Source organism: Castor canadensis, chromosome 14 (assembly GCF_047511655.1).
Source record: "Castor canadensis chromosome 14, mCasCan1.hap1v2, whole genome shotgun sequence".
In the NCBI taxonomy this organism is placed as follows: Eukaryota; Metazoa; Chordata; class Mammalia; order Rodentia; family Castoridae; genus Castor; species Castor canadensis.
Window position 1 is genome coordinate 83351697 of NC_133399.1, and position 72089 is coordinate 83423785.

The window sequence follows — 72089 nt, forward strand, 5'->3', positions numbered from 1 at the left end:
ATCAAATTATATAAAACAAAAATAGATAAAACTTTAGGAAGAAAAAGTTCTAAAATAAATTGATGACATCAGATCTCACTTTCAAGAACTGATAAATAACCAGAAAGAAGATAAATAAGAAAAGGAAAAGCTTAAACAACATAATAAAATGGCAAATTCTAAAGAACATAGAAGCCACTAAGCAACAACATTCATATCTCTGCATTCCTAATGGGTAATGGGAAAATCTCAAACACAGATCATGCTAGAAAATAAAGTAGGTCTCAATTGACTTCAAAAGGTAATTATAAGATTAAGTATCTTCTCTGATTCAAATGTTATGAAGTTAAAAGTCATTAACAGAATAAAATGAAAAATCACCAATTTGTTGGAATTATTGAACATACTAAAACAACCAAAGATTCAAAGACAAAATAAGAAAAGCTTAAAAATACTTAGAAATGAAATAAAATAATAAATAAAATATACCAAAATTATTAAAGGCAACATAATTAGTGCTGGGGGGGGTGGAGAATGTGTTATATAAATGCTTACATTAGAAAAAAGTAGTATCTCAAATAAACAATTTAACTTTACAATGTAAAAGATGATAAAGAAAAAAGAAAAAGATAATGCCAAAGAAAGCAAAAGGAAGGAAATCATAGATTAAAGAAGAGAAAATGAAATAGAGAATAGAAAAACAATAAAGAAAATCAATGAAATGAAAGTTGGTTCTTTGAATAGGTGTAAAACACTGACAAATTTTTAGCTCAAATGAACTAGGAAAAAAGAGAAAAGACTCAAATTACTAAAATAAAAAAATGACTATTCTACAGAAATTTTAAAGAAGGATTATAAAAGAGTTCTGTAAATGGTAGTCCACCAGAAATTGGTAACCTAGATGTATGGACAAATTCCTAGGAACACAAACCCTTCTTAGACTTAAAAATGAAGCAATAGAAAGTCTGAATTGGTCTATTACTAGCAAGTATATTGAATCAGTAACAAAAATCTTACTATAGAGAAACAGTATTTTCTCCTATTAGGTAACTGTATTTTCACTTTGTTATTTTCTAGGCATTATGGTTTCAGTGGGTAATTCCATTAATTATTTAAAGAGTAAATACTCTCAGCCCTTCTTAAACATTTTTCTTTAAAAAATTGAAGAGAACATTTCATAACTCATTTTAAGAGGCCAGCTTTACCCTGATGCAGGGGGGTGAATTCAAGTATAACGTATTTGATATATTGTAAGAACTTTTATAAAAGACACACTGTATCCCCACCCAGCACAACAATGAAAAAAAAAAGAAGAAAAAAAGCCCTGCAGACCAATATACCTTATTAATACTGATGCAAATATCCTCAGCAAAATACTAGTAAACTGATTTTAGTAGCATATTAAAGTATTATGCATCATTACGAAGTGGGATGTGTCCTAGCAGTAAAATGATTTTCAATGTACAAAATCAATCACTGTAATACACCTCATTAGTAGAGTGATGGAAAAAAAATCCCCAAAAGATCATCTTAATTGATGCAAAAAAATTTTACAAAGTAACATGTTTTATGATAAATACTCAACAAGCTCAGAATAGGGAAGATACACAACTGGCCATAAGCATATGAAATGATGCTCAATATTATTAATCATTAGGCATATGCACAAAACAAAAAAACTACAAGGAGATAGCATCTTGTACACATTAGGACAGATAGCATAAAAATCAGAGAAAATAAAGTGTTGTTTTAAAATAAAGAATTTGGAACCCTTGTTCACATTTTTTGTGGTAGTATACAATGGTAGAGCCACTGTAGCAAACTGAATGACAGTTTTTCAAAAATTTAAAAATTAAGTCTATATTCCACATATGAGAGGAGAACATGTGACTTTTGGTCTTCTGTACCTGGCTAACTTTACTTAAGATGATGTTCTCCAGTTCCATTTATTTATCTGCAAATGACAACATTTCATTATTCTTTCAGCTGAATAAAATTCCATTGTATATAAATGCTACATTTTCTTGATCCATTCACTAGTAGTGGGGCATCTTAGCTATTTCCATAGTTATTGTGAATAATGCTGCAATTATCATGGGTACAGGTGCCTTTCTTGTAACTTGATTTAGGTTTCTTGGAGTATGTCCCTAGGAGTGGAATTGCGGAATAATATGACAATTCCATTTTTAGCTTTTTGAAGAGCCTCCATACTGTTTTCTGTAGTGGTTGTACTGACTTCCATTCCCACCAGCAGTGTATGGGGGTTCCTTTTTCCCCCCATCCTTACCAACATTTCTTGTTCCTGTTATTGATGGCAGCCATTCTAAAAAGAGTAAGGTGGAATCTTAACATGGTTTTTATTTGCATTTCCTTTATGGTCAGTGATGTTGAGAATTTCTTCATGTGCTTTTTAGCCATTTGGAAGTCTTCTTTGAAGCGGCTCTTTTCAGTTTATTTGCCTATTTCCTCATTGAATCATTGCCTTCTTAGAAGTTTAGTTTTTTGAGCTCCCTGTATATTCTAGATATCAATACCTTGTCAGACATATAGTTTGCAAACATTTACTCCTATTCTGTGGACAGCCTCTTTAATTTAGAGATCATTTCTTTTGTTGTACAGAAGCTTTCTAATTTCATTCATTCCCATTTTTCAATTCTTTCTCTTAGTTACAGATACCAGCAATACTATAAAAAACAGGTCACGCTAAGGGAAGTCACATATGAGAAGGAAAGGGTAAGAAAAGGAAGTTAAAAGGTGAATATGGTTGAAGTACTCTCTATACAAAAAGGAATTTGTAAACCAGTTGAAACCATGGTAAGAAAGGAACTAATTTAGAAAGAAGAAAAAAATAAAGATGAACTAAAATCAGGCTATAATACATATAAACATGAAAGTCCTAAAGGAAAATACCCATGTAACTATTGTAAACAACTCAAAATATCATTTTCTTCTCCTTTTCTTTAACGAAATTGTAGAACAGGAGGGTGAAACAGATCCTGCCTGGGGGTGTGGTTCGCACCAGTAGGAGCAGGGAGAAGGTGGAGAAATGGTGAAAGAGGGTGAAAATAGTACAAATACTGTGTACATATGTATGTAAATGGAAAAATGAAATCTATTGAAATTATTCCAGGAATTGGGAGAGGGTAGATGAAGGAGAATAGTGAAGGAGGTGAATTCAAGTATGATATATTTGATATATTGTAATAACTTTTGTAAATTCCACAATGTACCCCCACCCAGCACAATACAAACATAATTAAATATGACATGAAGTTGGAATTCCCCCATAAAATTAAAGAAATACTCTATATTTCAATAGCCCTAGTTCTGAGTATATACCCAAAAGAATGGAAAGGTTATCAAAGAGAGATTTGTACAACCATTTTCACAGCAACATTGTTGACAATTGCTGAAATATGAAAGCAATCCAAACATCCAATAATAGAGGTGTAAATATGCAAAATGTGTTAAGTGCATAATATGGAATGTTATTCATCCTTTAAGAGAAATGGAATTTTAATAGAAGTCACAATATGGATAAACCTCGAGGACATGGTGTGAAAAGTAATTAAATCTTAAAAAGGCATCCTGTAGGATTAGGTTGTATGAGTTAGTCAAAAATCACAGAAATAGAGTAAAATGGTGGTTGCCAGTGATTGAGAGTAGGAGATAATGAGGAAGTATTGCTTAATAGGATAAAAAATAATCAATTTCTTAAGATGCAAAGAGTTCTGGAAATGGTGGAAGTAATGGTTGCAGAATACTCTGAATATGTTCCATACCACTGAACTGTTCATTCAAAAATGATTGAGATAGCAGATTTTCATAATGTGTATTTTGCCACAAAATCAAGATTTTGAAAGTCATAAAATTATAAAAATATGCTGCACAATTTTCTAACACCTATAACCTAGGTTTCCCTAGGTTAACCATTTTAAGGACACTTTTATGAGTCTAAAAGATCATGCAGCACTTTGAATTTCAATTAGCATTGTAGATACTTTGCATGTTAGTAAACTGAAGAGCCAAATAAAGCATACTGGCTATGCCTTTCCTCTGTCATCTACATGGTGTGCTCTTCAATAGCACCAGTGAATGCACTGCAGCAACCATCTCCTAGGTATTGAATAAACATTCTTCAATGAATAAATATGAACCAATAGTGTATATTGTGATGAACAAACATTCAAAAGAATGAAATTTAGAATCTCTAAAGCTCTCATTTACTGAATGCTCAATGGTGGGCCAACAACCGTTCAAAGGGCATCATTCATGCTCATGAAAGCACGTCAAAACACATATTTTACAAATGGGAAGTATGACACATACAACAGTATTTTCTCCTATTAGGTGACTGTATTTTCACCATAAATAAAGATGTCAAGCATTAATCATAGTAACAAATATCTTGCTGAAAGATGTTTTTACTCATTCTTTCTTTCAATAAGACATAATAACATTTAGTAGGTATATATGTTATCCTATTTTCTGAAACTGAGTATAGATGATAAATCCTTTGACTTATAAAGTGTCTTTCTTGTGGTAGAATCAAACTTTAAATAAAAAATAGGCATTTTAATGATAGGAGCTGTGAGGAATACATAAGCCAAGTGAAATGATAGAGTTGTCATCTTAGTCCATCTTCTGTTGATATAACTGCTACAAAGAATAAATGTTTATTTTGCTCAGAGCTCTGAAGGTTGGGATATCCAATGTCAGAGAGCAGATTCTGATGAGGGCCTTTTCCTTTGGTAAGTCGTGAGGTAATGCCTGGCATCCTGGAGTAAGATGGGTACATTCAAGAGACAGAGCAAAACCAGATTTCCTATCACAACCACTGTTCACTCATTAATGAATTAATCTGTGAATTCAACAATAGGGTAACCCATTTGTGAGGAAAGAATCCTCATGAACTCACCAACCTCCAAAAGAAGGAACTTGTCTCCACCTCTCAAGAGCTTGCAATGAGAATTGAGTTTAGGGAGGACATTAAAACCATAGCAAATGTGAAGGAGGATACTATATTTAGATAGAATGATTAGAGATATTTTTTCTGACTAGCTGACATTTAAGCAAAAATTTGTAAAAGTAAGGAATAAGTATGCAGATATTTTGTAGAAGAACATTCCAAGCACAGCAAAGAATAAATGAAAAGGAGTGTTTAAAAATACTATCGTTTATCTTACTGATAAACCAAACACTATCGGTTGGAATATTATTTTAATAATGTAAACATAATATTCTTGTTAAAATTTTAATGAGTATTTTAAAAGGACAGAAAATAATATCTTGTGATTAAAACAATTAATTTAAAAAGTAAGATACTTTCTTTTCCTTAGTGATGGCTTCTTCAATATTTGTATTACTGTCATATTCAAAATGAAGATTAATTGTACTGCTATTGAACGTGTGTGAAGTTTCACATGTATGTAGGTAAAATGTATGTAGAAATGATTATTATCAGCTAAGCTTTTTACATTTTTCAATAATTGGTTTTTTTCCTTTTTTTCTTTTTGGCAATGCCAGGGGATCAAATACAGAGGCTCATGGATGCTAGGAAAGTGCTCTACCACAGAATTACATACCTAGTCCCCAGGATTGCTGTTTTTAAAAATATATAAATTTTGACTTGGAGCCTGACATTTATTTCTAGAATCTATACAATAATTTATTATTTAATATCTTCCATAGTATTATAATATAGTTATACTATGTTTTACATAAACTTAAAAAGATATAATTATATTCATTCACTCAATTAAAATATTAAAAGTGCCTCATAATGAATGTGCATGGCATAACAATTTTTGTGTTAAAAGTTTTGACTTGCTACTCTGCACATATGTTCTGTATATAAGATTTTAATCTCAAGCCTTAGTCCTACTCTTTGACCATGATATTACAACTATCCATGATAATGCGTGGGTCACTTCCCAGACCGTTTTCTATACATTTAAAAGAATATAAAGTAGTTTACATATTTTTGTGTTACTTTTTAATTAAAATTATACAGTTCATAAAATTTTATTTCCATGACAGTATACTCATTTTCTTCATTCTTTTTAGTAATAATGAATAAATAATAAATTTCCAGACCAAAAAATCTCTTACCATGTAACATTGCATTACTTGGTTTAGAAAGGTCATTTCTAAACTTCATTTGTTTTCAGTTCAGCCCAAGTGATTCTGAAACGTTTAATCAAACCTTGCATTCACCCACCAAAAATAATCCCTGGCTTCTTCCTTTTACATAGTAAAACCCAATACCCTGAATATAACTTACAGGACTGTAGTACATACTCCCTTCCTTTTCCACCCTCTTCACCTCCACTCTTCATCACTGAAATATTCCCAAGGTCTATGGTGGACTTGAAACTCCATTACAGGAAGTCCTTTGGAGATCTCTACTTGTTATATTTCTGCATAGAAATTACTCAGTTTTTAATATTTTTTCTTCCAGATATTCGTTACTTTAGTTCCTTCTAATCTTTGCTCACTTATCTCTGTATCAGAGAGGTCTTCCCTGACCGTCCTATGTGGAATAGCATTGCAGCTGTTTCTTGCTATATTCTGAACCTATGTTATCCTTCTACATGGAACTTACCTTCCCCTGGCATATTCTTTATTTCCAGATAATTGATTTTATGCTTTCTTCTCTGCCATTCACTAGAATGTGAGCTTTTGCATATGTTGCATTTGTGTTTTTGTTCCTTATTCTCTATCTCTAGCAATGATTTTCTTGAATGAATGACATTATAATATTTTCACCTGTTTATTTGCCTTAGAACAATTTATTGTGGTGTTTAATAATTTCTCCATCTGCAGGAGTCTAGCATTGCTTTGTTTTTCAAGCATATGCTGAGGAAATGCTAAGTTTTCTCTATTTTCTTATTAATCAAAAGAAAGAAATGAATCATTTAACTTGAAATTTATAATTAATAGTATTTACTATGGTCTCGGTGTTTATACAGCTCTGAGTTGCTGCTAGATATGATGCATTGAGATCAGGTAATAAGAGATACTAGAACAAATCCTTGTGATTGATGAGACAGGGATAAGTTAACATAAATTATTGCTTCTTACTCTAAATGTTCCTGAATATTGCAGTCCCAGTGGAAGAAAAAAAATGAGTTAAGATGTAAATCCAGACACTTGAACTATAGAAGCTGAGAAAATATTTAACCATTCTTTCTATATTCAGTTAGAGATCTTAAAAGAGTATGGTTGATTTAAACTCAATTACTTTTGATCTTAATTCATGTAGTGACTTTCTATAACATACTCTAGATTTCTACTTTTGCTATTAAATGTTTAATAATTTATAAAATATGTTTATATAATTTTTGAATAACCTTATATATCAATAATTCTTACAAATAATTTAATAAAATTTAGTGAGATGTAGTGTATTTATATATTATGTTTATGTTCAAACTCTTAAAAGTATTTTTTTCAGTTTAGGACTAATGTCTCACACTTATAATCTTAATTACTTTGGAGACTAAGATCAGGAGGTTTGTGGTTCAAGGTCAGCAAACAGTTCACAAGACTTCATATGCAAAATGACCTCAGCAAAACAGACTAGAGGTGTGGCTCAAGCAACAGAGCACTAGCCTTCAAGTACAAAGCCCTGAGTTTAAGCCCCAGTCCTAAAAAAAATCTGGGAACTGCCATTAGTCAGTCATTGTTGGACAATGAAATATTTTTTAATTTATCTTCTATATATTTTTTCACATTTTAACATCTGTGAAATTAGTTTGCCTTATACTAGATAGCATGTCACAATATGCTATCCAGATTTTTCTTTATTTGTGATATATGCAAATCATACATGGAGCTCAAGGAGATTCAACAATTTGCTATACAAGTATATATTGAAGGCTGTTCATTTTTCTAATGCAAATAAAGGAAAAGGTATGAGGAAATAAAAACTAGTGGTAAAATAATTTGTAAAAGCAAAACTAAAAAGCAGTAATTAGCATTACCTGAGAAGTTCTAATTTTAATATCTTTAAAGAGATCGTTTATTTTTAAAATAATACTTAGGTGCTCCCTTAAAAATAGGAGATGTTACCAGGAAGTAAATCTCATACTGATGCTTGGGATTATGAACAAATTATTATAATAATGTAGATATTTGATAACCAGAAAAAACAAAAGCAATCATGTAAATATTTGCATTTGCTATATTGAAATGGCATCAAGTGCCACAATGAACTTAATCACATGTCACTGCTTTCTCAGCATGCATAATCAAAAATACTGAAGATTATCCAGATTCTGTCCTTGAAATCATACCTTAAATCTGAGGAAAGAAATATACAACAAAAATACAGAGAAAAGCCAAGAAACATCTCATTGCTATTTCTACTGTGGTGTGAGGAGACATTTGAAGAAACACTCTTAATAAGTGGACTGTTTTTTCATAGGACCTACTATTATAATCTCTAAGGCTTTTGTTATCAATGAAACCCCTGAGCATTCATATGTGTCTTAGAATGTATCATTCTGCAAGAAAAGCCCCACAATATATTCAAATAAATAAATGTAATCTGAGAGTCAAAGACAAACCTGACCTAAATAAACAAGAACAGATAGATAAGTGTGTGAGCTTTTCTCAGGAGATCTAAAATTAAATTATTAAATGGTGCCTAGATTCAAATTACTGAAATAAAACTTGTGCAAATTAATATTACAATCTTTCTTGCAAGTTTGTCTTAGATGATTTAAGTTTTCTGATTTTTGTGACTCAACTTTTCCGTGCCCTACTTGGGTGGAGCATGGCACTTCCATTGCTTCACCTGTAGGGCACGCATGACAGGACCACACATGCTTTGAAGGAGCAACATAACGTATGCTTTCTTAAGCACTAAGCAGTATTCTCAGCATTTAAAAATACCACTCAGTTCTCTCAACAGCTGTAAGTGCAGGCTATTGTAATTACATCCACTTTAAAGTTGAGGAGAAAGATGTTCAGAGAGCTTAAGGAACCTATCCAAGTTCATACAGTTGCTATGGAGCAGAGCTGAAATTTGGCTTTTTGCACTCTAGCTGTAGTGTCCATCTTCATTTCTTGCAGGGAACATTCTTTGATCGTTTTACAAAGTGCATCTGGTGGAATATGAGTGGGAAGGTTTGTTGTCTATAGAAAGGACAGCTGACAAATGGGCAGGTCTCCAGCCAGGAAGAAATAAAGAACTGAGCCAAGAAAAAGGCAATGTAATAGAGAGACAGTGATGAAGATGAAAGATAATCAGCCAACAGAATTTAGAGGAGGGGAGTAGGAGGAATAAGTCTATAATTACTTTCTTTTTCCAATTTCAGAGAAAAAAAAATCCCTTTGCCTCTGTTTATTTCTAGTTGGTTCTAGTGTGTAGGTAAAGCATTTTAGGAAATTTCTAAATCCCTTAATATGTTAGTATATCAGTTTGAAATAACTAGCTAAAACAGATCCAAATATAAAATTCAGACAGAAAGGACTTAGAATTGTTTTATGTGTTAAAAGCTTATATCAAAAGAGGTATTCATTCTGAAACACATTGTACTGTATGTAGATCATTTAAAAGCTGTGATTTATAAACTTGGTCTGTGAATGATTTGTAAGTATCTGAGCTACTTATCATCACAGGTAAAGTTCTGTTTATCTTTGCATCTATGCAATTCTCTGGGGAGAAAATCTGTAGTTTCTACTGGTATCTCAGAGGAATTTGTGACAAAATACAGCTTATAAACCACAGACAAAGACTCTTTACTTTAAAAGATTGAAGCCTACAAACAGTCTCAGTTTGAAGAAGGACTCTGCAACCTGTTTTTTTTTTTAATGTGTGAGCAAATTTCTTAATATCCATGTGCCTCAATGTTCTTGTTTGAAAAATGAGGATGGTAATAATTTTGAGGACTAATTTAGTTAGTACTAATAAAGTTGCTAGGACAGTACCTGGCACTAACAAAAATCTCTGATAACTACCCCTACATATTTTCCCTTAAACCAGTAAAGGTTTTATTCTCCACACAAAACAATATCTTGCCATATAATTATACTGAGACATCATGTTAATGCAGCATTAGGAAATATCATTAACTCAATAACTTGTGTGAAACACACAAGCACCTCTCAGAGAAGAGCAACACTCATTGAAAAATGACACACAAAGGTAAGATGCACAAGTGTCACCAAGAGTATGTAATGGATCTCAACTTTGGTGTATTTTGATTCTGCAGCTCTGGTTGTGGGCAAGATTTGCAATTTTAATAACATAAGGGCCCCCTCATGTTTGAATAATTAAGGTGATAATCCGTAGACCACTACAAAGAGCACTGTCTGAACTGCTCTACGTGTCGTCCTTTTTTGATATCTGCAGCCTGGCCCTCATCACACGTGATGGAGTCTTTAAAACCACCAGGTCATATACTAACTACCTAGATACTACCCAGAAGCAGAAGGGAGAAACTAATTCTCTTTCTAGATTCCTTTCTCTCTCTTGAGGAAAAAAACAACAAAACAAAACAACAAAAACAAAAAACATAATATTTTTGCTGCCCAGATACTATATTTCTTATTAAAACAATTTCTGTTACAATTTGAAGTTCCTACTGTTACCACTTGGTTATATAGCTATATTCACTGTCAGAACAAAGACTTTGCCATAAATATCCAACATAAGGCTGGGTTGATCTCGTACATGTATTAAAACATTTTCTGTTTTCCAAGAGCATGTCTAAGTAGAAATAGACAGATGCCTTATAGTATATAATATGATTGTGTTTGAGGTATCTGAAAAACTACAATATTGGGAAAATTGGAATCATCTTGCAGCAAGGTACTGAAGATATTCTGTTTTTTTAATGCAATATAGAGTCTTAAAAATTAATTTCCATCTTTCATGTAGCTAAATATTTTGAAACTCTCCAATATTTCCATCATAGAAAAAAGAAATTTAGAAACATATTTCATGACATATCATTCCAATGGGAATTTCATGCAAAACTAATATTTTAGCAGCAGGCTAGAAGGAAGACTCATTGCCTTGTCAAGTGCCAGTTACAAAATTAGACACAGCCTTAAAGGGAATAAATGGGGAATTAAAATGTTTTTGAAGCCGCTCATTTGTCTAAAATTTATTAAAATTTCCATGAAAGGGTAATGATATTGATTGATACATTGTCATTTATACAGAACAAAAACAAAGTGAATGGAAGAGTGATAAATTATTTCATCTTAAAAATTACCATTACTGATGGCTAATGCTATCTGAACAGTATTTAGATTAATTAAGTAATGTTATACCTCTACTTCTAAAGATAGATATTTACTTTAAACCAAAACAGGAAGATAAATCTGAGAGAAAATGTGAAAATTTAAAACCATCAACCTTGCCAGGGAGACCTATCTTTAATAAAATGCTATTTTATCTAAAATAAAGTTTATATCATTATCATTGTTGTTATTAATATACTATGTTTGTATGTATTTACCTCAGTGACCAATTTAGCTTATAAATCCTGAATGAGTATATCATTTGGTTTTATTTATTTTAATGTTGAAGTTCATTCCGATTGCAGACAGATACATTCCTGGGTTCTTCTATGATGTCCTTTGAGTTAGTATCTTTAGAATCAGGCTGGCCCAGCTCACTTTCTCTTGAAAGATTCCACTTTGTAAATAGATTTTTGTATACTTTTCATTTCTGTTTATAATACATACTTTCTAATATAAATATTTGCTGTATGAATATATTATTATACTCAAGAAAAAAATGACTGGACAGTGAATACTCTAGACTTGATAGAGCAAACTTATTTGAAAGTTTAATGAACAGAAAAGTTATACATTGCACTGAGGGTCCCCAAGAGTTATCTGTAGGGTTTTTAAGCAACATTCTTTAGCAAGCATCAGTCCCTCCCCTTGTGACACCAGAAGCTAGGGCCATTTTTACCCAAGCTGGAGGGGAAGTACTCCCCCTAGTGTCCAAACAGAAAGCCTATGATTAGCATAAAAATCATCTTTCATTTCCATGAAGGACTTATGCCATGATTGGTGAAAACACACTTGCCACACTCCTCACTCCCTTTTGAAGAGAGAAGTATTTTTACAGTCTGCCTTGAAATACTTTCCTTTGCTGCCCCTGGTGGTACAACATTGGGCCCATTAAAAGACTTCTCTCCAGTGGTCTTTTCTTCCTAACTTTTGATGTTTATTACTAGTAGAGTGGTTTGAGAAGGTAACTCAAAAAGGAGACAGCAAAATCAGCAGTATAGCATTATTAGTGGCAAAGGTGGCAGCAGCTTTCACTCCAGTGGTGGCAATATCAGCAATGGTAGCACCAGCAGTAATTATGAGAAGCTGACTGAAGAGTTCCAGAAAATGGTTGGGGACATATATGATAGGGAGTAGAGGTGGCAGAGATAGTAAAGAACCAGAGATGAAAAACTGGACCCCAATCACCACAATAGTTTTAGGGAGCTTCCAAGATTTATGGGCCAATTGTCCTGACACCCTAGGCCTGAAAGCTGTAAAAGGATAACTAAGGTTCTTAATATCCAAGGCTGGCCACAGGAGCTGTAAGACTAGCAGCCATTGCCTGCTGCTCCTGATCATGGCTGCGAGGAAAGCCTAGGATTGCAATAACTACCAAGTGCCATGCCACTAAGCCTCCAATCTGAGTACCTAGAACCATAAGTCTCTGGCTTCAAAAGCCAGGTCTAATTCTAAGACCTGGAACTGTAAGACTCTAGGTTTGCTAGTCTAAGACCTAATCCTTGGGCACTCAAGAATCTGCGACTGCTAGCAGCAAGAGCTACTCTTATACTCTTGATTTCTCTCTGAACAGAAAATAAGGACTCTAGCTGATTGGTAACAAGTTTACTAAAAAGAAAAGAGTATATTTAATTCCTAAAGTCCTTAAAATTACAATATGATTAAAATTTAAGATTTATAATTATAAAATTAAACCAGAAATTCACATGTATAATTATGGGCTATACATATGAAAAGTAGAACAAAACTTCAGAAATTATTATACATATGACTGGTAAACTAGTATAACTACAAACATGGCAGTTTCAACAAATATTTACTCTTACAACTCCCACAATGGAAAATTGTCTACAGCATTTTAGTATTGATTTGTTTTAATATAAGTATATATATACTTTCATGGTAAAAGAAAAAGATTTAATCATATAAAAACAAATTATGTAGATTGTAAAATTTCCCCTTCATAATCCTAAAATGATAGATTGCTCTTTAGCATTCACTCCTTAAAATACCTTGTTTCACTTAATTTGATCATTACTACTGTAAGTCTAGTAAATACAATCTAGATGCAATGTAACAATTTTAGATCAAACATACTAACCCCCTTTTCTTAGAGGAAGAAACTATATGTATGCAGAATCTGCTGGCCAACCCAAGATTTGAGAAAAAAGCTAAATGACTTATGCCTACATTCTTTAATTTTGTTATGATTAATAATTTTGCATATCAGATAATTGTATTATAAGTCATTAAACTAATATGCATAAAGTATTCAGAACTGTTTATAACTTATAATAAAAATCAATCAAATGTTATTAATAATAGGAACACATTGAAGGATATAAATCACAAGCCAAATTGACTCCCATCTATTTTAACTTTAATCTCCTATATTCTTATTTTATTATTCATAATTTTTATTTTATTATCATAATTTCTCTTTTAGTTACCTGAATTATTTCAAATAGGGCCTAAAAGTGTTTTTGGATCCATCAGATGTAGCTAATTTTATTTATTGATGATACCGATTTTTTCCTCACTCACAAATATAAGGAAAATGACATAACTGTTTTTCTTCCACCTTCTGATTTACTTTTGTTCTGCCACTGTCAAGACTTACAATATCAGGGTCCATAAAATGATAAGTCGAAGTATGTTGCTTTTGCATGCTGAGGAATTTTAATTGAAAGAGATCAGAAAGGCCACAGAAGCAACTTTCTTTGACCTTATTCTTCCTTTCTTTTTCATACCTTCCAAGAAAAGAGTCATAAAAACCAGAATAACAGAAGTTAAAACTCCTTTTTACAGAGTAAACCGTGAAGCTTAGAAAAGTCTTTCTCTCCCTTCTCTGTTGATGGCTCCCATTACAGAGGAAGTCTACCCAATATTAAGGAAGAAGGACTGCTTCAGAGAGAAGCCTTGATGGGTCTGGCCAGGTCTTGCTGGTTCTCAGTCTATGATTATTACATCACAGCCTTTTGTCCAATCACCCTTCTACATGGCTGTCCATTTTTCATCAAATGTAAACATAATAAGTTTTCCCTAGGTCTTTGCATCCTCAGTTCTGGAGGATCCTATGGGATATAAACTTTTATTAAATAAATATGTTATGCATTTCTTTTGTTAACTTGTCTTTTATTACAGTACCTTCAACCAGATCCCTTATGATGGTGAGGGAATGTATTATTCCTTTTCATCCTAAAAAGACATTGATGAATTCTTTATTTTGTTAACATGGTAAATGAGGTCTATTTTTAATACATTATTTGATAAATAGGAGAACAGATACATAGAAAGGTTTTTAGAAATCCCCAAGGCTTAAAATCTAACAAGTGGGAGAAATTCCTACATGGCATATCTACATAGCAACTTTGCCACCAGGTATAATATGTTTTTAAAGTATATTTTTATGCCATCCAAATATCCTTAAAAATAAATATTATAGTTAAGTATCAATAATGTCATAATTAAGTACCACAATGGACTCTTAAAATAAGTAAATGCAAACTTTTCTTTAAACCATTTGAAAGGGAATGCCCACCATCTCAGGATTCACTGTAATCTCTTTGTTACCCTCTCTCAATTGCTCAAAACTATACTGTGTATTACATTTCTTTTTAATCGGAATATAACTACTTGTAAAGTGTTGTGATTTTCCTTGATTAACCAATGCTTTCGTTTATATAGAAGTCATATGAAAGTACTGTATTTCTTCTATCACAAATTTTATAGTTGTTACTAAAGAGATATCCTCATTTTCTAACTTCTTAGTTGAACTTTACTAGTAAAACAGTCTTTCTTTGTAGAACTTCTTTTGTCTTCCTTTTTCTTAGACTCTTGTCTCCATTTTCTTGGAGTAGATCCTTGTGTTAGTTTGGATGTTGGAATTGGCTAAGTAGTAATGATTCCAAATAGTAGAGATTTTTTAAACATAGACATTTATTATTCACATAATTGTTTGGATCCCTTGACTAGTAAAGCAGTTCCAGAATTGTCAGATTTCTGTGTCATTTCTCTGACACCGTCAACACATGACTTCATTCCAATTTTCAAATCTGTCCGCTCTAATTCCCATCATCATATTAGTTCTCCAAAAGGCAGGAGGAAATGGCAAAGTCATTGATTTAAGGGAAGGTTCACTTTCTGCTGATTCAAAAGTGAGATAATTCTTACATTTGCATTGCAGTGGTCAAAATCTATGTACAGAACCACATCTAACTGCAAGAGAGGTTTAGAATTCTCTTCTTCAGTTGGGTGACCTTTGCCCAACTAAACACTCTCACACTGTAGCAAGAGATCTGATAGGGCGTTTAGTTGTCTCTCCCACATTTCATTAATTTTAAAGTCAAAAATATTCCTGTACATCTACCTATTCACACAGCATCTACAAAGTTCCAGCTCATTATATCATTCACATTAGGGTTGCTGGTTGCTGTGTGGTCTTTCCTGTGATGACCACATGTTATGTAAATAAAAAAAAAGAAAAAAGGAGCAAAGTCATGTTATTTGCACACTGCTCCCCCACAGGAAATATTTGATGGTTTGGTTGGAATAGATACAATAAAGCATACTATTTGAAGAAAGGAAAAAACAAAACAACGTAACTGCAAAAACCTGTTCTTTAGCTGTTACATTTTTCTGAGCCAGAATTATGAAGAGTTTTGGCAAAGGTAAGGAGTAAAATCTATGGTAAACCAGGTTGACAGCCCTGCTCTGCTCTCTGGGAGGAATTTCCCTGTCCCTGGTCTGTTGACCTTGGCTTTTCTCTCTAAGTGGTCCTTCCTTTGCTATTATCCTCTGTACCCTTTTTGAAATCTACAGATCATTTGCAGCTAAGTGTTTGCTGTTACAGATTGAGGTAGAAATCTCAGAGGCTTCTGTAAGCTAGCATGTAGTCTCTTTAAAAACACATTTTCAGTTGAAAGGAAATAGGTTTCCAATCTATTTGCTTTTTGTCAATTTCCTGTGTAAACCCCAGACAGAGAGCCCATCTGGACACAGAAATTAAACCTAAAGACTCTCACCTTCTACATAGTTGTAGTCTTTGTGTTTTGTCCTTCAAGATCTCTCGCAGATGACAGGAAACTCTAACAGTTGGGCCTGGTTAAAATATTTACCAGCTGACACTGAATCTAACAAGCTCTGATGGTCCTTTAATTCTTATCCACTTGTACATAACCTGTTTTTCATCACATACTTTAGGGCTATCTATTTTTCATTCAGGTTTCGAAAACTTATGTCTGTGTGTCTAAGACAAGGAACTCCGTGAATTTTTCACTGAATAATTCCTGCTGCAAATATAGTAATTGCCATAAATAGGCAATGTGTAGTGAGTAGAGCAGAATGGATTATCTGATTAAAAACTTAATTAGTTGCTATAGATATTTCTTTATCTGGTCTTTATCAAAATATTTATATTGTCACAATCAGTATTATTAGAAATGTGGTACATTTTATATATTTATTAGAATTTTTATGGGATTTGGAATGGAAAATTAAATTTAAAAATGTTTTCTCAATACACCTTAATTAAAACTTAAGAAATGTGAACACATGTAAATAAAGATTAGATCTTCACATATGAGAATATTTTCCAGGATTATTTCTAGCTTTCAAACTATTTAGAAGACATAATACTTTAATAATATTAAAATAATGAACTTCTTTTCATATACGTGTAACAATAAGTTTAAGTTATAAATAACTTCATTTATTTTTATTTTAATTTTAGCTGTCTTTCAAATATTTAGTATTACAGTAATCCACATATTTCTTCTTCTTGTTTTCAATAAAATTAGATTGTCTCTAAGTATTTTGAAAAATAAAGTAACAAGAAATATTTATATATATGTATATATACATATACATATATATCTCAATGTACTTACTCCATGAGTGTGGCAATATAAAAAGCAAGATGTGTTTTAGATGTAAAAAAATTCTGTTTTGATGTATAGTTTTTCATTCTGAAAAGATACGAGGATCTTCTGATTGATGGGTTTATGTAAATAAAACTCTGGACTTTGAGAGACTGTGGGGATGTTGGAAATCACAAAGCAACTGAACACCAGAGTACTGGAGACAACCATATATGTGCTTAGTGAATGGTATTAAATGTTTATATTCAAAATACAATCTTTCACACATTTTTAGTAATTTGACTTCATGTTTTAAACTTTATCAACAATAGGAGATATCTTTTAATTTCTGTATGTATACATATACTTATATATGTATGTATATATTTATCTTATCTATCTAGGTATAATTTAATTAGATGAGGAACTCAAATTACTTAGCATATTTTGATGATTTGTCCATTTTCCCCCAAAGACTCTTAAGAACAGAGTACAATAAATAAACAAAAAATAATTATTCAAATCCTCTTCTTTGTTTTGATATTTGACATAAATCAAATAATTTAATTCCCTATAGACCTAGACATGTATGATGAATGAGGCAGATAATGACAACTCGAAAACCTCTCTTGTGTGAGTATTACTCCATTAGATTTTGAACTTACTGCTGTATGATTTTTAGTTGAAAGTTCTTGAAAGACATCAATGAAATATTCTTGCCATTGGTTAACTTTATGCCTGTAGGATATGTTTTAGCAGATCTGTGGGGGAAAGATCCAATTTTGGGTGAATTAAGAGAAATGAGGAGAGAAGATATTTTGCAAAAGTAATGAAAATAGCACAGGTAGTAACAGTTTGTAAAAAATACTGCCAAGTAAGTTTTTAGTATTGTTGATTTTAGTTTGTTTCTTATTTTGTGAAAAGGAATGATATGTTTATATGCTGCTAGGAAGAAAAGAGCACAAAAAATAAAACAAGTAATGTAATATAAAGTTGACAAGAAATACAATTAAGTAGAAAAAGGATGGGCTCTAAAAGTAAATGAATGGTTATCTTGACATACTATAATAACTTCTTGACATAATTATAAAAAAAACACTTTGTTGAAAAAGCAGAGCATGGTGTATAGGTGCTGATAGGTGAATACATGGGGTAAAAGGATTCTGTAGAACATGGGTTCAAACCTTTCAATTACATCAGCAAAAGATAGAACAAAAAGGTCACATGAAATTTGAAAGAGAGGAGGAAAGTTGGAGGTTTAAGGAAAAAATTATGAGATATTTAAGAGATTTGGAGAATAAGAAAGACTAAGTTTTGTAAACTTTTAAGTCAACCAACATTTATGTCATCAACTTAAATGACACTAATCAGATACATGGATGCAGAATCCGCAGGAAACAATCAAGTTTAACTAAAAAAGAAGGGCTATTTTCAAATGAATTTATATAGAGAGAAAAAGAGAAAAAGGGGAGTCAAGAAATTATGAGAAAGACAAGTTATTTTGGTTGTCTGTGGTATCTACTAGAAAAGAAGATATCAAGTAAGTGAAGGATAGTTAAGATGTAATAAAATTTGAAGCACCATTGGGACAAAATGATTGTTAGAGCCTAACTATTACAAGAAAGAATCTCAACTGCTATTAGGCAGAGGTCCAACAATGGGATGAATGAAATAGGGATTAAATCTAGTTTTAGGGAAGTGGCCCGTGAAGTTTCATAATTGGTGGTAGAAAGTGATAATATAAACTTAAGGTTAAGTGTTTTTAGTGAAGTAGGAGTTAAAATGGTCTCAGGGTTACCTGAGGAGCAGGAAAGAAAGGATGACAAAGTGGTAAGAAGAAAAGATAATTTTGTGGACCAGAGTATAGGGCACAGCTCGTAAAACAAGAGGCTAAACCTTCCTATGATGACCAATTTGTATCTCGTGAAGGGGAGCACACTATGAAACCAATTTTAGAGCATTTGAGACATGATAGTCTCGAGGCTGTGAGTATTAGAAGAGAGGAAAAGTAGATGTTTAGGACTTACTAATGAATCTGTTCATGGAAGCCAAGAAGTAAGCAAAATGACTTGAGTAGAGGAAACTACAAGAAAAAGAACATTTGCTAAGTTTAAGAAATAGCAGAAAAGCAGGTAGGATGAAGATAATTGAGATTCAGTAAGAAAGGCTAAGTTATATAGAAAACAGTAGGCTCTAGAGGTTTGGATTTAATTAATAAAGAGATGAAGATTCTTTGGAGAGTTTCAAGTAGGAAATGATTTTATCTAGTTTAGGTTTTGAAAGGCTAACTTGGAATTTGCACAGAAATATTAGATAAATATCCAGGAAAACAAAAAGGGTAGTTTAGAAAAAGGTACAAATAATGGAGGTGTTAAAAATTAAAGTATTTTGGACATATTTTAAAATGAGGGCTAAACAGATTTGTTGTTGGAATATATAAATGTGTATGCATATATATATGTACTGAAAATATATAAATACACTTGAATATCAGAAAAAGAGAAACAATTTATTATCCTTTGTCTTAGCTATTAATAGTTTCCATTTACTGAGATGAAAAGGCCTAATAAAGAAGTTTTGTGCATGTGAGAAAAAAGTTAAGAGATCTCTTTCCAACAGTTTTTATTTTGACAGGCACATTAGGCAAATGGAGATGCTGAATGAAAAGTTGATTTTATGGTTCTGAAATGAAGTCAGAGTTGGGGATTTAAATCACATTAATATTTTATTTATTCTTCTATTTAGCTTTTTTCTTTAATAAACCACTTTTACCTACTAAAACTGATACCATTTTCTTCCATATCTATTAACTTTTCTTTCAGCTTCTATCTCTACAAACATTTGCCATTCCTCTGGGAAAATTGTCCTGTTTCATTTGCAGGCTCGTTAAATTTCTCTCGCATGGTTTTCTCATTCTACTCTTCATATCATTGTTAAGCAATAACAAATTAACAAAAATGTTAACTTCAAAAAGCTTTTATATGCTAAATTATAGAAATACTGTCCTCTCAAACCACTCTTAATTTATTTCTTTATTATTATTTTGATTAGGGTTCTAATGTTCTTCTGTTACTTTATATATTTATTTATTTATTTTTAGTGGAGTTGATCTCTTACATTTTGAGAATTATCTTTTCTGAAATTTTGACTGACTCTTGGTTTTATGTTCATATTTTGAATTTAGACTCCCTATTGGCCTGTTTTATAAGGGTTATGTAAGCTTACTATAGCCTACCTATACTATTAAGTAAGAGAGGAAAGGTAAAGCTGTTCTATGCATTCTTGACATAGAAACTTTTTATTCATCCAGTGCTCACATACAGGGCTCTTCCCTGCTTTCTGTCTGAAGGGCCCACAATTCTTGCTCCTTCCTCCAGGAAGATGCTTCTGTTTCCTATTATTTGATATTATGAAGTAGTACAAGAAAGTGGCACAGACTCTCTAGCATAAGAGAATCTAAATAGCCTGACTCTTCCTCCAAAGAAACATACATTTATTTGATAGTCCACGATTTGTAACATTTTAGTCCAGAGCAATTATTATTAGCAGGCTTGCTACAAAAATGAAGACACAGCTAGAGTTTAATACCAACCTTTGTACTTAATATGTGACAGGCATTCTGCTAAACAATTACAAAGATTTAACCATTTTATCACTTCATTGGCTTATGAAACAAATCCTTCATTAACTCCAGTTTTCTGATGAGGGTACTCACAATGAGAGCTAAGTAATTTCACCAATGTCTTATATAAATAGTTGGGCTTGGATCTAATTGAAGATAGACTGACCACCTTAGTTTTCAAGATAGTTTGTATGCCTACAAAATTCAGAAAACATTAATTTACTTAAATAACTTGAATAAGATTCTTTCACCTGTCTCTTTTTCTGTAATTGGAATGTTAATCTGTTGTCCATGCTGAATCTCCAATGCACCAATAATGCCTTTTACCTCGCTTATATTTTCTTGGTGATTCTTTTTTGGGGGCCTGTTTTGGGATCTTCTGACTTTTTCAATAATTGGTATTATAGGTATTTTTAGGAATTAACTGGCATACTTTTATCATTTTAAATCTAGCTAGCTACAACACTGAAACATTTATAACTTCAGAACAGCTAACCATGACTATTTTTATTATTTTAACCTTTATCCTTTGTGTATGAATGTGAAAATAATCCAGGGCATATCTGAATTCTGTTAAATTATATACAGAATTGCGTTTACATCTCTATTTGTATTTTTTTCCTGTGGAAAGGGTCTATATATTTCATTAGATTTTTAAACAATTGGAAACCTCAAAAGACAGTATATTAAATTTTTGATTTATTATTAGTTTGTAACAGTTGTACAGAGAGATAAATTGTATTTTTTTACATATGTGCTTACAATATTTCTTAGTTATATTGATCCCCTCCATCTTTCTTCCTTACACTCCTCCCCCCTTCTTAGAACAACTTCAAAGGTTTCTCATTATTCTTTTTTTCACACATGAATACAAAATAGATCCAGCATATTCACCTTCACTCACCCTTTCCTTATGCCCTTCCCGCCTCAGTGGTACTAACCCCCAGAAAAGACCTGTTCTACCTTCTTGTTCTTCATTTTTTTTAAGTGTATATTGATGGTCTAAGAGGGTTCATAAGACATTCTATAAGAAAGACTATCACTGCATATTTATATCTTCTACACTTCTATTTTCTAAACAAATAAGCAAACAAAAAATGCATACAGATTTTGGTACATGAAATAAAAAATAAATATTTTCAACTTAATTATTACTTAAGAAATTTGGTACTGGATATGAGCCTAAAAACAGAGCAGTAAAAGTAAAAACTGCTAAATCTCAGATCTTGTAAATATATAAGAGCACAACAAATGAACATTTCTCATTTCCCCTTAAAACATAGCATTATTTACAAACCACAGAAAACACACAAAATAGCTCTAATGGTAGTAAATATGTATTATCATTCTAAATCAAGCCATAACTAATGATACTCTGGGAAAGGTTTCGTTTATACTGAGGCTAGGTGTCTTGCAAATGAAAAGCTATTTAAGTGCTAAAATCAATTGACTGTATAATACCATGTTTTCTGATGGGAATAGTGCACAAAAGATGCCTGGAAGTAGTTTGTTACAATGTCTAAATGAGATTCTACCTCTGGTTATTATCAGCCCATACATTCATCATTATAAACCGCTTCATTTTTATTTTATTATATTGATTCACCTTAGCACCCAAGACAGTTTGTACTCCTACAAAATTCAGAAAACATTGATTTACTTAAATTATTCAATATGTTACTGTATGGCTATTATGTCATTTAACATTTTAGACAAATCAATACAACTTTTTTTAATTGCCTGTCACACACCTAAGGTATCGCAAATGTGTTTTGCTGGAATCATTAATTTGTACTATGCTGAAGACACTCATAAATCAACTAGTTTAAAACAATAAAGTAGCATATGTGGGGGGGAAGTAATAGGATATGAAATGAATAATTTAAACTACTTGGGATATATAACACTGCAGAATATTTTATTAAGTTTAAAATAATCTTATTTCTCACACAGCTGAAAGATAAGCTGCTGTCTTCTGTAGATGTGGAAATATACATATACATATATAGATGTATGTATATATATGTATAAATACATACATACTTTAAATTTTCTATATAAGTACTACAGATGAGATCATAAGTAAGTTCTATATAAGGTTTTCTGCTTTTAGAAATGTACTGTAGAGTATTTTGACTACCTGACAGAGGAACCATGAAAATGTGAGTAAATCTGTCAGAGAATATTCAATATATTTTTATAAGTGGCTAAGAGAATAATAATTAAATGGTAAAAATGAAGTTTCATAGCAAGATAACTGACCAAAAATATTATTTCAATCTGTCAATATTACCTTTTTTCTGATCAATTTGAAAAGACAATGTGAATATAAGGCTAATTCTTCCATCCAGAAAATAAGCATTGTAAGACCAGGGATTTATGCTTATTTTATTCCTTTTGCTATGTACGTAACATCTGTATTTATTACTGACACAGAATGGTGCTCAGTAAATATTCATTGGATGAACAATGGGTAAAAATGATATTTCATTCTACTTTTTATTTAGCTAGGGTACTGGCATTAGGTACTTGATGAACTTATATCTGTTTTTTCTTACTACCTCAAATAATACTGAATTAAACAAACTTTGTCAACTTCTACTTCATGATTTCTTATATGTCAAGTTTGAGTGGACACAGTAACCACAACACATTGAGCTGAATTTGAATCCATAATAGTATTGCTAAGTTATTATCTGTATTTTACAGAATGAAGAGAAATCAACAGAGCCTTAGGAAGAAAATAACAAGTCAACACAGCAGATAGCAATATAAACACTGCTGGTGTTTTGGTAAATCAATTTCCATATGCATGTGAATTATTATAGTTCAGTGACTTTACTATCAATACTTTCAAACACTGTGAACTGTCAGAAAATTTTACTATTTCCTATTTATTTTTGTACAGAAGTGTTGCACCTTTGAAGATTTTAGAAGAGTGTGCTGTGATTGCTACATTATTTACTCATTGTTTTTTAAAAAAAACTTTATGAATGAGGCATATATTATGATTTAGAAATAGTTATAGAAACTCCATGTGTGGCTATCTTAAACAAATGAAAAGGTCGGTTTTTTTTCTTTTACAAAATCAGAGAATAGGAGGACAAAATAGGTCCTGTCTGGGTAGGTTGGTACCAGTGGGAAGTGGGAGAAAGTGGAGAAAGAGTGAAGGAGAGTGAAAATAGAGCAAATATGTGTACACACATATATAAATGGAAAAAGAAGATATCTGTTGAAATTATTCCAGGAGTGGGGGGCAGGGGGATAAAGGACAATGGTGAGGGTGAATTAAATTATGATACATTTAATATATTGTAAGAACTTTTATAAATTCCGCACTATATCCCAGGCTGGTCTAGAACTCTCAGTCTCCTTCTGCTGGCTCTTGAGTTGTGAGATTACAGGTGTGCAATACCACTCTTGGCATAGAATACAATTTTACCGTAATACTTGAGTCTTTACAAATTTATGAATTCAATTCAAACATTGAACACACTGTTTAGTTCGTATTATCTTTGATACAACAAGTCTGTCTTAAGATAAATATAGTGTGTTGATTTATATTTTGGTTTAAAAATATGAATTTAAGGCAAGCTGTTGCCATTTAACATATTCTGATATAAAATGTCATGTGCAATTCATATCATACCCTTCATAGACTTCTACATCTCATACTTCTTGTCTTTGCTGGCAATGAATTTATATTCAAATAGTGCACTACACTTGTCAAGATACAGCAAAGAAAACTTTACTGACTTGATTTGTTCTGTGATAGGGTCTTTGCCATCCTTTGCCAGTTCCTCACTGTGCCTAGATAGAGTGACATTGGAAAGTACCCTGCAAACTTCCTTCTTTCCAGCAGAATCCCCTAATATTTCTAATACCTGCCTTGATGCACTCCTTAACTAGTGTCACAGCAAATGTGAATGGCACATATCAGTATGTATACTTTATTAGAATTGGTAAAACAGTAATGTTTACATGTGAAGCATACACTTACATCTGTCAACTTTTTATTTAAATCTTTAAATGACTCTTCTGATGTGAACTTACTTCTTTTAGTATTTAAATGTAAATGCTAGTTAAGTTTAGATGGTTTCATTGCTTCATTAGACATTAAATTTCTGCAAATAACATGGTGGATTTTATACTTCAATAACAGTTAAGAATGCAAAACTTAACTTCATACTTAATAAATGTAGAATAGATTGATTTCATACACACTTTTTCAGAGCCCATTCCAAAATTATTTTTTAAAAAATTTTTATTAGGAAATACTCATTATACAGGAGGGATTCATAGTGACAATTCTGATTAGACTTATATTGTACATATTTACATTGTCCCATCTTCTCTCCCCCTCAGTCCCCTCTCCACTCCACTTAAAGCAATTACAAGAAATTATTTAGTTCTGTTTCATATAGATATCTCAAGTCCATCAACCACATACTGTCACCTTAATCTCCTTCCTTCACCCACCCCCTTTCCACTAGCACCTCCCCCACACACACACTCTGCCTATTTCTCAGTCCTGATTTTGGTTATTAATATTTAAGTTGATGTTCAAAGGAGTGTCTCAATGTACGCCCTCTTTACTTTTATTAAATCCCTTTGAATACTATCCTTTTCCGCTTTACCTCCCTCCCTGTTTTTCAACAGTTTTCAGTACACATCTTTATAACTTGTACCTTCACATCTTAAATATTATGCAATACTATTGATGCTCTATCATTCTCTTTTCCTATTCCTCTTTCCCAGAGTTCTGTAGAGTGAGTACTTTCACTGTTGCAAACATGTTCTACATTTGAGTTTGTATATGATCATGCTTGTTTTTGTATATATGTTTATCTTTGGATATATCTTCCCCATATGAGGGAAAACCTTTGTCTTTTGTGTTTCTGATCCTGGCTAACTTCACTTAGGATGATTTCCCCCAATTGCATCCATTTATGTTCAAACCCCATGTCATTATTCTTTGCAGCTAGTTAATATTCTATTGTGTATATGTACCACAATTTCATGACCTGTTCATCAATTGTAGATCATTTGGGTTGTTTCCAGAGCTTAGCTATTGTGAATAGTGCTGCAATGAACATCAGTGTATAGGTGTCTCTACTGTATCTTATCTTACGTTCCTTTGATAGATGCACAGGAGCAGTGTCAATGAATCATATGGCAGTTCTATCTCTAGTTTTATGAGGAATCTCCATACTGCTTTACATATTGGTTATACTAATTTGCATTCCCACCAGCACTGTATGAGTGTTCCTGTTTCACCACATCCTGGCCAGCATTTGTTGTTATTACCCTTGATTATGGCCATTTTAACAGGGGTGAGATGAAATTTAAATGTTCTTTTGATTTACATCTCTTTTATAGCCAGAGAAGTTGAACAATTCTTCATGTATTCATTGGTCATTTGTACCTCTTCCTTTGAGAATCCCCTGTTTTATTCATGTGCCCAGTTCTTCATTGGGGTGTTGATTCTTTGGGAGCTAAGTTTTTTGAGTTCTCTGTTGATCCTGGATATTAGTCCCTTTTTCGATAGTAGGTGGGAAAGATTTTCTCCCATTCTATGGGATGTCTCCTGAGTCTGGTGACTCTCCTTTGCTATGAAGAAGCTCTTCAATTTCATGTAGTCCCATTTCTTCATTGTTTTTCTTAGATGCTGAGCCTTTTGAATTCTGTTTAGGAAGTTGTTCCCTATACCTATCTGTTCCAGTGTATTTCCTACTGCTTCTTGGAGTTATTTCAGACTATCAGGTCTTATATCAAGGTCTTTGATCCACTTTGACGTGATTTTGGTGCAGTGTGAAAGACAGGGATCTAGTTTCAGTCTTCTGCATGTGGATATCCAGTTTTTCCCACAGCATTTGTTGAAGAGGCTATCTTTTCTCCATCATGCAGTTTGGGCTCCGTTGTCAAAGATCAGCTGGCTATAGATGCATGGGCTTATATCTGGATCTTCTATCCTGATCCATTGGTCTTCTTGTCTGTTTTTGTGCCAATACCATGCTGTTTTTATTGTTATGGCTCTGTAGTATAGTTTTAAGTTAGGTATTGTGATGCTTCCAACATTGAACTTTTTGCTCAGAATTGCTTTGACTATTTGAGGTCTTTTGTGTTTCCATATGTATTTCACGATTGACTTTTCTATGTCTGTGCAGAATGTCATCAGGATTTTGATATGGATTGCATTGAACAGGTAGATTGCTTTTGATAGGATTGCCATTTTCACAATGTTGATTGTATTGATCCACAAGCATGGAAGGTCTTTCCATCTTCTGATGTCTTCTTCGATTTCTCTCTTCAATGGTTTATAGTTTTCATTAAAAAGGTCTTTGGTTTCTTTTGTTAAATTTATTCCAAGATTTTTTATTGTTTTCGAGGCTATTGTAAATGAGATTGTTTCTCTGATGTCTTTCTCAGTCTGTGTGTTGTTGGTATATAGAAAAGTTACTGATTTCTGTATGTTAATTTTGTATCTGCTACTTTGCTGAAAGTGTTTATGATTTCTACTAGTTTTGGGGGTCTTTTAGGTATAGGATTATGTTATCTGCAAATAGGGATAGTTTGACTTCTTCCTTCTCTATTTGAATCCCTTTTATTTCTTGCTCATATCTTATTGCTTTAGCTAGGTACTACAAAATGATATTGAATAGAAGTGGGAAAAGTGGACTGCCCTGTATTGTTCCTGACTTTGAGGGGAATGGTTTCAGTAACTCTCCATTTAATATGATGTTGGCTCTAGGTTTGTCATATACAGCCTTTATTTTGTTGAGGAACATTCTTTCTTTTCCTAGTTTCTTCAGTGTTTTTATCTTGAAAGAGTGTTGGATTTTGTCAAAAGCTTTTTCTGTGTCTGTTGAGAGGATCATGTGGTTTTTATCCTTGCTTTTGTTTTTGTGCTATATTGCATTTATGGATTTACTTATGTTGAACCATCCTTGCATTCCTGGAATGAAACCTTCTTGGTCATGGTATATGATCTCTTTGATGTGCTGTTGATTCTGTTTGCCAGTATTTTGTTGAGAATCTTTGCATCCATATTCATTAAAGATATTGGTCTATACTTCTCTTTTCTGGTTACATCTTTTCTTGGTTTTGGAATGAGTGGAATATTGGCTTCATAAAATGATTTTGGTCATATTCCTTCCCTTTCTATTTCCTGGACAAGTTTGAAGGATATTGGTGTTAGTTCTACTTTAAAGGTTTGGCAAAATTTGGCCATGAATTCATCAGGTCCTGGGCTCTTCTTTGTAGGGTGACTCTTTATTGCTGCTTTAATTTCATTGTAAGTAATGGGACTATTTAGTTGGTTAATATTTGCTTGATTCAATTTTGGTTGGTTATATGCATCTAGGAATTTATCCATTTTATCTAGATTTTCTAGTTTACTTGAATATGTTGCCAAAGTGCCCTTTAATGATCCTCTGGATTTCATTGATATTTGTGGTTATGTCCCATTTTTCATCTCTGATTTTATTAATTTGGGTCTTCTCCTTCCTCCATTTTATCATATTGGCTAAGGGTTTGTTGATCTTGCGAATCTTTCCAAAGGACCAACAATTTGTTTCATTAATTCTTTGTATAGTTTGTTTAGTTTCAGTCTCATTTATTTTGGCCCTGGTTCCTCAGGGAGGAACAAGATGCTGTTATGATGCTGATTACCTCTTTACTCAGCAAAGGGCTGGTGTTCCTGCTCTTTGATGGGGGTGCAAGTGCTCTCCTGCAGTTGCAGGAGGGAATGTTGGGTCTCTATGTAGCAGCAGGAGTTACTAGGCCAATCTCCTGCACAGGCTTCAAGGAGCATAGTTCTGTGGTGTTGCTTCTGAGGAAACTGGGCTTGTTTGCTTGCACTTTCTGTTACCTGTGGAGGAGCAGGAGTTGAGAGTCCTGCTTGCACAAGGGTGTTGTTTTCCCTAGAGTTTCAGGGTGAAAGTGGCAGGCCTTGTGGTAGAGGGGAGCATGGAACTCTGAGCTTCTATGTGTGCCGGGAAGCATGACTTACTGCCAATGGAATGCCAAGTGATGGACCCTGGAGCCATGCAGTGACTTCAGGGTTGGGGGAGCAAGAGTGTTGAGCTGGGATTTGTTCTTCTCATTCTTCCTGTGTTTAGTTACTTCTCTATTTGTGGATTCAGAGAGAGCTTTGCTTCTTGCTTGTTATGGGACCTCATGGGTGCCTTTTGGGGTCCTCTAATCTTCCTTTTTGAGGGTAGTTAGTCACTGCTGTGCTATACAGATGTCAACAATATGCCATGTTGCTCCTCCCTCCTTCCTTTCCAAAATTATTATTTGGCTCATTGCTACTATCATAGGCAGAGGAGTTATGTCAGCTTCTCTCATAAAAACATTCTAGTGAAATATTTTTTACTACATTTAAAATTGCAGTTAAAATACACATTTGACTTTTCTAATTTATCCAAAAGATCAAATAAATTAATAAAAAACTAGCCTTGAGTAACAAAATATTATCATAGAAATAGTTCTTAAAAAAAAACAGAAGATATGTAGGTGGAATACCACCTACATTTTAATCTAATTTAGAAATATATCAGAAAGTATAAAAATGTTATTTGAATTAGGTTAAAATTTTCATTTTGAGGGGAGAAGGGAAAGACACATTTGCTCATGATATACACTGAAAAGGTTATGTCCATGACTTCCAAAGCTTTTTATTTAGAAACATTTTCCATGGGTAATATTTTGTAAATTGAATTTAAAAAAATTGTTAAGATGGTGGGTATACTCTAAAATTTTTATTGTCATTTTGTTGTATTATATCCTTACAATTTATGCCTTATAAAGCCAAGTTTTTCCATGGCATGTCATACATTCAGTGAAAGTCATTTTCACTCTACACCTCTGGCTATGTCTCTACCCCAAATCCACCCAACACTTTGCTAGAAGAATGAGCACTTATATTTTACATATTAGGTTAGATTATCCTTAGAAAGGCATAATGAAAATTGAATTCTAAGTGCTCTCACAAATATCCTAACCAACATATTTGTGGCACTTATTCCGATTACAAATTGTCTATTACATGTTATTTCAATGTCAATATAGTTATTTATCATGCCTTATTATTATTATATGTCTAGTTTCTTAACATAGTAATAGATACATAAGAAATCTCTAATTATTTTTCTATGAATCAATAATTGGATATTACCTGCAATCACATATGTTAATGCATAGGTTAATAAACATCTAAATGATTTTGGATTCTCCAGTGACTCCAGCCTTCTCAATTTCTCAATTAGATTGAATAATTATGCTATTTCTGCTTGCCTTTAACTCATTAAAGTCACTTTTTTTTTTTTTTACAAAATTGTCTTTTTAAAATGAAAGGTAAGTTAAATTACTCTCTGAAAATTTTCTGTTAAATATAGTTAAACTGAAGTGATTTACAAAGTCTGGAAGATTATCCATAAGTTGATCACTGCCTGATTCTTAGGAACCATTTTCTCTCACCTTCTTTAAAGCTCATTGTGCTTCATTCACACTGATTTTCTAAACAAGTTTTTTACACTCAAGTATCATCTATTAAAGACCAAATTTCCAGAACCAACATAATAAAAGTTCAATAGTTCACAGCAGATAAAGATTAATTTTAAATGGATGGAACTGAAGATCATGTTGAGTGAGATAAGCCAAGCCCAAAAGGCCAAACATCACATGCTTTTGCTCAAATGTGGAATCTAGACCAAAAATGATGACTATGAAAATAATAATATTAGTAGTATGTCGCAAGTGTAAAAGGAGGACTGAGGCAATCAATGGGAGTGGGGAGGGAGAAGGGAGAAGGTATTGGAATGTGAAAAGGAAAGAAGCATGTTACACTTATATGAAGATAGCATAAGAAACCAAATGCTGTTTGAAAAATCGAACGTAATGGAAGGGGTGTACTTATTCAAAGTATACAGGACATGCTTATGGAAATAATACAATGAAGCTCCTGTACTATTAATATATGCTAGTAAAAAATCCCAGAAAAAATTTAGAAATATTTGCAACAGGTAATCCTGAGTTAGAGATTAGTTTAGGGTATGTTTCCCTTTACCTTGTTTCAGCTTATGTAGTTAAGGGGTAGTGATTTCAATCACTGCAGGTAGGAACACTGAAAGAAACTCAGTTTCAGCAGAATGGGGCAGAATTAAAAGAAAATCAATATCTGTCTTTTGCCACATTTTTGAGTAAGCAAAGAGTCCTTCTAACTTGCTGCTATGATAGCTAACTAGAATTTTTATCTTTGTTTGCATATCTTAAGCTCCAATCTGTGCTAAGCATTGATTGCTAGCCACAGGAAGAAAACAGATGTTACAGATGTTCCTCTACTTATAGTGAAGTTATGTACCAATAAATTCATTGTAAGTTGAAAATATTGTTAATTTTAAAACTGTTTTTAATACACATAACCTAGCAAGCTTCATAGTTGAGCAACACAGCACTCTGTAGAGTATTAACTACTTATCCTCATAATCCTGTGGTTGATTGGGAGCTGCTACTGACTAACATTGATGCTGCCCAACACAGAAGAAAGTAATGTACTACATAGTGACAGCCCAAGATCAAAATGCAAAGTTGGAAGTGTGGTTTCTACTGAATGCGTATGGCTTCCACACCATCATAATGCTGAGAAATTCTTAATTGAACTGTCCTAACTTGAGGCTGCCTGTAGCTTCTTCTTTAAGTGGCAAGACCTGAAAGTTGAACTTCCTTCCTTTCATAGACCATAAGCCCTCATTTCACACAGCTGTGTTTAATAGTCTGGGAACTGTAGGTGTATTGTGTGTTTATTTGAAGGAAGAGATTACATTTAGGAAAAGGAAGAAGAAAATAAGTAATAGGTGAAAACTAACAAGCTCTATCATGGTCTTGCATGTGCTATTTACCTGTAATGGTTAGACTCTAGGTCTCAAAACAGTTATTGCCTAGTTGCATTTTAATTTTCTGTGACATTATTTCCCTCTCTATAGAGCCAATATCCACTGGAAAATATTTTGTCCAATTATTGCTTGCTTTCCTAATGTATATTTTAAGTGTTCAATCCTCTGTTTCTCCATCAAAATGAAGATAAATAAGCCCTTTAAGAGCAAGAATTTTTGTCTAAGTGTTTCTTGGCATCTATGCTTCTTGCACATAGGTGAGTGCCTGCGGGATACATATCTCTGAAAAAAATAAGAATTGGTAAATATAATTTTATGTTTCTGACACAATTTTACTACATTGAAGAAAATAATGTTTCATTTTTTCTCATTCTTTGCTGTCATGTTTGCAGAAACAGATATGAATATTCCAGTAGCTAAATGTAATGTATGTAAATTATACTGATATAATACTTAGAGGTAATCAAGTTCATTATTTTAAAGATAATTTCACTTTGGTGCACATATTATTTACAATCAGTTCTTTAGTAAAGAGATATGCTACATAGCAATACATTCTCTTCCTTTGTATTTCAATTCATTTCTATATGATGGAACAAATTATTTAAGAAACTTTATTCAAAATATTTCTTCCAGAAAGGTCACAGGATTCCTGTGAAGTATGCATTTTCATTAGCAATAGCACAGCTTTTGTGATAAGCAATGTAATTACATCTTTAAGAGTACATTTATATACTCTTAGCTATGGTAAGTGGCCATAGTTAGAATAACTGAAACTTAGACTAAGAGCTACATAAAAGGTGGGACATTTTAGTAGTTTTGAAGGAGAAACAAATTATAAATAGAATAAGAGCACTTCAAGAAATAGAATTTCACATGTAATTTATGGAGGTAAGAGTGATCTGCTTCATATAGCCTCAGATGACCAAAAATCTGTTGTTGATGGGCTTGAAAATAATTTTCTTTCAAATGTCTTTCTCAAATGCTTTTTCACCTTACCATTTTGCAAATTCTAAACACTGATCCTTAAATGCAATTTCATCACTGGTATTATTCTATCTTTCTGGTTAACTCTTATAAATTTTTCATTTGTGAAGGGCAAATTGAACATTACTTGATTAAATTATTGTTAAAACTATCTGTATATAATCAGATTTGGTATGATCCCATTACCAGATTCCCTTACATAAGACAATCTCATTAACAGGCCCTGAGATGTCACTTTAGATCCATTAGGTAACAGAGATGCACAAAGAAATTCATTATGTGATGCCCTCTTCATTCTTAATTGATGAGATTTACTGTGGCTATTGTTTGAAAGCAATATCCTTGTTATGAGGCAATTTTGGAAGGAATAAAAAAGACATGTCTAAGAGAAAAAGTTAAAAAGAAGAAAGGTTGGAAGGAATAAGAGGAGCAATCAAAAAGGTAGAAACGTGAAAAGGTATAAATAAATTCGTTCCTTCATCATATTGACAATAGAACAACATTTATTAAAACTTACAGAAAAACTAGTCAATGTTTTTGCTTAACCTCATGGAAATATTTATTATGATCCAAAGTTATTAAATTATTTGAAGATAGGAAAATACACATATAGTTCTTTTTGTCACTTCTATGAGGTTACTGTTACATCTCCAATAAAAAGTTAAACTATGAGTGCCTTATTCAGATTTCAAATAAGAAATTAGCATTAGACTAAACCTAATGAATAGGATTTATAAGATCCTGCCTCAAATTAATAAACTTTTCCTAGTGAAAAACTGGTACATGATTAGTGACAGCAGAGGATTAGTTATCAGTGTTTAGGAAACAAAAAAAATAAATAATTAAGGCTCCTTTCTTTCACTGTATTTGATAGGCTTTGGCCCAAACCAAGGTGTTGAGAGAACAGGAAAATTTCTTAGCATACATGCTCTTCCAGTTCTAAGCAAGAACCTGCTTTTCTTTGATTTGGGAATTTTGTGGGTATGGAAAGCAAGAACTGTAGAAAATAAGTCTTCTTAAAATTTATTTTTGTTTGATGCATACTTCTGTTTATAAAAATATCAGTATTATATGATACATAACTACAGTTAGCAATTTTCCCTCCCCTAACATCTCTGATTTCTACATCCAAAGGCAGACTCGTGAAATTTATTTAACTATTTCCACTAGCATATATTACCATACTTCTAAATACTGCTAATACAACTTACTTTAGCAACTCTAGGTCTTTACATTTTAGAAGACAATTGAGTGCCTTCTATGAAAGATGATAAGGCATCTTTCTGATTCTGTGTGCTCTTACCTGCTTTTCTCACCACATACATTCTTGAATCTCACACACACAACATTCTTGAATCTCAAGTAAATATTCAGTAGAGATATTTTTATAATTATAAATAGCATTTAGAACTGACTTTCATCATCTATCATGACTATAATTACTGTTTTTGACAGTTGCTTTCTTTTCTGAGAATTTAAAACTGTTTCATTGTGTGTACAATAAGTTATTTTCTATAACTTATTGATTAACCCAGACTTTCTGAAAGAATTGTGAAACTACTGTCAACATACTCAAATACTTTATCACATAGGAAAAGTACTCCATCTTTTCCCAGTATCATTCTTCATTAAACTGTGTCTTTATCTCTAAATTTGAAAGAGTTTTATACTAGACCTATAATAGAGCTGTTGCATGCAACGTTTTTAGTACACGCCTAAAAGGTCTTGTTACCTTTTGCCTATGTTGAATATTTCTTGCCTGTTTGTCATATTTTACTTTTCATTGTTAACCTTTATCATTTTTATGATTGAGATCTTACTATTGTTAAACAGTCCTATTTGCAGGCCACCTAAGGAGAAATTCTCCTGATACATGGTTATGTTCCATGTCTCAGTTACAGTGTTAACCATGATGCTTTCTAGATACGTATATCTTTAATGAAGATCACCCATGATTACATCACAGTACTGAAAACATTTCATTTTTTGGTTACTAAATTCCTCCCATTATGTTTCTACTTTCTACTCCACTACAAGCAGAATGAACCTGAAGTTACTAATTGCTTTATTAAACAATTAGACAGTGAGTCCTAAGATTTTACTCACCTTAAAAAATGCTTCATTCAACTTGGTTTTTAGATTTTACCTTTATTTAGAATTATATGATTAATAATTTTTCTTTCATGGTTCAGGTAGAGATAAAAAGCATTGAATTGAATTTATTGCCCTTAGGGGACTGATTACACTAGAAGGTACTTGTTTTCAATTTTACAAAATAAATCATCATTTGTAAAGTTGTTTTAAGGTGTGTGTGTATAAAAAAATTGTCAATCCTTAGAGATATCCTACACTTCTTTTAGGATAGGGACCACATATACTCTTTCTAGACTCTTAAAATATTGTATGGATTGATAATGAATTCTAATACTGAATTTATATTTTATACTAAAAAGTATATTTGAATTTACCCAGCTGATTTTCTTAGTCTTCTGCTTTTCAATTATAAATAAGTGGAATACATTTATTTCATTAAAATAGCCATAGGAAAATTAAGTATTTGCAATTTTGGCTACAAACAGGATAGAAAATGTATAATGTATTGCAAGTGAACCTATTAATTTCTTTAAGTTTGACAATTTAAATTTTAAAGTCAACGAGATTTGTAAATTAATCAAGTATGCCAGTCATATATCTAATTATTTTAGACAGTGTTGTAATTACAAATATTTGATCACCTTTCCAGGCCATTTTGTTTGGGAAAATATGCTCAGAATATAATCAGGACATACACTGAAGGAATGCAAGACACATACCAGAATAAATGTTAACACACAAAGAAAATGCCAGACCACCTTCCTTTTCTATTGTTAAACAAGCAAGGAATTACTTTGTGAAAGAAAAAATATCCCCATGTTCTTTTGTGAACCCTTCAGTCATGTGGTTCCTTCATTTTTAAAACTTTTATAGGTGAGATTTTATTTCATTTAGAGGGACATTCGTTAGCTCTTCTTCTCTCCTGAGTCCCCTCAAAACAAAGAAACATGCATCTTACTCATCCTTGACCTTGGTTTCTGTAATATTTCCTTCTCTTATCAGTCAAGTTTCTTGGATGGACAATCTGCCACCCCTATCCCAACTCATATTCTAGTGTGTTGCATTCAGATATTTAAATCTACATATCTTCTGAAATTTCTTTCTAAATGAAACTCTAATAAAGCAAATAGGCATTTCAGGTCTCTATTTGGATCACAAATTACTTTATGAAAACACATGCTTGCAGGAAGTTCTTCTTTCCTTTTTTTTTTTTTCTGTGCATTTCTATTTCTCTCTCTCTATAATTCAGTCTGTAATGAGCAGAATTGCTAGATGAACTCCCAAAACTCTGCCACCTTAAAACTGTGAATGTGATGAGGCATAAATTGACTATGCCATGTTATATGGAACAAAGAGATTACAGGGATGGACCAAAAGTAAAAACATCAGCCCTTAAAAAAGTGAAGGGCTCTTTATGTTCATTTGTGTTGTTTTGTTTGGCTTTGACAACTGGGAAAGATTTGAGACAGAAGAGTTTGAAAATGGAGTGGACTATTTAAAGCGAATGAATGTGGCTTCCAGCAGCCAAGAACAGATTCCAGTTAACAGATATTGAAGATTATTTTTTTTTAATGTACTAAGGATTGAACCTAGAGCCTCACGCATGCTAGGTAAGTACTGTATCCCTTGAGCTCTCAGGAACTGGATTTCCTGAGCAGAGAATCCAGCTGTATTCTGACCTATGGAACTACACACCTCTAAGAAGGTATTGTAAGCCACTAAGTCTGTGACAATTTATTACATAGCAGTAGAAAACTGATATGTTCCTCTGGGATATTATTTTTTATACTACCATTTCATACACAAATTTACCCCTTCTTTTTATCATAAGGAAACTTCCTATGTAGCTACCTTTACCTTAAACAAGGAAAAATGTCATTTTTCTCTTTTTTATTTCTTCTACAAAATTAGAGAATAGGAAGGTGGAACAAATCCTGTTGGGTGGGGGGGTGTTAGTACTAGTGGAAGAGGAGAGGTGTTGGGGAAAGGGTGTAGGAGGTTGAATACTGTACAAATACTGTGTATACATGTATATAAATGCAAAAATGATACATGTTGAAACTATTCCAGGAATGGGGTGAGGGGGGATAAAGGAGAATGGTGGATGGGGTGAATTCAAATCTGATATATTTGATCATTGTGAGAACTTTTGTATATGCCACATTGTACCTGCACAACACAATAAAAAACAAATTGAAAAGCTCCTGAATATTCTTAACCACCAACTGTGTATCTCTACCTTTAAACTGTGTGCATTTTATACTAATTGCTTTATATATGTCTACATCTGGCTAAGAGGTGATGAATACTCAACTGTTTTCAAAATAAATAAACTAACCACCTTCAACAACTAGTACCTCTTCTTATATTCGAAACAAGAATTTGCATTCCATGTGTGGAATTTTGTCTGGAAATTCTATTGATTTTAAATAAATCACCTAGATAATCCATTAGCCTTTACTTTCACACTTGTATAGTGTATATTACTGGAAAATTTCTTCCAGTATATATGTAGAAACTAAAATGATTCAAATTCACCAAACTAAAAACATGCCCAAAAATATGTGCCAGTTTTGTTTTTTTCAAAATGATGTCTCAAAAGAATATGTGAATAAAATCACCCACATTTTCTACTCTGAGTTCACTTATGATTTCTGTCTCTCTGTCTCTGTCTCTCTCTCTCTCAGTACCAATCTACAGTGGCTATAACTAAACATAAAAAAACAAACCAAACTGAAATAGTGAATGATCTAAGCCAAAAAATTTCACTATGTGAAAAAAAATTCTTTAGTTTTAAATATACAGATGTATTTGCTACAAAGTCAGGATATCAAAAGGAAATATCTTTATTACTTCAAATTATTAAATCAATAGACTATAATACTAGTTTTAATAATCAAATGCAAAGTCTAGGAGCATAGTGAAAATTTAAAGGCTACTTTACCTGGATGAACCCTAAACTTTCCTTACACTTTTATTTACCTTGTTTTTTGAGCCAAAAGAGAAATTAAAGGAAAAAGAAATCTAGATCTTGAGCTCTATGAAATGCAAGTTTCATGTACTGAGTTCATGGCTTATTGATTTTTGACTTGCAGGGGTCTTTTTTTTATGTTTCATTCTTTATGAATGGTTTTATAATTAAATGAGAACAGAGATGAGTTTAAAATCTAGGTAAATTGGTCGCTCTGCAGAAATAAGCATTCAGACACTTAGGACTGTAGTACTCAATTTTTAACTTTGAAATAGAAAAATTCATACAGTTTGGAGTGACAGTGAGAACATATGAGGTTTCCAGTGCTGTTCCCCTGTATTCCTTAAGAAGTCTTAATTTGAGTTGGTGGATTAGAAATTCTCTAGGTCAAAAGTGCTGAGTCTTTTATTTCTAAGGCTATTTTCCCTATCATCCCAGAAAAACACATTATTCAGTTCCTTGCTTCAGAACAAGAGCTGATTTAAACAATAATCATCTTTTCTTTTATGTATATATAGTGATAGAATTTCTGCTATATAAGTTCTTTAAATGATGTTCACCATGATTTAATAAAATAGCCTGTAAAATTTCAAACTGTTGGAAAATAATTTATGATATATCATGCACAAAATATCATAGTGCTAGCCAATGATTGCATTGATTATATTTAAATCTATATAATTTTCTAAAGATTTAGAATATCATGTCTGCTTAGATTGAAATTCTTATAAAAATTTATCAATTATGTATGAAAACTTACATTCAAAAATCTCAGCCATTTTGAATATTAATGTGTTGAAAATTTATGTGAAGATACAAATGCACCTATCATCTATCTGGTTAAAAACACATATTTAAAATTACAAAGCCACTTTATCAAAAACTAACATAAATCTTGACACTAGCAGCAATACAGTTCACTCAGAGAAAATACAAAAAATGCTCAGGCTGATGTGAAAGTTACCTTTGCTTCTTTTCACTTGGCAGGGTGGTTAGAGTTAAAAAAAATAAAAACAGCAGTCTCTTAGGCACCGAATATTTATAAGTTCAGAATTTTGTGTACTGAGAATTTTTTCTAAATGACATAATCTTGCCCAAAACATCACCCGGAACCCGTTTTCTCTCACACGGGACATTTTAATTAACAGTCACATCTGTGCTATTACACTGTATTTTTGCAAAGGTAGCAGCAGCTCCAACCACATTACTAAACTATGAAAAAAATGTATAAATCTCAACAGACTTGTTCAGTGTTTCAAGAGCCAGAAGTAGATCTCCATGCCTCTAGGGTTTGGGCTTGAATTACTTAAATTTTTTGTAATGATGATATTAAATATTTAGTAGTATAATATTTTGAGTACCTTTCAAATATAAATGGCATTAAAAATTAACTTGCTTAAACTATTAAAGGTTACCTGAGTAAATTTGATTAGAAGTTCTGCTTGAAATCTCTTTAAAATAGCGGCTCTGTTGAAAGATGCAGTTTTCCAAGGAATGAACTAATCAATAATGTAATTCTTAAATAAAATATATATTAAACAATGAAAATCTAAAATAAATTTGTAAGTATGGCAATTTCTTAAAAAGATTGAAATAAATGATTTGTTATTGTTATATTACTCTCTTCTAACTTCTGAATGTACTGTCTTTTTTTGTTTGTTTATTTCATTCAAGGTCTTGCTGTGTGGCTCAGACTGATCTGGAATTCACTATGTAACCTATGCTGGTTTTGAACTTGCAATCCTCCTGACTCAGCCTCCCGAGGGCTGAGATTACAGGTATGTATGCAGATCTTATCTAGAAATGAATATTCACTGGCCTCATTATTGTATAGGTTTATATATAGTGTAAGATCAAATGCCTGCTTTAGATTTTCTCATTTTTCTTTGCTATTCTTTATTTCCTACACATTCACTGGAAATGTGAAGTGGAAACTTTTATGTGAGTTTTTTAACCTTTAAATTAGAATTCAAAACAGGCACATGAATTTATATCTAATATTTTGCAATAAATATTATTGAAATAAGGTAAATATTGAATCTATATTTATTCAGTGAATTATTCTCTTTTAAAATCTTTGAATTAATAGATACATTCTGCTGTTAGCAGGCATGGTGTATCAGAACATTAATAAGATACCTATTGAACATATTAATATCAGCTTTTATTAAGAAAAATATGATTGTATGCAGTGGAAAAGCATTTAATGTTATGACAAGTATTTAAAACCATTTTATGGAAAATTCTTGAACCTTTCCTCAATTTTAAATCGTATGCAAATTCAAGAGTTAATCACAATTGGTTTTATGGAACAGTTAAGCATAACTTTTTAAAATCTGTTGTTTTCCATAAGTTTTGAATAACACAATTTAATTTTCCTTGATACCAATGGAGGTCAGAAGAAAGTGATTTAATTTGATAAGACCTTCCCTTTCTTGAATGAAATATTGAAAATACGTCACCCAACTTAATGGTTTATATGAAAAATTCAGTACAGCATATGATATTGTTCCTTTGCAAATAAAAGAAAAGGGGCAATGGAAAGATCACTATGTAAGAGTTTAATGTTTTTAATGAAAAAAGTGATAATTCTGACTGATATTCTCTAACACAGTCTATGCAAAGTATTTACACTTACACCAAAAAGTATGAGAATACATGAACTTAGACTTTTTATGAATTTTCCTTTTCTTCCTTGTGAAATAATTCTTTTAAATTGCACTTTATATATTCATTAAATCAACCTATACAATGTTTTATTATGTCTAGACACATATTATAAATTTTCATTGAGATGAATTATGTAACATCATGTCTCTCTTCTTGCAGATTTGCAAATGTTCATATATACCGCACAATTGAGTTTGGGACTATTGAATGAATCTCATCTTTAAAATGAAAAAGATTTCACAGTGATGTGAGCCAGCCCGGAATAAGAATAGCCCTAGATTTAAAAACAAAAACAAAGCAAAACAAAAAGAAGAACCCTCCCCTTCCCAGATTACAGAGAGTTAAAAAGTGCTGTTTAAGGTTGAATGTAGTTTAGTATTCCTGATGGCCTGAAGAAGGGTGAGAGACATAGAAAACATTTAACAAAGATGAGTGGGAAACTGACCAGGAAACTAGAAAACTAAACAGATAGTTGATTCCACAGTCCCTGAGTCTTTAGTGATCCACATTGCAGAGCAGTGTGGTTTTCTAGGATAGGGTTTAACATACCGGATAAAGGAGAAAGGCTTAATGTTGGTAGGATTTAATGCAGGATTGGGATATGAGGGACAATTTGTAATGAGAGAAATGGAATTGTATAAGTAACCAAAAAATATGTTTGCAATGCTAGACTATCTATGGATAAAAATGTCAAACAAAGAAATATTTGGAGAAATCAGGAGAAAATGAGCCCTAGCTATAACAATATAGCTGAAAAGCAGAATTGGATGAAGACAGGGAATGAATGAAATGGTGTGATAAAAAGGGCTTAACAAAAAGAAGACAGGACTATGACATCGGAGAGCCAAGAAGCATTTTAAATACAGCTATCAGAGTAGACTCACATAAATCTATTGGAATTTAACACATTTCTCATCGAGACAAACTGTTGGACTCAGTTTCTGTATCAACAGACAATATAACAATATGGGTTATGACTGTGTGAATTAAACAATAAAGTCAGAAACTGACACAACACTGGGCAAATGATTTGATATATTTTTGATGTACTAATGTAAATTTTAACCTCTTCCTTTAATATCTAAGAGGGCTACCTGACTAATGCTTCCTTTCATTTGTAAAATTTGTATTTTTCAAATGACATGTTAGCTCTATCTGGCACCTATTTTACAGTGGATTTCTACATGTTTTGCTGAATTAGTTTGTTCTTTTACAAAAGCAAATCACTATCAAGCCTGTCTTACTTTTTGTGTTCAGTTCCTTGGCTACTAGAAGAGAACAAAGCCTGCCAGACTTTCTGGAAGCTGTCTTTGGTCTCTAGTGATCTAGTCCACTGTGATTTGTTTAATGATTTTACATGTGCCAGACACCTTCTCAAGGTATTGTAGATTGACTTTTTACATTAATTAGTTTCTCATTCCTGGTTTCATTTCTTTAGTTACCAGCAAGCATGTAAGGTGCTTCTTTCCATTGTTGTGCAAACTACTCTGCCCATGAACTATCATGAAAAGAGTGAAGGTAGTTTCTCTGTCCACATCATCAATTTCACATCTAGCAATGCAGTTTTTATTTTCTGATAACTTGCTGAAGTGCTTCTTTTATCCTATTTCATTTTTTATTAAAATGAGTTCTATTTCTCAGCCTGGAGTCAAACTAGAAATAATTTTTCACTGACTTCTCCACCATTGACTTTAAGAGATTCTTTCTTGTTGCTCAGCCATTTGGTTGTAGATATATTAATTATAGAATCTATTTCACATACTTTTTCTGGTTGTTTTAGAACCAATAAAACCTTAAGACTTGCATAAGGAAATATTATTTGCCAGATATGTAAACTAGGATAGAAAAAATTATGTTTAAATCACAACAGTCTTTTTATCTGCTGTGTTTATCACTTCTCCAATAGGCATTTCAATGTCAAATGCAATTGTGTTATCTTTTAAAGTGGTGATTTGGGGGGCAGTGTAATGTTTTATTAACTCTTTCCACTCACTGGGGTTCCATAGAAGTTATGCTTTAATATGTGAGAACTAAGGAATAAGAAATAGGGTGAACTTCTGATGATAGTTAATCACATTTTCATTCCTGGGGTATACTTAGTGTTGTAATTAAGCTGCTCTTAAGTATACTAAACAGTACCCTGAAGATATAAAAGTGGTAACTTCTAAAGGTGCCTAGTGGGTGCCCAGAGAGCTGTGAGGATCCTGTAAAAATCACATCATTATGCTGACCCCTGTTCTTCCAATTTTTTCTCATACTGATCTTCTTCTATCTAACTGTATTTATTGTTAAGCATTATGAGTATATAAATATATACCACCTTTTTGATTGTTACTTAATTATTAGTAGATATATTAAATCTTTCTATGGCAATTTATTTGACTCTACAGACTGCCAATAGCACTGTAGGACACAGGAATATAGCATCACAAATAAGCCATGTGTCTATTTCAGTATTAAATTATTGTTTTATCAATTCTATAAAGTTAATGTTAATTATGGAATCTCATGAATGAACACACCTTCTTCTGAAGCATTTTCTTTGATCTCTAATTCATTTTATTTTTCCTTATTTGATTAATTCAGTATTAAAGATGACTCATTAGAGAGCATCAAGATATTAATGTAAGAATTTGAATAATGTAATAATCCCATTCAAGGTAAAAGGACATATCAAATAATTTTAATTAAAGTCATGGAACTAAGAAGGCATCCAAGGAGATGGGATCTCTGAGAATGACAAAGATATCTAGATATAGTCAAATTTTATCTCTTCTCAGAAATCATACAAGTAAAAAATGAAGAACACCAAATTACTATTACAATAAAAATGGTTTGATGTTTAGCAAAATCTTTTATTTTAACATAAATGGTTCTCTTAAGTTATGGTTAATATTATTGCTCCTGTTTAAAATTCTATTGGAACTCACAGCCTTCACTTCAGTGGAGGGAGATTTTGATATTTTAATTATCGAGTACAGAACATGAAGGGATAGCCATTCACTAACAGATATATTCTAACTCTTACTTAAGGAGAAAACGTTATTTTCCATGTTCAGATAGACTAATGCAGTGGATGAAGGCAGTCCCATAATTTCAATTTAATCAGAGAGTCCTGGGATCTTTTGTATGATTATTCTGCTGGACTATCAAGGTATCTTTGTTAAAAGAATAATTAATAAAGATACCCTAGATATGGTGCATTTGTAGGAAAAGTCAGAGCAGTGAGAGGGTCTGATTCAGTATATAGTGTATTCCAACATGGTATCAAAGGGTAATTCAAGATAAAGGAACGTAGCTTGGTAAGTAACAAGTATTTGTACATATCAGTGTGATTTTTCCATTTTGCTTTTTTCCTGGAAGTGTAAATGATAAGACCTGCCTTAAATTATTTTCATACAACTGGAAATGCTGTAAAATATAATATGTGACACTATGTCATTATTTAAAATGTTACCAAAAGCAATTCAGAAACATTATTACTAAACTAGAACATGTGTTTTCTGTTTGTTGGGTTGGTTCATTGGTTGGCTTTTTGGTGGCCCAGGGGTTGGAACTCTGGTGCTCACTAGTCAAGTGTTCTAGCACACTAGTATATGGTGGTTTTTTTGAACCTTTTTTTTTTTTTAACTTTTTGAAAACAGTTGAGACTTAAATTTTTGACATTTTTGTTCAAATTTTGTTTAATAGAGTGTAAGACATGATGGGTCCTGCCTGTACTCCCAGCTACTTGGGAGACAGAGGTAAGAGAATAGAGGGCAAAGTTAGGAGACCCTATCTTGAAAACAGAAAAATACAAACAAAAGGGTCAAGCGTTAGAGCACTTGCTAAGTAAGTACTAGGTCCTGGGTTTGGTCCCCAGCACTGCAAAGAATATAAGAAAATTTGGTCGAATTATGTCATACTCACACTCTGGAGGTTCTGAGTCAGATAAAGTCACACTCAGAGGTTTTGCCATTCTCTATCTGTGTTTTTCTATACAAAATTCTTTTCTGTACTTTGAAGAGCTTTGATGATACAGCATTCCTAAAAGTGTTCTCCATTATTTTCTCTATAAATTCTTCAGATTACCGACACTTCTTTTATGATAGCTGATGTTGACAATTCCTTTACACTATTACTATTAACAGAGGAATTCAAGTATGTTAATGCATATAAAGGAAATTATAACATTTTGACACTTTCTTACTCCACTGTCATACTCAAATATGTTCTAAATTAATAAATGTTAAAGTATGAGTGTATGTATGTGGGTGCACAAATAATTAATGAAATACGATCATTTATAATGCTCTAATAACACTAAACCTGCAAAACCAACTTGACATGCATTTTTTAAGCTGGTCTCTTTTATTCCAGCTCTTACATTTTTAATATTACTCTTCAGCCTCTTCTCTTCTTCCCTGTCTTTCCCTCTCATTTTCACCATAAATTTTAAAAAATCTTTGGGGACATTTATTTTATTATAATAAGTATGACTCCCACAAATATGACAAATTAACTGTGATGTATTTTGAGATATTGCTGGAAATGTCAAGATTTTAGTTCTCAATTTATGTTAAAAATGTAACTTGTAGCTAATTAGCTAATAAGCTCACAAATAATAGCTAACTTAGCTACATTTGATTATATGGAAAATTGTTATTGTTATTTTGTGAGCACTTTAGATAGATTTAATTTTGTTTGTTTAGTAAATGTATTACAAGGCCTTCAAGTTTTGTGTGGCAAATTCATGCAAAGTTATTTGTTTCATTATATGTGAATTATAGATTTCATGGTATTGAAAGGTGTACTTTGAGTAATTAACCAAGAGTTATAATTTTAAAACTCTTTATTTTTCTCTTTCTTGGCCCTTACACATGATTTCTTCATGGATTTCTTCTAAATATTCAAATGGTGTCTATAACAATACATAATTTTGCCTACACCCATGACTGGTACATTTTCAATTATTTTCCTCTTGTCTGAAGTTAAAACAAACCAGCCCTTTCAAAAATTTTGTTAACCACTATAGCACATCTTCCTCCACATTCTTGTTCTATTTAAATGTCTTCTTTTTTTCTGTTCCAGAAATTGTATTTTGTACCTCTGTTTTACTTAGATTTTTTTCTCTTTGGTAAGTTAATTAAAGATGAACCTTTGGATTGTTTAAAGTTTTGATTTTCTGGTTATTATAAACAAAATAAACTATTATTATAAACTAGTAAGACCAATTATGTCCAGTATTTTGTGCGAACATACATTTTAATTCCTCCAGGATAAATACCCAGGAGTGAAATTGTCATATCTAATTTTATAAGAAATGTCTAAACTTTATTCCAAAGTAAATGTGACACAGAATTCCAAGATGCCCCCAAGATTCCTACCCAGACATGCATGTGTCCTCTATACACTCTTCTCCTTCAGTGGCAGTAGAACCTGTGAGTGTCTTGGAAAACCATTCCCTGTGATATGACCAAAGGAGTTTTGCAGATGTAATTAATGTCTCTAATTAATTGACTGTGAGCTAATTTAAAGCAAGATTATCCTAAATGGACCTGGTATGGTCGGGTCAGCCTATTAAAACAGATTCAAAGAAGCAGAGATTTTTCTGCTGGATTTGAAAGAGAAAAGATCATTTTGAGTGGACCGTGTGGTAGAGATGCCAGAGTGGTGAGTAGAAACTAAGGATGGATGCCATCAAATAGCCAATAAGAAAAATGAGGGCCTAAATTTCATAACCACAAAGAAATGATTTTTTCTGAAAACATGAGGGCTTTTTTTCCTCCCAAAGGGTTTTTGAAAGTTTGCTTTTCTTTGTAATCTCCTAGGGAGGACACAGGTAGCTAACTCCTGAGACCCTAAGCAGAGAACTTGCAGGATAAAAAATTTGTTTGACTTCAAATTCAGTTTCCAAGAAGTATTCTCTTCGTTATTCACGGTAGGCCCTTCAGATCACACATGATAGTTTAGACTCACAAGGTGACTTATGTTGGACTCGCTGAATCATTTCAGGATGGCTTCTATTTAAACTAGGAACAACAACCATGTGATTAGAGGGTTGAGACCTAGATCCAGGTAATATCAGCTCAATCATTGCAGACAGTGATGAGCTGGAGATAGAATCAAATGTTCATCTGAGGTCTCAAAATGGAGGTATAATTGCCACCTGGGGTCCCCTAGCCTGATTCTGATCATCACTGTAGCCTCCTTGTGGAAGGAAGGTCATGAGCCAAAGAACCAGAGCAGTTAAGGAAGCTGTTTATTGGTAGTCTGAGCTTTGAAACTTCAGAGTAGTTTAAGAGAACATTTTGAGAAATGGGGCACACTCACAGATTGTGTGATAATGAGAGATCCCACAAACAAAACATTCCATGGACTTTGGCTTTGTGACCTACTCTTGCGTTGAAGAGGTGGAGGAAGAAGTGCATGCTGGACCACACAAGGTTGATGGGTGTGTAGTGGAACAAAAGAGAGCTGTTTCTAGAAAGGATTCTGTAAAGACTGGTGCACATCTGAAACTGAAGAATATAACTCGAGAGACTAACGTGAAAAATATGGTAAGATTGAAACCATAGAAGTTATGGAAGTCAGCAGAATGGAAAAAAAAAAGAGGATTTGCTTTTGTAACTTTTTTTTTTGTCTTTGACAGCATGACTTTTTTGTTGTTGTTGTTGTTTATTTATTCACATGTGCATACATTGTTTGGGTCATTTCTCCACCCTGTCCCTCTTCCCTACGCTTTCCCACTCCCCCGCTCAGTTCAAGGCAAGTCCTGTTCTGCCCTTATCACTAATTTTGTTGAAGAAAAGACATAAGTGTAATAAGGAAGACAAAGCGTTTTTGCTAGTTGAATTAAATAGCTATACAGAGAGATTCCTACTATGCTTTCGTGCAGCCTTGTGTTATGACCCATGTTGATTCAACTCTAACTGATCTTTGCATTGGTTCCTGATCCCCTGCTCATGGTAGCCTATGTTGTTTTAAGGTTTCAGCATTAGTTCCTCTGGAGTGGGGACATCTAACTCTCATGTTTTGGGTTTTCTACCTGTTCCTGTATCTCCCCTGTGTGCTCTCCCCTTGTCATGTAATCTAAGTCCAACCACGTTGTTGTGTTTGCCCTAGATCTAAAGTCCGCATATGAAGGAGAACATACGCTTTTTGGTCTTCTGAGACTGGCTGACCTAGCTCAAAATGATGTTCTCCAGTTCCACCCATTTACCTGTGAATGATAAGATTTCATTTTTCTTCATGGCTGAGTAAAATTCCATTGTGTACAAGTACCACATTTTCTTGATCCATTCATCAGTAGTGGAGCATCTTGGTTGTTTCCATAACTTGGCTATTGTGAATAGTTCTGCAATAAACATGGGTGTGCGAGTGCCTCTGGAATAACTTGTGTTGCATTCCTTTGGGTATATCCTCAGGAGTGGGATTGCAGGATCATATGGCAGGTCTGTGTTTAGATTTTTAAGAAGTCTCCAAATTTTTTCCAGAGTGGCTGCACCAGCTTTCATTCCCACCAGCAGTGAATTAGGGTTCCTTTTTCCCCACATCCTCACCAACACATGTTGTTGGTGTTTTTGGTGATGGCTATAAAACAGGGGTGAGCAGGAATCTTAGTGTGGTTTTGATTTGCATTTCCCTTATGGTTAGAGATGGTGAGCATTTTTTTCATGTGTTTTTTGGCCATTTGAATTACTTCTTTTGAAAAAGTTCTGTTTAGTTCAGTTGCCCATTTCTTAATTGGTTCATTGATTTTAGGAGAGTTTAGTTTCTTTAGTTCCCTGTATATTCTGGTTATCAGTCCCTTCTCAGATGTATTGCTGGCAAATATTTACTTCTACTCTGTGAGTGGTCTTTTCAGTTTAGAGACTATTTCTTTTGTTGTGCAGAAGCATTTTAATTTTATGAAATCCCATTCATCCTTTCTGTTAGTTGCTGGGCTGCTGGGTTTCTTTTGAGGAAGCCTTTGCCTATACCTATTGTTCCAGAGTGTTTCCTGCTCGTTCCTGTAGTAATTTCAGAGTTTCAGGTATGATATTTAGGTCCTTGATTCATTTTGAGTTGATACTAGTACAGGGTGATAGACATGGATCTAGTTTCAGTTTCTTGCAGATGGATAACCACTTTTCCCAGAAACTTTTGTTGAAGAGCTCTTTTCTCCATTGTATATTTTTGGCTCTTGTCCTTTGTCAAAAATGAGGTGAGTATAGTTGTGTGGATTCATATCCAGGTCCTGTATTCTGTTCCACTGGTCTTCATGTCTGTTTTTGTGCCAGTACCATGCTGTTTTTATTGCTATTGCTTTGTCATATAGTTTGAAGTCAGGTATTGTGATACCTCCAGCATTGCTCTTTTTTCTGAGTAGTGCCTTGGCTATTCACAGTCTCTTGTGTTTCCAATGAGCTTTAGTGTATATTTTTCAATCTCTGTGATGAAAGTCATTGGGATTTTGATGGGAATTGCACTAAACATGTAGATTACTTTTGGTAGTATAGCCATTTTTACTATGTTGATTCTACCAATCCATGAGCACAGGACATCTTTCTATCTTCTGTAGTCTTCCTTGATGTCTTTCTTCAGGAGTTTTTAATCCTCCATGTAGAGGTCATTCACATCCTTTGTTAAAGTTACTCTAGGTATTTGATTTTTTTTGAGGCTATTGTGAATGGAATTGTTTCCATATATTGGTGTATAGAAAAGCTAATGATTTTTGTAAGTTAATTTTGTATCCTGAAACTTTGCTATACCTGTCTATGGTGTCTAAGATTTTTTGGGTAGAGTTTTTTGGGTCTTTAAGGTATAGGATCATATTGTCTGAAGATAAGGATATTTTGACCATTTCTTTCCCTATTTGTATTTTTATTTCTGCTTCTTGTCTAATTGCTCTGGCTAGAAATTCCAGTACTATGTTGAATAAGAGTGGGAATAGTGGGCACCCTTGTCTTGTTTCTGTTTTTAGGGGAAATGGTTTCAGTTTTTCACTATTAAGTATGATGTTGGCTGTAGATTTGTCATATATAGTCTTTACAATGCTGAGGTACATTCCTTCTATTCCTAGCATTGTTAGAACTTTTATCATGAAGTGGTGTTGGATCTTATTGAAGGCTTTTTCTGCATCTATTGAGATGATCAGTGGTTTTTGTCTTTGCTTCTATTGATGTGCTGTTTACATTTACAGCACAGGTGTTGAACCACCCCTGCATCCCTGGGATGAAGTTGACTTGGTCATGGTGTATGATCTTTCTGATGTGTTGTTTGATTCCTTTTGCCATTATTTTTTGAGGATTATTGCATCGATATTCATTAAGGAAATTGGCCTGAAGGTCTCCTTTTTGGATGTGTCTTTGTTTGGTTTGTGGATGAGAGTAATATTGGCTTCATAAAGTGACTTAGGCTTTGTTCCTTCCCTTTCTATATATTGGAACAGTTTAATGAGAATTGGTATTAGTTCTTCCTTAAACATCTGATAGAATCTGTAGTGAATCCATCAGGTCCTGACATTTTTTTCTTTGGGAGGCTCTTAATGGCAGCTTCAATTTCTTTTTGTGTTATAGATCTATTCAGGTGAGTAATATCCTCTTGGTCCAGTTTTGGGTGGTTGTAAGTGTCTAGAAATCTAATTTCTTTAAGATTTTAAAATTTATCAGAGTATAGACTCTCAAAGTAGTCTCTGATGATTTCCTGGATTTCCTTGGTGTTTGTTGTATCTCTCCTTTTGAATTTCTGATTTTACTGATTTGGGTTTTTTCTCTCCTCATTTTAGTCAGGTTTGCCAGGGGTCTGTTAATCTTATTTATTTTTGTTAAAGAACCAGTTTTTGTTTCATTGATTCTTTGTATGGTTTTTTGCTTCTATTTCATTGACTTCAGCCTTTATTTTAATTATTTCTTTCTTTCTCATTGTTTTGAAATTTGCTTGCTCTTGTTTTTCTAGGAGTTTGAGCTGTAGTGTTAGGTCATTGATTTGAGATCTTTTTGTCCTTTTAATATATGCACTTATGGGTATAAACTTTCCTCTTAGGACTGAATTTGCTGTGTCCCATAGGTTCTGGTAAGTCTTATTTTAATTTTCATTAACTTCCAGGAATCTTTTAATTTACCTTTTTATTTTATCAATGACCCGTTCATCATTGAACAATGTGTTGTTCAGCTTCCAATTGTTTGCATGTTTTTTACTGCTGTTTTTGTTGTTGATTTCTAGTTTTAATGCATTGTGGTCAGACAAAATGCATGGGATTTTTTCTATTTTCTTATATTTGCTGAGGCTTGCTTTGTGCCCCAAGATAAGATCAATTTTGGAGAAGGTTGCATGGGCTACTGAGAAGAATGTATATTGTGCAGAAGTTGGATGAAATATTCTGTAGACATCAGCTAGGTCCATTTGATCTATGGTGTGATTTAGTTTTAATTTCTTTATTGATTTTTTTGTTGGATGATCTATCTATTGGTGATAGCAGGGTATTAAGGTGTCCCACTACCATTGTGTTGGAATTTATATGCTTTTAGATCCTTCAGAGTATGATTGATGAAATTGGGTGCATTGACATTGAGTGCATATAGGTTGATAATTGTTATTTCCTTTTTGTGTATTTCCCCTTTTATTAGTATGGAGTGTCCTTCTGTATCTCGTTTGATCAGTGTAGGTTTGAAATCTACTTTATCTGAGATAAGTATTGCTACCCCTGCCTGTTTTGGGGGACCATTGGCTTGGTAAATCTTCTTCCAGCCTTTCACTCTCAGCCAGTGCTTATTTTTGTCAATGACGTGGGTCTCCCGTACTCAGCAGATTGTTGGATCTTCCTTTTTAATCCAGTTTTCCAATTGGTGTCTTTTGATGGGGGAATTTAGTCCATTAACATTCAGTGTTAGTATTGATAATTAAGTGGTGATCCCTGTCATGTAGTTGTCTTTGTTGATTAAGGATTTGATTGTGTGTAGCAGAATCAGTGTTACTCTTTACTTTCTTGCCTTTTCTTCTCCTGTGGTTTTATATTGCCTGCCCATTCATGGTTTTGTTTGCTTCCATTTTCTGTGTGCAGAATTGCTTGGAGAATCTTTTGTAATGGTGGCTTGGTGGTCATATATTGTTTTAGTTTCTGCTTATCATGGAACACTTTTATTGCTCCATCTATTTTGAATAATAGTTTTGCTGGGCAGAGTATCCTAGGATTGAAGTTATTTTCATTCAGTGCTTGGAAGATCTCACTCCATGCTCTTCTTGCTTTTAATGTTTCTGTCGAGAAGTCTACTGTGATTTTGATGGGTTTACCTTTGTATGTTATTTGTTTTTTCTCTCTTACAGCCTTCAATTTTCTTTCTCTAGACTCTGCACTTGTGTTTTAATGATAATATGTCATGGGGTAGTTCTATTTTGGTCAGGTCTGTTCAGTGTTCTGGAGGCTTCCTGTATCTCTATGGGCATAGTTTTCTGTAGATTTGAGAAAGTTTCTGTTATTATTTTGTTGAATATATTATGCATTCCTTTTGCTTGAATATTTTCTCCTTCTTCAATGCCCATGATTCTCAAGGTTGGTAATTTGATAGAGTAAGTGAGTTCTTGCATTTTCTTTTCACAAGTTTTGAGTTGTGTAACTAATAGTTATTCAGTTTTTCCTTTAATTGCATTTCATCTTCAAGTTTTGAGATTCTGTCTTCTGTTTGTTCTATTCTGCTGGAATGGCCTTCCATTTCGTTTTGTATTTCTGTTTCATTCTTTTCTCTGAGGTTTCCCATATCGTGGGTTACTTCCTCTACAATATTGTCAATTTTTGCCCTTAATTCATCTATCTGTCTATTTATGGTGGTCTCAGTTTCAATTTGGTGTCTCTTTAGGGTGTCTATGATTTCATTTATTTGTTTCTGAGTTTTCTCATATTCTTTATTTTTGTCCTCTTGGAATTTCTTGAGTGCCTCCTGTATGTTTTAGTTGACCACGTCTAGTAACATGTCTATGAAATTCTCATTGATTACTTGTAAGATTTCTTCTTTCAGAGTGTTCTTGTGGGCTTTGTTGGGTTCCTTGGTATAGTTTATCTTTGTTTTGTTGGAGTTTGGGTCTGGGTATCCATTTTCTTCATTTCACTCTAAATCCTGTACTTCTTTATTTTTGGGGAGAGAATGTTTTCCCTCACTTTTTCTTCTTCCCATATTCCACTAGGTACGGTTTCTATCCCTGGATTATGTGTAATGTAGTATTAGCTGGGTAACAATATTAATACTAATAAAACCAAGACAGAAGTATAAAAAAAGTAAGAAATGGAAAGGTAAAAGGAAGAGAGAAGAGAGAAAAAGAGAAAAAAAAAAATAAAACAAAAAATAGAGAGATGGTGAGTGATCAAACAGCAAACCAGGCAGCAAATCTCTTAAAGAAATGAAAGAAAAAAATCCAGTTCTTGTATAGTAGAATTGCAGTCTTAGTTGTTCTGATGTTACTTCTTTAGCATCCAGACTTGTCTGTGTTTGTCTCTTAGGCAGGTTTGGAGCCCTCCTGTGGTGGGTGGCAGGTGGGTGGGGTCCCACAGGCCTACAGGTGGAGGCCTTTAGTTGAGGTGAAATGGTGGGCCTTTGGAGCATGGGCCTAGTGTGCCTGAAGTGCACAGGCCGGTGTTGTGGTGATCCTGTGTGGCTGTGGATTGCTGGCTTGGCCAGCTTTAGGGGCACAGTCTAGCAGAGATCATGCAGGCCTGTGTAGGTCTAGGGGGGCATGGCTTAGTGGTATGGAGATTGTTTGTTTGTGGGTCATCAGCATGGCAGGCCTCGGGGGCATGGCCTGGCAGAATGGAGATCATGCAGGCCTGTACAGTTCTGAGAGGCATGGCCCAATGGAGTGGATATTATGCAGGCCTATGCAGGCCTGTGCAGGCCTGGGGGTGCAGCCTGGCAGAGCAGAGATCGTGTGTGTGTTGATCCCCAGCTTGGCAGGCCTTAGGGGCACAGGCTTGCAGAGTGGATATCATGCAGGCCTATGCAAGCCTGGGGGTGCTCCCCAGTGGAACAGAGATCGTGGGTGTGTGGATCACCAGCTTGGCAGGCCTTAAGGGCTTATCTGGGCTGAGTGGTGGGAGTTTGGGGTAGCATGGCCCTGGCTGGGCTGAGGAGCAGGGCCAGAGGTTTGGAGATCCCATAGCCATTGAAGCCGCAGCTTTGCGGGCCTATGGAGCAGGGCTTGGCATGCAGTGCCAGCTATTCTTTTAGTATATCGTGGCGTGGAGCAGCCTTCCAGGAGCTAGAGGTTCAGAGTGCTGATGATTCTGCAATCCCTTGTGCTTTACCTCAGTCAAGCATGTCTCCAACCTCTCACCAAAGTCCCTGGATCACAGAACTCAGGAGGTTTGCGGCTGTGTCCTGGTTGCCATCTTGGATTTTTTTCTGCTTTTGTAACTTTTGATGTTCATTTTACACTTGATAAAATTATTTTTCAGAAATACCACACTACTGACAGGCATAATTGTGCAGTGAATAATGGCCTTTCTAAATAAGAGGATGAAGCCTGCTGGATCACAAAGTGGAATTGGCAAGTTTATGGATTGTGGAGAGAATTTTGGAGATAGTGGAGGTAATTTTAGTACTCATAGAAGCTTCGGTTATGTACCCCTTTTCATCTCTGATTTTATTAATTGGGGCCTTTTCCCTCTTTACATTGGTTAATGTTTTGTCAATCTTGTTTCATTGATTCTTTCTATACCTTTTTTGGCCTCAATCTCATTGATCTCTGCCCTGATCATTGTTAGTTCTCTCTATCTTCTGGTTTTGCATTAAGTTTGTTCCTGTTTTTCTAAAAGCTTAAGATGCATCATTAAGTTTATTAGAAAAGGCTCTGTTTTTTTAAATGTAGGAAATTATAGCCATAAACTTTCCCCTTAGCATGGCCTTTATTGTGTCCCAGTTTCTGGTAGGTTGTATTTTCATTTTCATTAAATTTCTTCCCTTTTTATTAGGTCACCCACTGTTCACTCAGCAGTGTGTTGTTCAGGTTCCATGTGTTTGAATATTATCTGTGTTTCTTTGGTTGTTGAGGTCTAGTTTTATTCTATTGTGATCTGTGGTGGAAACTTTAGTGGAAGAGGAGGTTATGGTGGTAGAGATATTGGCAGCAGCAGAGTTAGTTATGGATGAGGTAATGGTGGATGTAATGGATTTGAAGATAATTGTGGCAACTGTGGCAGTTATAGAAATAGAAGAGGCTATGGTAGTCTTGGACCTGGATATGGGAACCAAGGTGGTGGATATGGTAGTGGTAAAGGAAGATATGATGGTTACAATGAAGGGGGAAATTTTGGTGGTGGTAACTATGATGGTGGTGGGAACTGTAATGATTTTGGAAATTAGTGTGTACAACAGCAATCAAATTATGGACCCAGGAAGTGGGAAAGTTTTGGTGGAAAAAGCTCTGGCAGTGTCTGTGGTGGTGGTTGCAGATCTGTTGGTGGAAGTGTTGGCTATGTTAGCAGAAGATTTTAAAAACTGCAGGAAAAGGGCTATAGCTTTTAGCAAGAGAGAGCATGAGGAACATGAGGAATAGTCATGAAAGCTGCAGGTTACTTTGAGACAGTCAATCCAAATGCATAGAGGAGCTGTAAAAATATACCCCAGAAGAAACAATGATCTATAGTCAGAAAAGTTACTGTAATTTAAACAGGAAATCCTTCTTGTTCAGGACTGTCATAACCACAGTTTGCAAAATGTGCAGGTATTGATTAATAGAATGTAGTGTCAATTAGATGTGCATTCCTGAGGTCTTTATCTGTTGCAGCTTTGTCTTTTTCTTTTCATTACATCAGGTATATTGCCTTCTAAATTATGGTAGTACCAAGAATAAAAATTAAGAAATTTTTATCTTTTCCAAAAAAAAAACAATTACAAGTTCAAAGATTCAATCCATTAATCAAACATAGTGAAACACTAAAAACTGGGGATATCAGTGTTTGGGTGAGCTTGCCGAAGACAATACTCTGATTCTATCAACATATCGATGTGCTTGAAAGATAATGAATCCTGACTCTTTGTGGAGAAGGCATTGGAAATTTTGGATTTGAAATCCTTCTACCACTCACCCCACATTTCTTTTGGTTGATTGTGATTTGCCTCTTTTGTTACAGTAAGTCAGCATTTTTCTGGAGTTCTGTGAGACATTCTAACAAACTTTGGGATCTGAAGGGGGATAAGGGCCAATCCTAGAGCTTGTAGTCAACTGTACAAAAAATGAAATTGGCCTGGGAATCCACAAATATGCAATTGGTATCTGAATGAGGGCTGTCTTGTGGAACACTGTGCCCTTCATCTGTGAAGTTTGCACCAACTCTGGATAGTTGGTGACAGAAGTCACTGTAGAATCTATCTACCAGGTGCTAATCTCTGAAACACAGAAATTGGACTTTGGTTTGTTTTGCTTTAAGCTGCTATGTTTGTGATAAAGTATTACAACAGAAAAGTGGTAAAATAAATATACACCTTATATTTCTACCATCACTGTAATAAAGGATCTGATTGTTCTCTATACTCAAAGTAACTGTGGTAAATATTTCTTATGATAGCTTTTTTAGATATGTGTGATGATACATCATCTTGACGTATGTATCATCAATACAAGGGAACTTGTATTCCCCTAATAGTTAATGACATTGGACACCTTTTCATGTGCTTGCTTGCAATTGGATATTCTTCTCTTTTATGGATTGTGCTTTTCTTGTCACCTACCCAAGGTGAGAAACATTTTTATATAATTTTATGTTGTACTCTTAGATCCATTTTGAGTAAATTTATTTACAGAAAATGTAAGGTTTAGGGTACATTTCTATGATTAGCCCATTGTTCTAATACCATTTGTTAAAAAGACAAGTCTGTCCATTAGATTGCTACTGTACATTTATCAAAATCAGTACATTTTTGATCTACAAATAAAATATGAATCTAATTTGGGATTCTCTATATTCTGAATTACATAAGTATCCTTGAATATTATTTTGATTAATATAGCTTTATAATGATATAAAATCAGACTGCATGTTTCACTCACCCTTATTATTATTTTTCTAATTATTTGATAAATTCAAAATGCCTTTGTCTTTTCATGTAAATTTTAGAATGAGTGTGTTAATACTTGTAAATATATGCTTGACATTTAGGTAGAAATTCCATAGGGGGAAATTGACACCATTATTATGTTGAGACTTCTAACAGATGGACACATTGTTTGTCTCCATTGATTTGGTTTCACTTAATTTCTTCTGTTATATATTTTTAAAATTAGCATAAAATCACATATGCAATTTTTATATTTCTGCCTTATTTACTTTTTGGTTTGATTCTCAGTGGTCATATATTTACCATTTAATTTCTTGTTGTTAATCTAGTAAACAGAAATAATATTGATTTTTTTGTGTTGATCCTGGATTCTACAAAAACCTTGCTAAACTCTTTTAAGAGGCTTAGAAGATTTTCTATGTCTTTGGGGTTTTCTGAGTAGATGTTCATGTCATCTGTTACTAGAAACAATTTTTGCTTATGTTTTAATCTCTGTATGTTTTACTTCATTTCTTGCCTTATTGCCCTAAGACATACTATATTAAATAGGATTGCTAAAACTGACATACTTGTCTTTTTCTAAATTGTAGGAAACACATTCAATGTTTTATCACTAAAAGTGATGCTCAAGACATCGTTTTCTTTATAGAATATCCCTCTGCTTTTACTGTCACTCACTAGAAAGAACTTATTTCAATTTATCTATTTCTTTTTTCAGTCCTATCAGTGTTTTCTTTATCTCTCTGAAATTCTGTTATTAGGTTCATAAACTTGTAGAATTGCTTTGTCTCTAGTGAATTATTTCCCTATCATTGAAACTACTCCTTATATATGTTTTGTAACATTTTTTCTCTGTAATCTTCAGCTTCTTGTTTCAATAAGCCTTATCTTGAATAAGTTCTCTGCATTTAATTGGGTTGTTTAGGTTATTTTCATTTAATTTGGTTTTAGTATTACTGGATTTGTATTGATAATTTTGCTGTATTTTTACACAGAAAATACTTTAAATTGTATATATCAATTATATTAAATAATTAGTTTTCATACGTGGATATAACATCTTTTGATCATATTCATCACCTAACTACCATTTTTGTCCCCTCTCCATCCTTTGCTGTATTTTAAACCCATCTGTGCTCTACTGCTTGAGTCATTCTGACAGCCCCATTTTTAAAAATTATTTTTACATTTACTTTCATGTGTATACATTATTTGGACAACCCTCCTCCCCCAACTACATGGCATTTTGCTAGTTTTAGGTAAAGATAGCTATACAGGGAGATTCCTAGCATTGCTATCATGTTCATGTATATTTCAATCCATATTGGTTCATCTCTACCAGACCTCTTCACTACTTTCTGGTTCTCTTCGCATAGTGGCCGCTACCATTTTAAGATTAGTTTATTCACTTCCATACAATGAGCACAGCAACACACTGATACCAGCCCCATTCATGGATCTTATGCTCTTTATTTCTTGTTTGTCAGAGATTTCTATTTGGCACTGCAAGGTACTCATTGTCTGAAAGATTTCAATTTATTTATTGTGACTTCTAAATGTTTTGAGAGGGTAGCTAAATCTTTGGGGGCAGAAGTAGAAGTATTCCTACCTGTTTAAAAAGTTTTACTCTAAACGATTCTTAAGCATTACGGCACACCTCCTTCATTTTTTCATTCTTGGCAAATTTCACTTGTGTAAGTTTTATGAAACAAAAAAACAACTAGTATTTAATTTCCTGACAAAACGATGACATGAAAATGTACATTCAAATTTCAAAAGTTTTGTTTTTAATTTCCCACCTCATGAATGATCAACTACTGCATGAATCAGTTTGACCTTCTTCTGTGTTCTATGACTATTACATAGAGGACTTCATTTAGTTTGATACTGTTAAAAAATTTAACTGTATAAAGATATTAAATTTACAGCCCCAGAACATTCTCTATCATTAGCTCTTCAGACTCATATATACAAATAACAACTTGATATCTTCAAGTGGATAAAAAATAGTTCATTAAAACAAAGAAGGAAGGAATGAAGAAAGGGAGAATGGAAGGGAGGAAGGTAAGAAGGAAGAAGAAAGGAAGGAAGGAAGGAATTGACTATAAATATCTGTTCTTCCAGTTTCTTTATCTTGATAAATGACATGAATATGCAATTGTTTGAGCAGGAGGGGTTAAGAAGAGGGCTGACAGTGTTTTCATTCTACCTTTTCTTCTAACCACAAACCCTAGCTATGGTATCTTCTAAATCTATTATATATCTGACCATTTTTTACTTCCTATGCCAACAGGGCCCTTCCCAGACTCTTTGAAGGACCATTACTTTGGTTTATTGGTTTGCCTACTTTTCCTTCCATTCCTGAAAACCTCCTAAACTTCACATCCTGAAGTTTATATCTTACCAGCACCCAGAACAGATCTCTCCATTTCTCATCATCAAGCTGTTCAATCTCATTTTAAACTCAGAGTCTTTTTATTTACCTTCTTATCTGTCGGAAATCACTTTCCTTGTATCTTCACATGTATACTTCCCATTGATATTCTCCTCTCATTATTAACATCATTGCGATTGATAAATTCATGCCACTTTCACTAGGTCACAGGATCCTTTTTGTGGATAGGAGAGTATGACTTTGACTTAGACATTTGAGATAAGAAGACCAAACTAATAAATCATTCTTCCTTGAATCTTCACTTAACTTTCATTTCGGTATGTATAAATCCTTTAATTAGAGCAGAAATGCTAACAGTGAAAGTAGTTAGTACATAGCAAAATATAATCATATGTAAAAACTTTAATCAAATTAGCAAGTAACAATCTTTTAAGAACACATTTGAAAGAGAGTGAATTTTTTTTACATTTTGCCTATAAAATATAGCAATATAAATTAACCTATTTTGAATAATACAAATAAATAAAAGTACTTACTAAAAACATAAAAATTACTAACAGACTTTCTCTGATAATTTGTCTAAAAATGGAAGTTGTTAATAGTTGTTAATGGTTCTCTACAAAACAAATGCAGAGAAAGCTAATATGATCCCTTCTATAACATAATAATCACTAACTCATGTCTAAGGAAGCATTATCTATAACTTACTTTTAAAAATTACAACTTGTCTAATATGAAAATTTTAATATGTACTACTAAAAGAATTCTTTTTTTAAAAAAAGCTTGTCCCTATGCCATTATTATTTGCCCATTTAGAAATAATTGATATACTTAGTTATTGTTCATATTCCCCTAATTGTCATCAAAATTCAAAGACATTGAACTTATTAAAATTGGTTATCATACAAATTTGGGTGTGTTTGGGTGAACACAAATACAGAGGCACACACAATGTTTTATCTTAAAATTTCCCCACCTTTCTATTTTTTTCTTGATTATGTTTTTGATGATAAACAAAATTATTTCTCCTGTAGAAATTTATAGTTCTAAATTTCATTGTCTATCTCTTCATTACTGGTTAGCTCATTTCTCTGACATCTATAACTACATCTAGAAATGGGTAGTTAGACCTAGAGGTTTCATCAGATTCAGGACAAGAATTTGGACCAGCACTGTTTCATCAGTGATATTACATTCCTCCTTCAGGTGGCAAATTGCTTTTGGTTGTCTCTTTTTTGTGATATAAGCAGTCATGATGATTAATTCTTACACCTCCTTTTCATGATTGATTTATTAAAATGAGTTTTATAGTCTTTAAAATAGTGGGTCATAATTCATTAACAATCATAATATTTTGGCTAGATTTTTTCCAATACTCAATAGATCAAAGGTATATTTCAGTTTAGCTCTGACAGAATTATTAATTTTATATGATAATTTATGCCACATATCTTATTTTAAGAGCTGCTTCTAATAAATGCATATCTTTTGAAAACTTGTTTTATGTGAATGTGTATTATAAAACCTGGTTGGTTTAGATTACTTAACTCAGGCAATATTTTAGAAAGCATTGATTGGATATCTTTCACTTCTTGAAATTTAGTATGCTATAAAATAAATATCAAATGTCAATTAAATGAGCAGAAAGTATACTTAAATACTTATAGATTATTTCTGAACTCCAAATCTATGAAGACAGTTAATGTTAAAGAAAATATTATACCTTTTAAAGGTGAAGACAGTTTTTGATATAAAGTATACACCAAAAACATCAATTTTTACATAAGAAGGCATAATTGTTACTTTTCCATGTTATCATTTCAACCATCATTTGAGCTAACACAGGTTGTATATCTGTAAATGAAATGGTAAGAAAAGTTGCAAAACGAACTATATCTGCCATGCATCTTATGTCCATTTTTAACAAAGAAGTAGTCCTTCCTTCCATACTTCTACTCTCAAACTTGTTCCACATGTTATACTAAGTATGCCTTCATTCTATATCAAGAAGTTTTATATCTCCCCTGAACCTTTATCATTAAGGTAACTTTGTTCAGTTTTGTCTCATACCTTAAATATCCTGACAATAATCATACTATACTCTTGTTGACTCAATACTGATCAGATTTTTATTCTGTACTAGTTCTGGTGCATATTCTGATCCAAGTGTAATCTTTAATATTTTAGCTTTATAACTTATCTTTCTATTAAAATAAAGCTTGATTTTATTGAGCAATGTTTTCTGAAGTTGGCATATATATTGCACAACTTCATGAGGTATTGCATATAATTATTTCTTTTTAAAGAGAATTATTTATGTTAAAATTCTTAATAACATATTCACATTTTAACTACATTTTTATGTTGCTGGATATTAATGCTTCGTATAAACAATAATGAAGTGGAATTATCAACAAAATAATTTGCTAACTTGTAATCCAGATACTGACAACAATTTAAGTAGTAATCATTTAGTCTGCCTTATTATACAGAGCTATTATAGTTAGTGTTATAGACAGAAAATTACAGCATTCTACCGGATTAATAATGGATGTTCTGCCAAAACATATGCCTTGCTTATAATAAAAAATATAGCTTTTCCACATAGAGAGGGCTTCTAAAAAGTTCATCTAAAAAAACAAATGCCTCTGCATCTTTTTTGTGTACTTAACTATTACATGTATAATTCTTTATACATTTACATGTGGAATTCTTATATGTAACCAATACAATTAAGTTGTACAAATGGGCTTCATTTTCTCATAACACAAGGTACTGGATAGGTTACATTACAAATTTATGTAGATTACTGACTCCATTAAGTCTGAAGTGAAGCTTGTGAGGCTGAAAATAGAGAGAGTTTGTAAAAGTGCTAGCCAAGAGTGATCAGTTCATGTTCTCATGGGTTATATAGAAGAATTCATGTTTCTGGAGATAATCAGAATATGTGGAATGAGTGTAGGATTATACATATTTAAGAAATTCCTAAGGAAACAGTTGTGCAAAATACAGCTTAAGACCCACAGATTCAAGTATTTTAAAATTATATTTTTGAGATACATGGAAATTAATCTAGGCCTTGTTTTTCTCTTACCAGGTTATTTTTAAACCATCAAATTGTCTAATTATTAGGCATAGTGAATAAGCAGTAGTTAGGATTTGAAACAGTTGCATACTGAAAATATATTTTATAAATTAGGGAAAATTGTGTTTTTTAAATATCTGGGTGGACATATTTGTGATTAAACTCAGGGCTGCATGTTTGCTAGGCAGATGCCCTACCACTTGAGTCACACTCCAGTGCTTTCACTTTTAGTTTATTTCTCAGAGTGGGTCTCATGCTAAATTTGCCTGGACTGGCCTTGAACTGCAATCCTCATATCTCTACCCCAAAAGGAGCTGAGATTACAGGCATGTTCTACCATGCCCCAACAATTATTTTGAATTTTAAAAGGCTTTAAAAGTGGTATTTTAAGGGTTAAAATATTTAATGTTTATTATTAATGTAATTAATATAACAAGTTACTGTCATATATTTATTATTGAGTGAAATTGGTATTACTATTACAATTAAATATTAGTTATTCATAAATGTTTCATCTCTTGACTAACTATATCTGAATTTCATTCTTCTATATTTATCATATACATAAAGGAATAAACTCTACTGAGCAAATATAAATGAGTTAGTCACTAAAAGGATGTTGAGCCTGTTCTCCAACAAGCTCAACTCATGTGGCTCCATAAAGGATGATACAAAACCCAGCAGGTAGAGCTCCACAGCTGAAGTCAAAAATTTTCATTTATTATACTTAGCATTTTTGTTTTTATCTCCAGAATGAAATTATCATTTTATAAATGCATATTCTCCACCTTTTCCAAAAAAATCTTTAAACCATTTTGAGTTTCTTAACATTTTTGTCCAGTAGTTCTAACAATGGGGCATATCTACATTTGGTTTTGTTAATTTCATTCTTTATTGAGAGAGCATTGCTTTTCTTGTTTCTTTGTGTGTATTGTGATTTTGGGGTTTAAAGTTAAATTTCTCTTTTAAGCCAAGAGAGACTGTATTAAATCATATCTATGTCTGGAGAAGTACATATTTCTTTTTCTGCTAGGCCTTTAGTGTGGTGTGTTGAGTCAATATATTCAGGATTCAACCTGGGTTTAGACTTGTTAATTATGGTTACTCACCACACCACAGGCTTCAAATTCCACTTGAGTTATCATTATCTTTGTGTGGAACTTGGCATGACTACAGTTTTACTCAATGTTGCTCACCCTGAGTTTTAGGACCTCTCTGTGTTTATGCCTCAGAAAAGATATCTGTCACTCTCTTGGATCATCCCAAATAAATTGCTATGGTTTGTTCCTCAATGCTTGCCAATCTGATGATAATCTTTTAAAAACACAGCCTCACATGGCTTTTAACAGATCAGTTCTACTCTTCCCTTTTGAATCCACTTTAACTATTCACAGCAGGTTTATTCATCTATTTACCATGAAAGTAGTTACCCTAAACTTAAAACTATGACATTTATTATCTCATACGTTCTGTGGATCAGGAATCTAGATAAAGCCTAACCTCTAGATCAAGGTCTGTCACAAGGTGTGGTTGAGTTGCCAGTTGGGGCTGCAACATCTCAAGCTTTGAATGGGGAAATATCAGCTTCCAAGTCCACTTATATGGCTACTACCAGGCCTCAGGTCTTTGCTGACTTTTCGACTGAAGGAGCAGTTGATTGGTACATAAACTTATTTATGGGGTAGCAAGCATCATGGAAACTTTTATCTGTGAGACAGAGAGGGAGAGAGAGAGAGACAAAGAGAGAAAGAGAGAGAGAGAATAAGAAAGTAATTAAGTTAAGCCATCATTCAAAGGGTAAGCTTGCCGAAGAGCATGACTGCTAGAAAGTGGGAGTCATGATGTGGTGAGACTTTAGGTCCAACACGCACGATTGTGTGTAGGATATTGTTGTGGTTTAATCTCTTCACCTCTCACATTTTAAACCTACTGTATTACTCTCTGATTTCAACCTCTTATCTTTTCCATTCTCTTACACAGTAACTGCTACCAGCTGACTCAGAGGTTATATTTAGACTTTTAGTGTTTTCCCTTTTCTTCTTTCTTTAATTCTGCTTTTCTGTTTTCTCCTCCTTCTTTCTCTAAGTTAATTCTCTAAATGCTTATGGAGTAATTCTTTATACTTGCTGTCATTAAAAGCAACAACCTCCAAACCCTGTCTTACCTAATATTCCTCATATTAATAAAGTTCTAGAGGCTATTATAAACAAGAAAAAATACAAATAGTAGAATGTAAGTATGATATATTGTAAGAATTTTTGTAAATGTTACAATGTACCCCTATTCAGCACAATAAAAAGAGAAAATGATTAGACAATTTATTATTCCATGACTATTTAAAAACTAAATTTTTAAAACATTGATTTATATTGAAATCTATAGAGCACAACTTACTTTTGAAGTTTCTGTTATTTTACAGAATATATTTTCTAATGATTGGCTTGGATCACTTCTCCTTCTTCTACACCTATGATTAAAGTTTGGTCTTTTAATAGTGTCCCAGAGGTCTTACATGTTCCATTCATACTTTTTAGTTTTTTTTTTCTTTGTCTCAATGATCTAAAATATTTACTTTGTCTTTCAGACTTGATGTTCTTTCCTCAGTTTGGTCTACACTAATGAAGAAGTTTTTCACTGACTTTGTAATTTGACTTGGTGAGCTTTCAGTTTTGAGAATTTTGTTAATTCTTTCTCATAATTTCTCTGTCTTTATTGAATTCCTTTTTCATACTTTGCATTGTCTTCCTTATTTCATTCAGCCATTTATTTTGTTTTCAGCCATTTATTTATGCTCTCTTTGGGTTTCTTCTGCTGTTTATTTGTGTCCTCTTTGAATCCATTCAGGTTTTTATTCATATCCTTTTTAATTTCATTGAACATTCTTATAAATATGCTTCTGAGTTCTCTGTCTGAACTTTGTTCCTCCTCACTATCCTCAGTGTCTGTTACTGTAGGGTTGTTGACTTTTGGTCGTGTCAAATTGCCTTAATTTCTCATTTTCCGTTTGTTTCTGCATTTAGATTTGTGAAACTGAGGCCAAATTATTGATTGGAAATTTCAACTGTACTGCAATTGAAGTGTTCAAAATGTTCAAGCAGAACTGTGTAGTGGGAAGTTTGCAGTATACTTTCTTACCATTAGGCAGGGGTTTAGCTCTACAGTCAATCTTTTGCCCATGTGCTCAGGACACTAAGCCTGGTCCCCAGCACCACTCAGATAAAGGAAAACTTGTTGGAGTTTCTCGTATTGCCCTATGTGTCTGTGGTGTTATATATGGGTTGAGGGTGGGGCTGGTCAAGGGTCAGTTATCCACATTTGCTGCTTCTACCTTAGATGCTTTACTTCTCTGTACAAAAAAGAAGTCACCACTGGGCACACAGAGATTTTATTTTATGGACCATGCAGGTTTCCACTTTTGCAAATACCCCTGTTTGTCCCTTTGCAACAGCACTTATGCTACTGCTATGGTGTCACCAAATATATTTTATAGTAGAGGAAATAGAGTGTGAGTTATGCACTGGTAGGAGACAGCTGAGGTCATCAGGTGCTCTGCCTTTAGACCTCAGGTCTTTCAGATCCTGCCCACTGGTTTATCACCATGTGGAAGGGAAGATGCTGGGGCATATCATATGATCCTTGGGTCCTGTGTTCAGATCTTTCAGCCCTGCCTGGAAGCAAGCCCCCACAGCAAGCAGATAGCTCCTGGATACTGAACATTCTACCAGCATGGACATGCTTGTGTTTCTGTAATCTTTATGCAATGGCATTCTTGCTGGGTCAGGTAAGTGGGGCTGCCTATCACTTAGCCTTCTACTTTCTGAACTTCCTGGAGACTGCATAAATTTCTCTGCTTCCCTGCATCAAAATCTCTCTGTTCCCTGTCTATGACTATTTCTCATGGTCTTCTCTCTCCCAGATACTGTGTCCAGATGTCCCAAGACTCCCTCAGTTACAATTGTTTATTGTTTTCAGATCCCCAGGGTAGCTTAGTCCCAAACCCTACTATCAGCAGATTCTACAGCCAGCCAGCATATCCTGGAACCTGAGCACTTAGGAAGGTACTCTGTTACTGAAATGATCCTAAGGCAATGAAACTTACTCTTGTCTGGTAGAGCATGGTCACTGAACATCAGACCCTTGACTTCTCCGGGTTCTAGCTGATTTAACTTCTCAGCCTGCATCAGACGTTCTCCCTTTCTACAATTAACTTTCATCACTGTCTCCTGCTCAAACACTGGGGTCAGTTGCCCTAGGACTCCCCAAGATACTATTGTTCCTTCTTTTTCAAGCCCCTGGCATATCTCACTCTCAAACATTTCATGGCTGAAGACCCTCACAGTTAACTGGCAGGTCATGGAACCTGAGCATTTAGGAAGCTGCAAGCATGGTACTCTGTTTCTGATAGAGTAGGCTAGGCTTCTGATCACTGAGCCTTTCACTTTCTGAGCTCCCTGGTGACTGCATAAACTTCTCTGCTTGCTTGTGTCAAACTCTTTCCCTTTCCATGACCACCTCTCATTGCCTTCTCCTTTGCAGATACAGTGGTTGGTTGTGCCAAGACTTCCTGGGTTGGGATAGCTCCTTGTTTGCAAGTGTCCTAAGTTCCACAGTCTTATCGGTAGCCCCTCTCTCAGAATGGATCTCACTACATAGCTCCAAAGTATTGGGAGTGAATGATTGTTTTGTCTAATTCTAGCTTGTAGCATAAGGGGAGGAATCCTCCTCACCAAGTCCCCACTCAGGGTTTAAGGCTTATGGGAAGTGTGGACATGTCTCATAGCTGTGTCTGCCAGTCTGCTGTGAAGACCACCTAGTATACCTTGTGGAGTCTTCAGCTCTCCCACAATCCTGTAATCCTGGACTGGAACCTCAAACTGTTTCCTAATTTACTCTGTTCTGTTTCTATTTTACCATATTTTTCAGCTGTCCTGTATCTCTTCCATGGTTCTTGGTATATTTCCTCTCTTTTTCTCTTTTAAATATCATCTCTCCTTTTTTATCATGACTATTCTCAACCATGGAGTCCAATCAAGAAAGTTTAAAAGTGTTTTTGCAAATCCTTTTGTGGAATTTGACCCTCTTGGTCACTTCGCATCAATGAAATTCTCTAGAGGTTTTATTAAGAATTTTATGTTGATTTAGACAGGCATCAGTTTATACTTGCATTAAAAACTGCTCAAGGTAAAACCAATTCAGCCATTTTATATAAAATAGAACTTTGTGAGCTCAATTCTCAAGTCAACTGTGCAGTAAATTCAAAACCATTATCTGAGGCTAATTTTGGCTGCCCTGCCTGGGGCCCTTCTTGGGGCTTATCTCTGAACATAGTTTGATGTCTTTCAGTTCAGATGATTTCATTGTTAGGCTGCTCAGCTTCATGGAGGATACAGTCCTTCTTTAGTTCAGTATGTGTCCAATGAATGCCTCATAATAGTTTTCAAGAAAGTTTTATTTCAGGGTGCATAAACTTGTACTTAACCTCTCTGAAGGCTTACCAAAAGTTTAGAGAAATGATAGAAGAAATATTGATTAAAAGACATATAAACTATCTCCCCTTTTAGGTATGTTGGTGTAACATTTACCAAACCCTACAAGAGATATCTGTGCATGCATCTACCTTCTGTTGCTCCCAAGTGAATATGCTATATTCAGAGACTATATCATACAGTAATCAAGAACTTATATTTTGGTGTGAGACATTACTAGGCTTTAAACCAACTCAAAAGTTTTGAATTAAGTAATTATGAAAAACACTATTCATCTCATTAAAACTAAAAAGAATGAAAATACCACCTATGTAAATTATTTTTCAATTTTAGGAAACAACAATTCTAATGATATTGATTATACTCTCTCCTCCTGCTGAGACTAGTTGTATTCATAATATTATCACTAATATTAACATTCTCATAAATCATAAGTTTCTTACATTTGTTCAGACTTGTTAACTCATCTTGAGTCTACAAAGCTTATACTGTTTATCACTCCAGTCAGAAAACTATAGCACACTATGTGTAACATCATCATTCTTTTCTCAGGAACACTTACTATCTTTTACTTCTCTTACACCAATATAGATTATATACTGTATATGTATAGTATTCACTCCAAACTTTCTAAAATGTGTTTGTGTGTGTGTGTGTGTGTGTGTGTGTGTGCATGCACAGGTCTCTTCCTCACTGAATAAGTATGTGTTAATGTTTTTGGGACAGTGGTGGTTTTAATTGTCTGTTTTTCAAATTTTGTGTTTTAGGTTGCATTTTAGATGTGTTTAAAGGTCATTAATGCAATAAGTGATCAATAGAAAGCATTTCAAAGTAATTAATAGCTTTATGTACAAATAGGTAAATGACAAACTGGAGTATGAAATAGCTTCATTTGTAATAGCGTGGAATGGCTTTATTAAGAGTTCTATTGTGGTCATATCAAAATTTTAATTCAGTTTGCCAATCACTGTCTTTTGATGTGGTAGTTGAGAGGTTTGTGGTGAATATGGTTGATGTACTTCCTATACAAGAATGAACATATCAGTAGGAGGGGGGAGGAAGGTGGGGAAAAGATGTAAGAGGGTGAATATAGTGAAAATACTGTGTACACATGTATATGAATGGAAAAATGTTCCCTGTTGGAACAATTTTAGGAATGAGGGAGGTGGTTTATGGGAGAATGATGGAGGGGTGAATTCTACTATGATATATTATAAGACCTACTGTACATGTCACAATGTACTCCCAGTACAACAATAATAAAGCAGAATTAAAATCCACACTTCAAATCAGTATATGGAAATAACTTATCAAACTTGCAGATGGCATTTAATGAAAAGAATAAGACATATCTGATTTTAAAAGTTTATATTAAAGTCTGTAACATGTTAAAATTATGAGCTGATCATCAAAAGATCAAATACATGTGAAATTCCCAAGTATTATTCAAAACCTCTATTTACATGTAAAAAAATGAGGAGAGCAAAGGTTAATAGCAACATAAGTGAAAATGACTTCATGTTTCTCATGCTAAAATAATTTTATGGGACTTCTACTTCCAAGAAAACAGTTAGACTTATTTTTCCTACTCCTTCTGTTAACTACAAATGAAAATCCTAGATACTATATAATAAACTGCCATAAGAAGGTTTTGAAAGTTGAAAAGAGAAAAGCAAATCAGGAACCAAGATAGGAACCTTAGGACAAAAGAAACTATAATAGTGTTATAATCTCTATTTCATATTTTTTGCTTTGTTTATTTGACTTTCTTATAAAGTTTTTCCTCCCAATATCATAGATTCAAAGCTGAATAAAATGGCAACTGAAATACCGAGGTTTTTTTTACCTAACTTTACTTATTAATTAAGAGAAACACTACAGAAAAGTTACGTCCTCTTACCAAATCCATACCAGTTCAAGCTTAGAAGGAAGCCTATCATTTCATGTCTCCAGGATAAGATGATGTACACCAGATCTTTTGGAAGAGTGGTCTCAGAGAATATTGCCTTAGCTGTCAGTAATGAGGCATACCCTCTGCAAAAGTAGTTACTAAGGTGAGGAACACAAATTCTCATCAGACCAGCAGCAACAAAATGTTTCTACTGTCCTCCTCTCCTGGGCAGTGTCAGAAGAGGCCTGCTGGAGTGTCAGGACATATAACAGCCTAGTAGTAAGGACCACTTACATTCTTATCCTGTCATTGGAGGCCAAGCAGAGAACAGACCAAGATATTTCCAATCAAGGAACTCAGGAGTTGGTTAGTGAGGAGCAGGAACTCTTGCACTTACTTACCATTAAAAATACCTCAATTATCAATTGATGCCAAGTATGGTCCCTTGATCTTGTAGAAATGACATAGTGTCAAGAGGATAAGACAGAAGGCTTAAATATGGTCCAGAGTCTCATAAATTTGTACCTAAAATGCTCAGAATTTAAGAAAATCTTATGAAGAATCAGAAAGACCCCAATCTAATGAAAAAGGAAAATTCATGGGTTATAACTTAGGTGACATAGTATTAAAATTATTTGGTAAATATTTTGAAACATCAGTCATAAAAAGCACTCAACTGGCAATTAGAAACAATTACAAGCGTGTTTAAACATTGAACAAAGTAGTAGGTTTCAGCAAATATTAATTCTTAACATATAAGATGATTTCTTTAGAAAAATATAAAAGAAAAAAGAAGTTATAGAACAGAAAGTTATGAGAATCAAAATGAAAGCACAGTGGGTAAGCAGAACAGTTCACAAGAGGAAAATAAATAATAAATTTGAAAAAAGAAAAATTAGAATTACCCAAGTATATCAAAGTAATGGAAACAACTATAAGAAAACTACACACAGATTGATGGCACAAGAGCTTTAAGATTAAGACAATAGAACTAAAGTTATTCATTGGATTCTTTGAAGAAAAGAAAGAGCACAGGGCTAAACAAGTTACTAAGAAAACTTCTAAAATTTTGTCAAACAAAAATGAATCTAGCAATACAAGAAACTTAGCAAACTGCCTAAATGAACATACACAAGGAAATCTACTTCTTGGGACATGGCAATCAAACTTATGAAAACTAAATACAAAGAAAAGGCTTGAAAGTAATCAATGACATAATACATACTGGGGTAAAACATTTTCAGTTACTATGACTGTGTTGTCTAGCCAGAAGCATGGAAGTCAGAGGGAAAGGCCTCACACACACACACACACACACACACATTCCAGCAAGAACAAAACAACAACACAACAACAACAAAAAAACTTGTCATCCCAGAATTCTCTATTAGGAGACTACATTCTTCATAAATAAAAGGGAATGATACTCTCAGGTAAAGAATAATTACAAAAACTTGGTGTCTAAAAGAACTTCTCTAAACAGAAAAAAAAAGTACTGATAATGAGGGAATGCCGTGACAAACGGAAAAAAAGAACAAATTATAGATAAATACAAAATTTTCTTCTCTTGAGGGAAGATGATTCTGTTTTTGAGAGAAATATAAGTTAAAAGTTGAGCCAAAAATTAAAACACTGTCATATATGCTTCTAAATTTTAAGTACAAAAAATAATTAAGAGTATCACATTGTAAGTGTGAAGTACAAAGGGATCTACATAGAGACAAGGCTTCCAAACTACTTCTGAGCTGGAAAAAGTCAATAGCAGCAAATAAGATACAGAAGTCACTATTAAAAAAAAGAGTTACACTATATAAAGAGATAAATTCAACAACACTATAGATACTTTTTATTAGTCTAGTTAGGCTGTCATTACAAAATACCATAGACTAGATGACTTAAACAACAAAAACTTAGTTTCTCGCAGTTTTGAACACTAGAAGTTTAAGATTGAATTTCTTGTGGTTCAGTTTCTAATAAATGTCTTCTTGGATTGCAGATATCTGCCTTTTCACTATGTCTTCATTTTCCTTGGTATATGTGTGTGGAGAAAAAGTGAATGATTTGATGTATTTTCTTGGCTGGTTATTAACCCCATCAAATTTGGACACAATTCTAATGACATCATTTACACTTAACTTACATTCTTAAAAACTCTATCTCCAAATACATAGCCATATGAACTGGAGGTTAAGGGCTTCAATATATGAACTTAAGCATTTAATCCACTGTACTAATCAAAATGAATTTCAAAACACATTCAAGAGACAAATAGGAAGTCAAGAAAACAGAAAAAATAGAAAAAATAGGCTATGGTCATCAAATAACAATATTACAAAAACTTATTATAATAACAAAATAATATTTAATATAAATGTTAAAGGTGTTAAAAGACTGAAGTTCACATTACAGATTAAAAAATGATGTTCTGACTAAAAAATTCACTATAAATATATACCACATGACATCAATAATATCAAAGATTTCGTGGTTATAACAATGTCAAACAAAGTAACTCTAGAGCAAGGTAATTTACCAGAGACTGTAAGAAGCACTAATCATATATGATAAAACATTTGGTACAGAATAACTTGTGTCACCATAAAGTGCATTTGTTGAAGTCAAAACTGCCAATGTGATTCTGTTAGGAAATAGGGCTTTTCAGGAGGTAATTAAGTTAAATGAGGTCATAAGATGGAGCAGTAATCCAATAGTGTTGGTTTTCTTATAAGAAGGGGAAGAGGTATCAGGCATTCACATTTTGAGAATAAAAATTCATGTGAGAATACAAGGAAAAGGATTTATCCTCTCATCATAAATAGGAGTGGATGGTACTTCTTGGACATATCCAGAACTCTGAGAACTAAAATTTTACTGTTTAAGCCTCCCAATAAGT